This window comes from Prosopis cineraria, unplaced genomic scaffold (assembly GCF_029017545.1).
Source record: "Prosopis cineraria cultivar Desert tree isolate PC_DT_omini unplaced genomic scaffold, ASM2901754v1 PC1, whole genome shotgun sequence".
Classification (NCBI taxonomy): domain Eukaryota; kingdom Viridiplantae; phylum Streptophyta; class Magnoliopsida; order Fabales; family Fabaceae; genus Prosopis; species Prosopis cineraria.
In genome coordinates this window covers 28,830,491-28,899,135 of record NW_026555332.1, presented here as the reverse complement: position 1 = coordinate 28,899,135, position 68,645 = coordinate 28,830,491, and the positions used below count along the sequence as shown (strand labels likewise).

At 32.4% G+C, this 68,645-nt stretch overlaps 2 protein-coding genes across 2 annotated transcripts; one reads left to right on the top strand and one right to left on the bottom strand.

Moving 5' to 3' along the window:
- Window positions 1-20,362: 20,362 nt before the first annotated feature.
- On the top strand, window positions 20,363-21,535 carry LOC129286561 (uncharacterized). Its single transcript, XM_054922539.1, has 2 exons — window positions 20,363-20,537; window positions 20,931-21,535. The coding sequence occupies exons 1-2, from the start codon at window positions 20,363-20,365 to the stop codon at window positions 21,533-21,535; spliced, it is 780 nt and encodes a 259-aa protein (XP_054778514.1).
- Window positions 21,536-36,033: 14,498 nt separating this feature from the next.
- On the bottom strand, window positions 36,034-37,001 carry LOC129286478 (uncharacterized). Its single transcript, XM_054922459.1, has 2 exons — window positions 36,576-37,001; window positions 36,034-36,483 (listed from the first exon to the last, which is right to left on the bottom strand). The coding sequence occupies exons 1-2, from the start codon at window positions 36,999-37,001 to the stop codon at window positions 36,034-36,036; spliced, it is 876 nt and encodes a 291-aa protein (XP_054778434.1).
- Window positions 37,002-68,645: the final 31,644 nt, after the last annotated feature.

Here is a 68,645-nt window from a genome sequence, read left to right as displayed (position 1 = left end):
AACAACACAAATTATCAACTCAATATCTAAATCACAATCAATCCACTAATTACTAATTTACCCCTGATTAGCAACTAGTTCTTAAGATTGAAATTCAGGATATTGCAAAAATGATTTTAAAGGAAATGAGTTTATGAAATTACACAATTAGGGGACTATATATATATATATGGATTTGAATACAAACAAGTAGTCTGTATGTGAGCATGATCATAGGAGAGTGGGAGTTCATCCATAGGGAGAAGTAAAGAGAAGTCCATATGACATTATTCTCCTTAGTGCTTGATAGGGTGCGTTGTTAGAGAATTTCATCTCCTTAATACCTATTGAGGATCGGTGTTGGAGATTATCTCTTTAGTGCCTATGTAGGGTGTAGTGTTGGAGATCAGAGCTCCTTAACATTTGTGAGATGTGGTATTATAGTAACAACACCTTAGTCATTGTATGTGAAAGGAAGAAACCATAGTCTGGAAGTGGGATAAAACACCTTTGGTCGAGTGATTCTACTACTGAAAGTGCACTCAAGTCAATTAGAGTGTGTTAGCCTAATAAGAGTCTATAGTTTCAGTCAGAGTGACTTAGAGATTTGAATGATAATTGATCATATTAGTGGTGATGATTTGTTGTGAAAATGGCTTTATAAAGTGAAATTATGTTATATGCTTTATTTTGTTTGCTTATATGCAATACTTGCTTATGGTTACTTGTGATAGTTAGTAGTAACGAGTTATTTTATTACTGAGATGATTATCTCACCTTGTGGTTATAATTTTATAAGACAGAGTAGTGAGCTGGGCAAAGAGAAAGACATTGGGCCAACATCATAGTGCTGTTGCTGTGGAAAACAAGAGTTGTACAATGAACTTATTTTATTATACATTTGTAAATAAAAGTTGCCATAGGAAATCATACACATGTTTTGTATTATGACTAGTAGTGATTTTGTGTATCTTAGCCCTGTGTTTGAGAATGCATGTTATATGTGATGAATTATATGGCAAAGGGCTAAGATTTGATTGTGAATATGTTGTGGATATATAATTAGTAGTTATGTGGTAATATATGAATCCTTACCTAATCATGGTGAACAAAGATATTAGGGTTAGTATTGTGTCATGAGAAGATGTATATGAATGTGAATATTTGTGTAGAGATGATTTTGTAATGAATGAGTAAAGATTGGCCAAATTTATGTGTGTTTGAAAAGTTTAGTAATGGTCCCTATATCATGGATAAGGGCAATTTAATGGCCAAATATTGATGTGTGTGTGTGTGTGTGTGTGTGTTTAAATATTGATATTATTGGTCAATTAGGTGTAAATGGTCCTTTTGGATTTGGTTCTAAGCCTATAATGGATTAATGAGACAAAGTGAGTGATTTGAATGCTTTGGTGCATGGAATTTTTTAGAAAAGCAGCTTTTTGCATTTGAGTGTCTAAATTTAGATTGAATCATTTAATTGTGCCCGAACTTATCTCATTAGTTGGCTTATGGAATAAGCTTTGTGTGGTCACTTGAACCACTCCAATCGGATGATGTATGTGAAAACGGCACATGCCAGAAGTTCATCTCAGTAAAGTGTCAAAATGATAGTAAAATCTGTCATGTGTGCTGTGGTGCATGGTGCAACAAGCCACAGTGCATGGCACAAACAGGGAGCCCATAGCTCTATACCATATGTCGCGGCGCATGTGGTGCATGCCACGACATGCCGCCCCTATTCTATATGGATTTCCTTAACTTGAATCTTACATTGTGAGTGATGAATGCATGAAAGTATCTTCTGCCGTGCACTATTTGATATGTAACTAATTTAAATAATTTTAATAAAAAGTCTTAGGTTCTCAAGCATTTTCTAAATAAATTTACTTGATTTCAGTGTGGTATGTGAATGTGGTAATTGAGTTAACCCCTCCTTATACCTGGCATGTGAAGAGATAATAGTTTGATATGGGGAGAGGTTACATAGTGGGACTATGTAATTGTTGTCATTAATATTAACTATGCATATTAGTGTAGCAGATAATAAAAACTAGAAGTGTGTTGTGTAAATGGGTATAATCAAAAATAGATTAACAAAAATTCATAATTATTTAGATCAAATTATTGAAGTCATTCCTATAAAAAACATTAAAAGTTCTATCTTTAGAGAAACTGTTCTAATTAAAAACTAATTATTTTTAACCTTTCCTGCTTCGAACACGAGAAATAGCAATGCATAATTGGTTGTGAGTGAAAATAGAACAAGCAAGTACAAACCAATATGACACAATCTCTGGTCTTGACTTTTATTAATGGTCATTGTAAAGGATAACATAATGGGAAAATGCCTTCTTCTCATAGTAAATGGCATCCTACAATCATAGACACATATCAATACATGATATACATGCTTCCGTCCCCACATTTGATCCAGACATTACTTGGACCTTAATAACATGTTTTCCAATTCGTGTAATTATGAGACAGTACCATTGCACAATCCATAAATTTATCAATGTTTCAAATTAAAACAATCGAAGCACCCACTTTGTGCCTTGTTTCATGTTTAGGAGGCTTGGCATTACAATTGAATTTAGAAAATATTTAGAGTGTAGGTTAGAAGTGAATTTATATGCTCATCATCTTTCACAACACTATCAGAGTTTAAGTACACAACTTTCTCTCTAGGAAGCAAGGGCAACATACACTTCTTCAACCACAACTAAGGTAAGAGCTAATCTAGCCTAATTTCTATGAAAAATTATAGATATTGTTAAGGAAATCATTCTTAATTTTTGTTTTTTGTTTAATTTTTTTGTTAGTTTCTTAATTTATATTACAATCCGCAAGCTAAACCAATTGTAATTTTTTATTTTAATTTTTTTGTTTAATTATTCATTCCTTCTTCTTCCAGTCTTCCTCATTTTGTTTTAGCATCTTTGCCCTTCCAACACACTATTATTGATGAAGGAATGGGTTTTAGATATCACAAGGCTATTGGTTTTTTTTTTTTTACTATTATATACTCATGTTTTTTGTTTTCTAGAATGAAAGTGCACGTAAAGCTCCAGAAACAGAAAAAAAATGTACATGGTGTTGTGATTAACTTTAAAATGTTTGTTACTATTTTTTTTTTTCCAACCACCACCTATATATCCCGTCCTTTCGCATACAGCTTTCATCTTCATGATATTTATCAGTTACAGCAATACCCTATGGAAGGATTTGAAAAGAGAAAGAGTTTTTATTGATTTTTCTTCTCCTTCCTTATCCTATTTTTACTTGTTTAACATTTTTATTTTATTATTTATTTGAAGATAATAAAATTTAATTATTATTATTTATGTTAAAGAAAATAAAAAAATTTTAAAAATATTTTTAAAAATAATATTTTAAAGCAAGCATAAATATAATATTTTTAAATAAAATTATTATATAATGATGAAATAATATGGTCAATTTTTTTTTGTTTAGATCATAAACTTTAAATGTATTGATAGGATTGAAATATAGCCAAGAATTATATTTAGATATTTGTTATATTCAAATTCAAATTAATAGGAAAATATTATATCTTATACTCATTTAATTTTTTAATAATTATATTTTATATAATCATATAATGATTCAATAACATGTTGAAAAAAATTTATTTATTTTATAAAAATTATAAATACGAATGGAATTAAAATTTAGGATTTAAAATAATTAGATCTCAAAATACTTTTAGGTAATTTGATTTTATATCAATTCAAATGAGATTGGATTATGGAGGATCAAGAAAATATTAAAAATACTTAAATTATTAATTGTTATATAAATTTGTGTAATTAGTTTTAATGGTGTAGATTTAAAAATATTACCTTTTAACATACTTTGAAAACAGAAAGCATGTAAGTGGATTTAATACCATATGGATATTTAATTTTAAATATTTTATTTTTAATTATGTTTTTATTTTAGTATTTTAATTTACAATATTTTGACCAGAATTTTTATTTACTCTTTAATGTAGGCTAAAATATTTATAACTAATTTTATTTATTTCCTTTTAATTTTTTTATTAACACATATCTCCTCTTATAAGTTATAAACTTGTGATTCTTACAATCTTGATTGGAATAAAATAGTAGTTAATACCACTTATTTATAATTAAGATAATATCTATTCTGAAGGAAAATTTGAATTAAAATTATCAATTTTATCCAATTACTATATATTAATTTTTAATGGGTCTAGCTTAAACTTTAAAATTTAAATCTAAAGTCTTTTTTATTATTAAGTACATTATATGGGAAATCCAAACTTATTGAATGTATTGAGCAATATTATTAACATATTCTAATCAAATTATAATATTATCAAAATTTCAAATACTTTTGAAAGATATGATTAATTTGGCAAAATCATTTTACCAAAGATACATTACTTTGATAATTTTTTTGTATTTTTAACTTATGTTGGTTACATATTACAAAATTAAATCTGAATATTTACTAATCATAAATTCAACATGAATAATAAAGATAATTAGAAATATATGGTTTTTTAAATAAAAAATTAAATATGTTATGAAATAACTAATTGTGATCCAAACCAATCCAAACGAATGCAATTAGATTATTTTATTAATAAATTTATCAAAACAACTATTAAATTTTAAAAAAATATTGTTAGCTCTAAAAGCACATAATCAAAGTACACAAATAAAAAATTCAAAATATTAACAAAAATATTAATTGGTTATATGATATTTATATTTTAATTAATCTTAATTGTAATATTTATAAAATTTTAATCTATTATAATTATGTAAAAAAAATATTTGGATGGATATATTTTAATATTATTAATAGCATTTAATGAAATTACAATAAATCAAAACAAAATACCTAGAATAAATTTTTTAATCAATAGTTTAATCCTCAATTCAATTTAAAAGCTATTATTAAACCCCACTTTTGAAACACGTGATTAGGTAAGAATACAAAAGCATATGTTTATATATATATATATATATATATATAGTTTCTATCAATTGATCTTTTTATATAAAATCCCTAAACTATCTAAAATAACTTATTTTTTAATGCCAACCACAAATAGGCCATAAATTGTTAAAGTAGAACACATAAATTAAATTAAATTCAATTATATTTAGCATGCCTAATATCTTTGCAATTCAAAACCCAATATTTCATAACTATATAAAATAATTTGACAACATAAAATAAATTGGTGTTTCATTATGAGTTCATAGCAATATTTTTAAATAAGTGAATTTGAATTTGAAAAATTTAAATTTAGTTTAAGGCAAATAAAAATAATATATTATTATATTTAGAAGATGCACATATTATAACTACCCCTTTAGTTTATATACATAAATTATTAAAATAATCGTGGGGAAGGCACCCAAAATTTGGAATTGTAAGAAGCACACCATAGCTAATCCTATACACTATATGTACGTGTGTGTGTGATGACGATGATGCCTAGACTGGTGTCAGAGAAAATTTTGGATTGCAGTATCAATAAAGAGATTCCAAATAAAAATACATACAAAATAACCAATTAAAAGCTGAAGTAAAGACAATGATTAATACTATTATATACATAAATCAAAAGTTGAGAAATAAATTTGTCACCTTCGATACCAAACTTCAAAACTTTGTATATCATTACTTATTGTAACCTATTAACCTAACATTTCATAAAAGGCTTGCATACAACTATCAAAATTCAATTTCATAAAAGGCTTGCATACAATTATCAAAATTCAATCGCCTTATAGAAAGGGAGCAAAAACATACATTAGTAAATAAAATATACAAATGAAACTAGCATTGCTTTTCATAATACTATAGTCACAAACTTACTCGACAACTTAAAATATCAACTTAATACCATTTAATTTGTTTGATAAGTTTTGACCAAGCATTCTCTAGAAATGAATTACCCTTGAACTGTGATTTGCTACTCTCGACTCAACAAGTTGATAGCATGATTAATGCAAATTTCATATGCAATGCCATAGAGGAATGAAATGTTAAGGTTGACTTGCTGTAAACAAATGAAAGACAAGATAAACATCAGTGATGAAATTATATGAGGGCCACGGAAAGATAATTTTCATATACTATTTTCACAATAGACTCATGAATGATATTGAAATTAATCAAGTGGAAACATGGAATGAAATCACAATCAAGCCCATTAAATTTATAATTGATACAATATCTATGTTTGAGGGAAATTTGAATTGAAATTGCACATCTAATCTAATCTAATCAGAAGATATTGAAATTTAAACTAATCTAACTTAAAATTCAAAATTTAAATATAAACACTTTTTTAAAATTTGTGAAGATAAAGGGAGATATTTTAAAATTGTCCCATAATTAAATAATAATTTAAATTTCAAATAGATAAATCTACATATATTTTTATTTTATTTTCCAAACCGTACCTATCAAAATATAAAGAATAGATAATTTTATTATTGTATGAAAATATAAAATAATTTGAGTACTCCTTTTAAATGATTTGATTTGAATTTCAAAGACACACGCACATAACTGGTAGCCACTCCTTTATTTTATATATATGTATGTGTATGTATAATTTTCCAAACCGAACCTATAAAAATAATCAAAATATAATTTATTTATATATAAAAAATGATAAATAACCTCAAAAATTACTTCAAACCTAAATTCTTTAAATTTAGATACATATAAATATAATAAATCATCTCAAATCAAATTTTGAAGCACATAATATATTCATGATTATTATATTTAAATGACATTTTTTAAATATCTATGATTGTGGGGTTAAGCAGATAAAATGTATATAATTTTTTGTCTAAATAATTTTTCAAAATAATTAAGATAAATCATATTTTTTATTTCAAATAGTTAAAAATTAATTTTTATATAAGTCCAAAAAATGACATAAATAGATAAACATTAATTTAAATTCAAATATATATATATATATACATACATACATATATATATATATATATATATATACTTAATTGTATGAAGATTAATTTTCAAAATATCATCCTAAATTTTTGAAAATCATCAAGAATAGATGAGATTTGAATTTCAAATAGGTAAAAAATAATTTTTAAATACATATAAAAATTAATAATTCATCCCAAACTTGATTCCAAACCTGAATAATATATTTTATACATATTAAAAAATAATAAATCATCCCAAACCTAATCTTAAACCTGAATTTAGATCACAAAATTATAGGAAAGGCATTGTAAAGTACATAATAATAGCAAATCTAAAAATGAACATGTTGCATTTTTTCAAAGCCTTAAACCCTATTTTTTCATATATAATGATTCTCTCAAACAATGTTGTAGAACTTTTAGTCATTTCACTCTATTCTATTCCATAAAAAAAACTACCAAACAATTCCTTAGTGCATGTTTGTATACAACAATTAATTAATTTTAATTTAAAAGTTAAAAATGATTTTGTGAAAATATATTCAAACATATTTATTACATGTCATAATTAATCATGAACTTAAAAATATGATTTTTTTTAAATAAATATTTAAACACTCATACATGTCAAAATTAATTATAAATTCAAAGTCATGGCTTTCTTAAACATATTTATATACATGCCAAAATTAATTATAAATAGTAGTTTTGAGTATATAATTGATTTTGATATATTATGAGGTGTTTGGTTTATATTTTTTTTTAAATAAAACCATATTTTTAGGTTTTACTTTATTTTCTCAGGTAAAAACTTTTTACTTTATTTAAAATTTTTGTTTTTAATTTTTATTTTCAATCTTATTAATCAATTTATAAATAAAGTATACCACGTAACAATAAATTTTATAAATAAATTATTGACACCAAAACTAGTAAATAATTAAAAAATATTTGACTAAAATATTGATTTTTAATATTTAATAGTTTAAATACTATTACTTATAAATATTTATCCAAAATTTATAATTCTGATTTTAAAAATTAACAGCTCAACAAAGTGAACTGAGATTTATAAATGAATATTTTTTAACCACTCAACTATTATATTTTGTAAAAAAATTATATTCAATTTTAAATCACAAATTCATTAATTAAGTTGTAATTTTTGGAGAAATTATAAATATAAAAATTATATTGTAAATTGTATGTAAAGATTTGTAAATAATAATTATGGTATTTAAATTATTACAAATCAAATTATTAATATTTTAATTAACTATTATTAAAATAAATATATAGTTTATTTACTTATCGTATTATGACTAGCAATGTTAATCCACTAATCACTTGATAGCCGATCAAAATGGATAGTTCAAATGGTATAATATCAGTATTAAATTTTTTAAGGTACTTATTTGTTATTTTTTTGTCAACTATCAGTTAAAGTTAACATTAATAGTAGGGGCAACATTGCACTATTTACAATGTTAAAAGGATATATTACACCAAAAAAAAAAATGTAAGGTTTCATATGCTTTTAGACTTATAATTTAGGAGTAAAATTGTAATCTAACTCAAAATAAATTAAAAAGAAGTTAGTTTTGTTAAGTAAGCTAGCACCCAAGAAAAGGTGAATTGGGGGCATGAAAAGAGTTCAATGCAAATGAAATTTAGAGAGAAAAGCTTGACAAAAAAATATTTATATTAGTTCATCCCAACCACTTGACCTACATCAAGCCCTCTAGATCACACAAGAGAGTTTTTCAATAAAAACAACAAGCTTAACTAGGTTACTATAACATCCTAAAAAATTTAATTTACACTAATTACGAGTAAAATGGGAAATTTGAGAATTAATTAAGTTAACTGTGATTAAGGATCACAAACGAGCTTATTGGACCTACGTTATCTGTTGCAGTGCATGCACCATGTGCCATTATAAATGGTCAATTTGGCGAATAAACAAATTATATTACTTATTGCAAAATAGAAAGAAGGAGAAGGTGAGAACAGAAGATAGGTGTGAAGGCTTCACTAAGGCATCATCCTACTGGTACTTTGAGGCTGTAAGGATTTGCTTTAGGTAAGTGTCTTCAATCCTTCTCTCTTCCTATGTGAATTTTAGTCTAGGTTTTGGGATGAGGATGCTGATTTTGATTTTATAGGGGCATATGGCTAAACGTAATGAGTCTAATGAGACTATTTGGGATATCATTTGAGTTTCTAAACCCATAGTTAGGGTTTTAATGTGATTATGTGGTTGGGTTTTGTTGATTTAATATACCCTAGATATGAAAATGACAATGTGAGGTGTGGATGGGTAGGAAATGTTTTATTAGGCTCAAGAGAGTCTAAATGAACTAATGGAACTAGTGGATACCATAGTACCTATTGAAATGAGTTTTAGATATTATTAATGGCAATGGGCAATTAGGAAAATTATTATCACTACTACAAAATATTGAATAAATGATAGTTATTTTAGCCAATAAATAACTGTCATTTATGAGCTTGACATTTAAAATCCCTCCAATAAATGATAGTTATATAATTGTCATTTAAAATATAATTTTTTAGCGTCAAAGCACATGATAAGTAAATAATTTACCTATAAGTTATTGTGATTTTAAATGACAAGTAAATAATTTACCCATCACATATTGCCAAATAAATTATGGTTATTTAAATAACTGTAATTTATTATATGATTTTTTTATTTATGGAATTGTTATTTATACTAGCCCCCTTTCAACAAGAACTCAAAATACCAATAGACAACCATTTCAACATTTACATATTTGAATATTAAAAGAATTTTGTTATATTCAATAACAAAATTAATTGAACATCTCTTATACTAATCTATCAAGTAAACAAATGCAATTTTCTAAAGTAAACTAATTTCTAAAGTAAATTAGCTATTAAAACAATAAACATCCTAGTTATTTCCTCTAGCTAGTTCTATTGATATTCTTTGTGAGAGATCCACATTTGGAATATATATTGACACCATTCTTCAATTACCTCATTTATTTCCTCATTCTCAAATTCTTTAATGTAAGAATTGTCATAATACTACAATATATAAGTGATCAACTATAAATTAATTTGATATATTAAATTTATTTGTAATTAAAAAGTAAATATTGTTGACATATCATATTAGGAATATACTCTTGTTATGGAAAATAATGTCCTTCATGAATACCATCATGTAAAAGCCATAATCCAAACTATTTTTCATTTGTCTCAAGTATTACAAATTAAAGAACCGATGAATATTTATTAATGCATTATATTTTAATTCAATAATGATTCTAATTACCTTTATTATATTCCAAATATAGGCCACATCAAAATTTGTAAATGACCTTAGAATAAACTGTTTTGTATTTGTGTAGTATAACACAATTGCCCTAATAAAATAGTTAAAAATACATCAGCATGGAATTTAAATAAACAATAAATATGTGAAATACTTTATGTATTTACGTATTAATCAATTTTAATAAAATTTTATCAATTCCGTAGTTGCCCTCCAAGAGAATTGAGAAAATATATCTTTGGAGTGTTGCTGAATGGTTTAGTTGCGATCAATATCCAATGGTCCCTAATAGTATTAACAAGTGTTACAAAATTATAAACAATCAATTAAATTAAAAATAAAAATTCATTAAGATAAGCAAGAAGTACATTACCCTTAATAGTATGGAATTATGAATAATGTCCCCTTCTACACCCTTGCTTTGAAATTTTAACTTAACGCCTTTGCTTCTAAAATTATCTTTTTTAATCAAGGCATGAGCACCAACTTCATGGGGATTAATGAAGGTGAACTTTGTTTGTAGATTGAAAGGGATAACAAATTTTTCATATAAACACCTATCATAAATGTTTCAAATGGATTAGTTTATATTTAAAATACTAACTATTCATATATGAAAATAAATTACCATATGTAAAAGCTGAGAATAGTGAGGCTTGCTATTTCCTATTGAAGCACTTCATCAATAATATCAAGTGAATGCATATCATATCAATCTTCACCATATATACCAGCCTCGCATAGGATTTGTAGGACTGGAGGATTATACTTATGAATTATTGCATTTGCTTGAAGTAAATTTTGATGTTGGCTTAGCAATTGAGGCTCTTGTTCAGGCATAGCTACTTAGGAGACTAGCTGTTTTTAGGAAAACCTAGATCAAAGTATCATCTTCTTTTTGGACCGTGCATCTTTACTAGTTTTTTTTTGGACTTGGCATCTTAACTTGACTAACTTGCCATCCAACAAAACTATCCATCACCTCTCTTACAATTCTTGTATCCTCAGTTGGAATAAGTAATGGATAGTTGAGATTTTTTGGCACATCAATAGTAACCTGTGCATATGATGTAGGGAGTGGCATATTATGTAGCATATCTCTCAACAAATTAAACACCCAATCGATAGAAACCACTTGACAATTCAGGCTATTTACCAACAACTCACATATGTTCTCACCCTATATTAATAAGTAATTACTATATTAAAGCCATGGAAAATAAATGAAATAAATTAATTATATTTTACCTTAGAAAGATTTTTAATAGGCTGTATTACATTATAACTACCTTTCTCATTGAGGTTAATATGAAACTCCCCCTAATTCTCCTTGTCCCTTAGTAAAGCTTCAATCATGTCATGTTTCCTAGATAGCTCTTCTTTTAGTGTGGCAATCTTAGACCTTACACCCACATCTTGTGTTGATTTTATCTACTTTTGTGTCCTAAATATTTGTTTATTTTTGTAATATTGAAGTCATAATCCTTAACTCGACTAGGGTGTTCGGGTATCAGGTGTTTGGGATTACCCAATGCCTTGCCCATATATCATTATCAGATATGCCACTTTTTTCAATCTCAGCCTGTGCAATATATAGTGAGAAGGTTAAGTTAATTGATTGATGAGAAAAAAATGACAATATCAATAATGTCAAGGCTAGTAATGTACCTACACATTTATCAACAAGCTCCTAAACATATTTATTATAACATCCCGAATTTCTAATCTTGCATTAATAAGTTATTAAGGAATGAATTAGTAATTTAATGCGAGATTAGAATTTTGGATAGTGAAGTGTTATTTCAACTCATTGGGATGTCGTATGAACAAATTTAAGTAGGAGAATGGCTTAGTGAAGCGGAGCGTGTGAATATAGTGAGGATTTCCTTTATTGTGCCATGCGCCGCAGTTGAGGATGGATGCACCAGGGCATATGATACAAAAACTTGATAAAATGAGACATGTTTGCTCATGAAAAATAGAAGGAGAGATAGAGTTAGAGGGGTTAGGTGTGGAGAAGGAGCCAATCTCTGCTAAGGCAAGTGATTCTAGGAAAAAGGATGACATTTCTAACTTGTTATTTATCGAGTAAGTCTCGTACTGCCTTAACCTTCAATTCTGCCTTATTTTCTCTTAGTCTAAACCATTGAGAAATTGAATTTAATAGATTTAAGGAGTTGATTTCTTACCTTATAGTAATAGAAAGGTCCTTTAAGACCAAACTAGTACTTTGTGACTAGTTTGAGTCTAAACGGTAAAGTTTTAAAGCTATAGGTATAATTTGACCTAATCTAGATAGAGACTAGTGAGAGAAAATTTATTTGTGAGGGAGTTAATGTATGTCGTGAGTGGTAATTGGCTATAGCGTGTGTGAATGAATATGGATAGAGGAAATGATAGTGATTAGGTGCTTCATTATTGTAATTGGCAGTTTTAGTCAATAGAATAATTGATTTTAGGTGCCTAAATTGTGTAGATTCTTGCGTACGATGAGTTAAATAGTGAAACAAACTCGAGTGGGGTTGTAAAACACAGGTAACCCTTTCTATTAGATAGAAGGGTTAAGGTAACCATATAGTTTATTATGTTTACTAACTACTATAACTGTGTAGAAGTAAACATGAAATGGTGAATTTGGTTGTTTTATGAGTTTTTATGATGATTTAGCACTTGAAAATGATTTTTACCATGAAATTTAATTTATGGAATAAAAGTTGATGATTTCTAACTTTGTATGATATATATATACATATATATATATACACACACATATATACATATATATGTATGTATGTATGTATGTATGTATGTGTGTAGTTAATTTATGGAAAAGTGGTGAGACATGTGTGAAAAGCATGATCATTAAGGGTAGGAGTTTACCCAAGGTATATGTGAATGTGTGTGTGTGAAGATGTTAGAGAACAAATCGATATGGTCAGGTTGGCACCATAGGACATCTGGTGCAGTATTATATGGGCTGGTACTATAGGTAATCTAGTATAGCATTATATTAGGACAGTTACCATGGGACATTTGGGCAGTCTGGCAACTCCTTAGTGCCTGTTAGGGTGCGGTTAGGAGTCAACGATGCCTCTATCACAAGTGTGTGAAATGAGAGAAACCATAGTCTATAGGTGGGATAGATTACCTTTGGCCAGGTGTTTCTACCATCGAAAGTGTGCTCGGGTCAATGAGTGATTGATTTAATAGAGCCTATGGTTTCATGTTGGGGAGCTTTGGAGGATCGGTGGATAGATGATCATGCTAGTGTGTGAAAGTGATTTATATAAGAAAGTTAAGAATTAAGCTATGTTATGATAAATAAATATGCTATACTTTATTGTTATTACTTTAACATGGTTATCTATGCTAATAGACATTAAATGAACTATATTGATTATTGAAATTTTGATCTCACCTGTGGTTATTTATATTTTTAAGTTCTGGTTGTTGTAGTGCTAAAGGGAAAGATTTAGGCCGAGAATAATGAATTTCTCGATACAGCCTTGTAAGAATTAGTGTAATAAATTTGTATATAAGTAGTGGTAAATGTGTATATAAGTTGTCATGGGATTTAGTGTATGTGCATAATGTTGTGATTATTGCACATTTGATGATTTTGGTTCCTTAGCCTACTGTGTGTATGAGTATATATGATAAATTGATAGTGTGGGTTAGTGAACAGATAATAATGCATGTGAATATGACAAATGTGTGATATGTATGTGAAATTTGCCATATGTATGAATGAGATTGAGAAGTGAGAATTGGCCTAGGACTATGTGGTTTAGGTGGTTTACAAGCCAATTGTGTGTATGCATGTTATATTATGTACATAATTACTCAATTAAGTGTATATGGTCTATTTGGATGTGGTCAAGGCCTTAGAAATGACTAATAACATATGGTTTTGATTTGAGATGATCAAGTAGCAAATTTTAATTTAAAATAGTCAAAATACACTTAGGTGTCTAATTTTAAACAAAATATTAGATTGAAATGAAACAAGTGTGATTAGTTAGATTTTGAAACAAGCGCGTGAGCACTTGAATCACCCCAATCTGAAATCGGATGCTAAAATGGCATACTTTCAAAGTTTGTATCAGAATCTAAAATTTAATAGTAGATTTTGATATATGTGCCATAGTGCATGTGCTAACAAAGGACCACATGCCACAGTGCATGGCATAGAGAGTGATGTTAAGGTCTCTATGCCACATACTATGGTGCATGGGCCTTGATTTAGCTTAAATTGGTTGATACGAATATGTTTTCTTGTTGACTTTGATACGCTGAGGTGTAATGCTTCTATTGTATAGTATTTTGTAGTTTGAGCATTTTTATGAAAAGATTTTCAAATGATTATTTTAGGATCCCATGCTTCTAAATAAATGATTTTATAATGATTAGTAGAATTAGTGAAGGGTTGTATGGTAATGTTAGTAGGGGCATTACATTTATCAACAATATTTCCTTCTTTATTGGTTCGGCCTTCTATGAATAGTTTGTGATGTAAAACAGAACTTACTCCTGAACTCTCTTGCTCGATCTATGAATTTAAATAAAGTTGAATACCAATATTGTGCATATCTATGAAATAAGCTAAAATTATATAGCATAAGTATTATGTACCATTTGTTGCTAAATTCCTACATATCATAAGAGCCCCTTCTTATAAGGGTATAGATCTTTCTCATACAACTCTTTCTTTTTGTTGTCAATTCTTGTGGAAAATACAAAGAATCATATCAATAAATGTAAATATATTAACACTAAAAAAATTAATTCATCACATTTTTCTTACCTAAAATTGTCCCTTGAAATGTTGGGCAACAGATTCAACCCATTGTTCTTGTGAAACTAATGCCTTTATTAATTTGGGTCTTTAGTACTAGTGATCTCACCCAATTTCTTAATATATTTCACTCCCACAAAATATGAAAATGTCTGCATTGCCTTTGTAGCTTGTTGGATGACAAATTTCATCCGACTAGCATCAATTGCAAATGTTGCTTGTAAACGAAGACAATTAATTAGATTTTTGGTCAATTAATTTTAATTAATTACAATGATTGCAAGTAGAGTATTTTGCCTCTACTTTCTCCAAATGTAACTCTTCATTACTGCAATAACATTGTTCCAATGCCGAATTATAATGGGCACATTTACTTTTTCCATAACCCCAATGTAGTTGATTAATTTATTTATATTAGTCTTGATAGGTTGACCTTTGTAATTCCATTTGACTTCATATTTCTATTCAGCAGTCCTTCTCCTATTCACCTAAGCTATCAATGTCAATCCTCTTGTTACTTGATTTTCTTTTTGTTGAATTTACTGGTCATTCGTGTTAATGCTAGGATTAGTATTGCTAGGTTTGTTGAGATCGGCACTCCTTTGAGAATCCATTTACCTACAAAAGTAGGAAAAACAAAATAAATAATAAGTAACAATATAGAAAAATAAGGCATATAATAAGTAACTGTAATATAGAAAATTAAAGTACACAAAACAAGCAACCTACATGTTTAAGTTGTTTTTTTTTCTTTTTCTTATGTGTTCCTTATGTTTTCTCTCCTTCTTTGCTCCAATTCCTTTATTTTTTTAAAATCTAAATACCTTCATTGTGATCATTTCTTATTAAAAAGGCTTCATCTTAAATGAAGTAGTTTTCAAATGATGTCCCCACAAATAGATCATTTTCAACTGTATAATTATTCATATCTTCATTATTTTATTGCTTAGTAAAATAATGGACCAACTTACTTTAACTAGATCAGGAATAAAGTCTTGTGAAGCAAAAATAAAAGGCTCATATTTATAACCTTCTCTATTAAGATCCACCATTAAGAATCCCAAGTTATCAAATTTGAGACTATTTTTTTCATCAACCTACTTACAACCAAAAATTAAAACTTGAAATTTGATGTAATGTAACTCCTAGATATGCTCAATTACCCCAAAGTATGACATTTTTGCATATAAAGGATTTTTTTAGTATTAGATATATGCAATGCATGGGCTATAAGAGTTATACCACTATTTTGCATTCTTCATCCCATGTTTTAATCTCATTAAATGTGTCCCTTCTTTACAAATAGGACATTCGAGTTTTCCTTTGATACTACACCCTGATAAATTACCATATGTTGGAAAATCATTGATTGAACTAAACAACAATGCTTTCAAATTGAACCTTTCTTCTTTGTATTCATCACTCACCTCAAAACCATTCTGCCATAACAATTTCATATCCTCAATTAAAGGAGCCAAATATATGTCTATATCATTCTAAAGTCAGGGTAATCGAGATAATTTTTTTTCCATTGAAAAAAGTTAGCTAGATGTCGAAGCTTCCCATCTTTGATTTGTTCATCTGCATGCCATGTCAAAATTTTCACATCTTCTACACTACTATATAGGCATCTAAATCTATGTACAATAGGAAAGTACTATAATGCCTTCTTTAGACTCTTCTCGTTCTCTTTGTAGCATGAGGCATTACATTTAGGACACTTTATTAATTATGCATATTGTAACATCCTAAATTTCTAATCCTATATTAATGATTGATTAGAAGTTGAATTAGTAATTTAATGTAGGATTAGAGTTTTGTATAGTGAATTAATATTTTAACCTATTAGGATGATATTTGAACAGATGCAAGCAGAAAAGCAAAATCATGAAGCAGAGCATGTGAGCATAGTGAGGATTTTCCTCACTGTGTCATGCGCCATAGTGGGGGATAGATGCACTGCAGCACATGGTATAGAACTTTGATTAATAAAGATATGTCCAACTTATGAAAGACAGAAGGGAGAATAAGAGGGAGTAGTTCAGGCATGGAAAAGAGTAGGGAATGTGTTAGGGCAAGTGAAATTAGAAGCAAGACAATGTTTTTGACCTATTACTTATCAAATAATCTTGTACTGCCTAAACCTCCGATTCTACCCTACTTTCTCTTAGTTTTAACTATTGAGAAATTGAAATTAGGAGTTTTAATGAGTTGATTTCTTATTCTATAGTCATAGAAAGGCTGTCTAAAACTATACTAGTACTTTATGACTAGTTTGAGTTGGAACGATAAAGCTTTGAAGCTGTAGGCAATATTTACCCTAATCTAGAGAGTAGTGAGAGAAATTTGGCTAGAAAAGGTTAAAGCTTGTAATTAGGGTTAATCAATGGTAATACATCTAACCGAGTGTAAATTATGGAAATGATAGCAATTGGAAGGTTAATTGTGATAATTGGCACTTTTTATCAATAGTGAAATTGACTTTGAATGCCAATTTATATAGATTCTAGTGTGTGACGAGTAGATAAGCTGAAAGAGATTCGAGTAAGAAAGTTACATGGGTAAACCTTTCTATCAGACAGAAGGGTTAAGGCAACCATATAGTTTATTATATTTATTAACTATTATAACTATGTAGAAGTAAATATAAAATGAGAAAATTGATGTTTTATGAGTTTTATGCATGATTTGTTATTGAAAATGGTTTTAGTAGGAACATTGGTTTGTGAAATTAAATCTGAAAGGTTAATTGATTTAAATTGATATATGTATTTGTTATGACATTTTATACTATGGAAATGTGAAGGAAAGTAGTGATAATTATGAAAAAAGCATGATCATAGGGAGTGGGAGTTCACCCAAGATATGTGGGGATGTGTGTGTGTGGAGAAGTGAGTGAAAAATCCATATGATTAGGCTGGCATAATGGGATATCTGGTGTAGCATCATATAGGTTGTTACCATAGGTAATACAGTACAACATATTATAAGACTATTATCATAAGACATTCGGGTAGTCTGACAACTCTCTAGTACCTGTTAGGGTGCGATTAGGAGTTAACAACACTTCTATCACAAGTATGTGAAGAGGGAAACCATAATCTATAGGTGAGTTAGATTACCTTTGGCCAGGTATTTCTACCACTCAAAGTGTACTTGGGTCAACAAGTGATTGATCCAAGAAAGCCTATGATTTCGTGTCAGGGAGCATTGGAGGTTTGGTGGCTAGATGATCATGCTAGTGTGTATATGTGTGGAATTCCTTTGAAAAGATGAAATTTTCTCATACTTTACTATATATTTGATATTACTTTAGTTTTATTTCTTTGACATGGTTATTTATGATAATAAGTATTAAATTGAATTTGTAGACTGTTAGCTACGAATATGTATAAGTTGCTATAGGATTCAGTATGTGTGCATAAAATTGTGTTTATAGTAAATGTTGTGTTTTAGTGATTTTGTGCTCTTTAGTCCTTTGTAAATGCGTGAATGATAAAACGATTGAATGGGCTAGTGGACGATTGTATCTATGTGAATATGTGATGCTTGAAGGTGATGGATGGTGATTTGGCCTTGTATTAGATTAAAGAAATGAAAATTTGATTTGGCCAAAAAGTGTGAAATGGGCAGTTTACAGGCCAAATATATGTATGTGAGTTATATTGTGCATGTGTATCGTCAATTAGGTGTGTATTGTCTACTTAGACATGGTCAAGGCCCAAAAAGTGGCTAATGATATTTGATTTCCAATTGAGACACTTAAGTGACAAAATTTTGACAATAAACAATCAAAATACTTTGTGTGTCTAATTTTTAATAAAAATATCGGATTAAGATGAAACTAGTGTCATTAGTTAGATTTTCAAATAAGCTTCATGTGGGTGCTTGAATCACCCTAATTAGACATTGGATGTGGAAATGGCGCACATCTAAATTTAGCATCAGAAACTACAGAAATAACAGCAATTTCAGGGGGGTGTATGTGTGTTACAACGCATGTAGCTGCATGCCGTGGCATATGGCATAGAGCGAATGACTGTGATCTCTGTGCCACATATTACAGCACATGTCACATGAGTCGTGGCACATAGTGCCAAATTTCACTTTGTTTTCTTGTGTTGCATATGTTCTCTTGATCTTTAATGTACTTAGGCCAAATGCTTCCGCTATGTATGGGGTTTTATAACCCGAGTGATTTATAAAAGGATTTTCTAAATTTTTTTTCTTGGGATCCCAAGGTTTTTAAAGTTTTTTAAAAAAATGATTTTTGAATTGATTAGGATTGATTGTAGTGGAGTATATGGTGATGTCAGTAAGGGCATTACAGTTAAGTTAGTATCAGTTTCTCGAGTTTTGAGATCTGGTCTTTCTTATTGCTTGTTGCATTCATCCTAGCTTTTGGCAACTTATATATTGTTTATTGCACCTATTCTTTCCCCTTTTGCTTAACTTTCCTTATTTTATCCTTAGGAGGGGAGAAAATGAGAAGAAGAGGTACTTGAGCTTCATGTAGCACTCGAGTATCATGGCGTCTTGTAGAGGATGAATCTGTGCCTGAGGTTCAATCGAATGTGCCTCAACAAGCTGATAGAAGAGATGGCTTATTAGAAGAGCTAAGAGATATGATGATTGACATTTGATAGATAGTGTGAGATCATAATGTTTTATTGAGGGGAAGAGATCAAGCGAAAGAAAGAGAAGCTCAAGAGAGGCCAATATCAAAAGAAGCTCATAGCAAACCTAAGCCGCCTTAAGCTTCAAGTAGTAGACAAACTATGGGAGTTGCTACAGATCTGTCTATCGATCGAGCTTGGAAAATATATGTGAGGTTCAATCCACCTACATTTGACAACAGCATGAGAGAAGGAGAAGCCAATCAGTGGATTGAGCACCTCAAGACAATATTCAAGTTGGTAACCTGCACTTTAGAGTAGAAAGTGACTTTAGCCACGGTCCAGCTAGTCGGAGTAGTTAAGAGATGGTGGGATTCAATGAGGCCATCTAGTGGCGTAAGGTACTCTTGGAAAGAGTTTAAGAGGGTATTCTCTAATTATTATTTTCTGACATCCTTTCGTACGGGAAAAGAGAAGGAGTTCCATGCATTTAAGCAAGGGGACTTGGATGAAGAGGAACTTATCAAGAGATTCAATAATTTATTAGCCTATTCCATGTATCTGTAGTACCACAATGACACGAAGTGGAAGGTAGAGAAATTTTTAGAAAAGATGCATCTAGAATATAGGTAACAGATTACTTTGTTTCGACATCGCTACTTATGAGGATATGTGTCATAAGCTAAGAATAGCTGCGAAGAGAGGTAAGGAAGTAGAGGTTGAGAAGAAGAGGGATAGTATAGGAAGATTTATACTGTCTTTTTGTCCATCAATTGGTGTGTCAAAGAAGCCCATTTACAGCTTGAGCAGTTCTGGAGCTTCAAGGAAGATAGGTTTTTCTAGAGGTTCTCAAACCCAATCAGTGTAAAGAAGGTTAATGTAAAGGAATACTGAGGTCAAAATTGGGCCTCAACAACCTTTAAGGCAACCCTTGAATATACCAACTCCTACCTTTAGCACTGGAAGGTCATCCCAGTGTAGTATTTATGGCAAATTTCATGTGAGGAGATATTGGTCCTGTTTTAAGTATAGGAAGTTGGGTCATATTGCTAAGTATTGTCCTGAAGGTGGAATTGAGACAATAGAGTAGTGATCAATAGTTCTGGGATGAGTATTTACTGTGACTCAAGAAGAGGCTAGGGCATCTCTAAATCTAATTAAAGGTATTATTTCTATCTACGGTAATAGAATAGAAGCATTGTTTGATTAGGGAGCTACACATTCTTTTATCTCTGAAGAATGCGTAGGTAGATTGAAACTAGAGTTGAAAGAGTTTCTTGCATTGATTAAAGTGACGACACCTTCTAGATCCTTGAGTATTACTAGCAAAGCGTGTCATAAAGTTGAGATTGTATTTGAGGATCGAATATCTATGATCAACTTGATTTGCATTCCCCTGAAAGGGATTGATGTGATGGTCTGCATGGATTGGCTAGCAGCTAGTAATGCTATACTAGATTATGTTAGAAAGCTAGTGTCTTTGCTAGTATTATCGGCAGGAACTAGTTCTACTGAGCAGCTCAGATTTTTATCAATTATGCAAGCTGAGAAATTAATCAAAGAAGGGTATGATGATTACATGATGATTTTTGCAGTTAGCAGTGTTTATGATAAGGGTATTGAGAAGATTGGAGTAGTAAGTGAATTTCTTAAGGTATTTTCTGAGAAGATGTCAAGATTACCTTTGAAAAGAGAAGTTGAATTCTTAATAGATTTGGTTCTTGGTACAAAACTAATTTCTAAAGCTCCATGTTCAATGTCACCCTCAGAGTTGAGTGAGTTGAAGAGGCAGATTAAAGATTTGCTTGATAAGGGTTTCATTAAGCCGAGCATATCACCTTAGGGTTTGTCGATGTTATTTGTGAGAAAGAAGGATGGCAGTTTGCAACTGTACATTGACTATCGACAGTTGAACAAGGTGAGGATGAAGAATAAGTACCTTTTGCCCAGGATCAATGATTTGTTAGATTAGCTGATTGGAGCCTCAGTCTTTTCCAAGATTGACTTGAGGTCAGGGTACCATCAGTTAAGGGTCTCTAAGAAAGATATACCTAAGATGGCCTTTTGTATGCGTTATGGGCATTATGAGTTCCTTGTCATGCCATTTGGTCTAACCAATGCACTTGCAGTTTTCATGGATTACATGAACTGTATTTTTATGATCATATTTAGACTAATTTGTTGTGGTTTTCATTGATGACATTTTAGTGTATTCGGAAGATGAGGAGCAACATGCTAAACATCTCAGGATTGTCGTTTAGATTCTGAAAGAGAATAAGCTATATGCCAAGCTCAGTAAATGTAAGTTTTAGCTAAGGGAGGTTAGATTTCTAGGCTATGTGGTATCAGTAGATGAGATTTCTATTAATCCATATAAAATTGATGTTGTGTTGAAATGGGGGCGACCTAGCTCAGTTAAAAAGATTTAAAATTTTCTAGGATTAGTTAGATATTATCGAAGGTTTATCTAAGGTTTCTCTTAGATTGCTTCTCCGTTGATGAAATTGACTCGAAAAGATCAATCTTTTGTTTAGGATGATAGGTGTGAGACTTCATTTTAGAAGCTGATACATTGAGCAAGAGGACGCTACATATAGCTAGTTTAATGGTCCGAGAGCATAATCTAATGGAGTCTTTTATTGATTCTTAATAAGATGCACCATTGAAAGCTTTAGTTAGTGCCTATACTATTGTGATCAGTAGTGATTTTTGAAAAGAGATGACAATGATGCATCTGGAAGATGAGTACCTTCTTATGATTCGAGAAGATGTTGAGTCAAATTTGTTTAAGGATTTTAGCTTTAATGATGATGGATTCATAGTTTACTAGGATAGAATTTGTGTGCCTAGTAATACAAATTTGACAAAAGTGATTTTGAATGAAGCATACTACAATAAGTATACTATTCACTTGTGAGCTACGAAGATGTACTAAGATGTGAAGTGTTATTGATAGTGGCCACGAATGAAGAGGGATGTGATTGAGTTTGTAGCAAGGTACATGACTTGTCAGAAAGTGAAGATCGAGCATCATAGGTCAATTGGGACACTACAGCCACTAGAGATACCTAAGTGGAAATGGAATAGTATTTTTATAGATTTCATCTCCAGATTGCCAAGAACTCAATTAGGGCATGATGTTATTTTGGTGATTGTAGATTAATTGATGAAGTCAACTCACTTTCTAGCTATCAGGATCAGTGATTCTCTTGAGAAGTTAATTGAGATCTATATCTGTGAATTGTGTGTTTGCATGGAGTGCCTAAGGATATAGTCTTTGATCAAGACCCAAGATTCACATCTAGGTTTTGGGGAGCGTTACAGAGAGCCATGAGTACTACATTAAAGTTTAGTACCGCTTACCATCCTTAGACTGATGGGCAAACTGATCGAACTATTCAGACTCTAGAGGATATGCTTTGATTGTGTGTGCTAGAGTTGCATGGTAGCTGGGATAACTACTTACCATTGGCTGAGTTTGTATATAATAATAGCTATCATTCCAGTATTCAGATGGCACCACATGAAGCTCTATATGGAAGAAAGTGTATATAGCCATTATGTTGGACTGAGCTGAGTGAAAAAAACATAGTAGGACCTAATGTTGTGGACCAGACTACTCAAAAGATCGAGTTGATATAACAGAAGCTGTTGATAACTTAAAGTAGGCAAAAGAGTTATGCTGGTCGAAGAAGAAGACCATTAGAGTTTCTGGTAGGTGATCATATGTTTCTAAAAGTTACGCCAATAATGAGAATTAGGAGGTCAATTAGAGCCAAGAAATTGACTCCTAGATTCATGGGTCTGTTTAAAGTTTTAGGGAGAATCAGGCCTGTTTCATATCAAATTGCCTTACCTCCATAATTATCTGGAATTTATAATATATTTCACATGTCTCAACTCAAGAAATACCAGCCAGATCCTTCCTATGTGATTGATCTTGAAGAGGTGGAGTTACAAGAGAATATGATATATAGAGCATAACCAAAGTGGATAGTAGATGTAAAGGATAAGTAGCTGAGAAATAAAACTATTTTGCTAGTGAAAGTGTTTTGGAAGGATATGACTCCTAGTGATGCGACCTAGGAGACAAAAGCTAAGATGAGGTAGTTATATCCTCAGTTGTTCCCTTAGGTATGTGTGTATCAATGATTGTTTTAATTTTGGGGGCAAAATTCTTAAAAGGAGGGAAGAACTATAACATCCTAAATTTCTAATCCTGTATTAATGATTGATTATAAGTTGAATTAGTAATTTAATATGGGATTAGGGTTTTGTAAAATGAAGTAATATTTTAACCTATTGGGATGATATATAAACATATGTGAGCAGAAGAGCGGATTCCTGAAGCAAAGTGTGTGAGCATAGTAAGGATTTCCCTCACTATGTCACACGCCACGATGGGGGATAGATTCACCACGGTGTATGGTACAGAACTTTACTTAATAAGGACGTGTCTAGCTCATGAAAGATAAAAGGGAGAACAATAGGGAGTGGTTCAAGCATAGAGAAAAGTAGGGGATGTGCTAGGGCAAGCAAAATTAGAAGCAAGGAGGACATTTTTGACTTATAACTTATAAGGTAAGTCTCGTACTACCTTAATATCTGATTCTACCTTATTTTCTCTTAGTTTTAACTACTGAGAGATTGAATTCAAGAGTTTTAAGGAGTTGATTTCTTATTCTATAGTAATAGAAAGGTTCTTCGAAACTAAACTAATACTTTGTGACTGATCTGAGTTGGAACGATAAAGCGTTGAAGCTGTAAGCAAGATTTTCACTAATCTAGAGAGAGAGTAGTTAGATAAATTTAGCTAGAAAAGGTTAAAGTTTGTAATGAGGGGTAATTAGTGGTAACACGCGTAATCAAGTATAAATTGTGGAAATGATAGTGATTGGGAGGTTAATTGTGATATATAGTACTTTTTGTCAATAGTGAAATTGACTTTGAATGTCAATTTTATGTAGATTCTAGTATGTGACAGGTAGATAAGCGAAAAGAGATTCGAGTAAGGAAGTTACATGGGTAAAGCTTTCTATCGGACAGAAGGGTTAAGGTAACCATATAGTTTATTATGTTTATTAACTGTTATAAATATGTAGAAGTAAATATAAAATGAGAAAATTGATGTTTTATGAGTTTTATGCATGATTTGTTATTGAAAATGGTTTTAGTAGGAACATTGGTTTGTGAAATTAAATTTGAAAGCTTAATTGATTTAAATTGATATATGTATATGTTATGACATTGTATACTATGGAAATATGAAGGAAAGTAGTGATAATTGTGAAAAGAGCATGATCATAGGGGGTGGGAGTTCACCTAGGATATATAAGGATGTATGTGTGTGGAGATGTGTGAAAAATCTATATAGTCAGGCTAGTACCATGGGACATCTAGTGCATCATTATATGGGCTATTACCATGGGTAATCCGATATAGCATCTTATGGAATTATTACTATGGGACATCAGGCCAGTCTAGCAACTCTCTAGTGCCCATTAGGGTGGAGTTAGAAGTCAATGATACCTCTATCACAAGTGTGTGAAGAGGGAAACCATAGTCTATAGGTTTGTTAGATTACCTTTAGCCGAGTATTTCTACCACTGAAAGTGTGCTCAGGTTAACAAGTGCTTGATCCAGGAGAGCCTATAGTTTCATGTCGGGGAGCTTTGAAGATTCGGTGGCTAGATGATCATGCTAGTGTTTATCTATAACATCCTATATTTTTTAATCCCAAGTTTAATAGTTAATCGAGGGAGGATGGTAATTAATGTGGGATTAGAGATTTGGATGATTTTTTGATGATTTAATTTCTTGGCACATTGTATGAGCAGATACAGGCGAGAGGAGTGCGTTTCGAGTCGAAGCAAGTGCATATGGTAAGAATAAATCTCATTGTGCCATGCGCTGGAGCTTGTGCTTCATATGTTGTGGGTACGTAGACTAGAAAATCAATTCTTAAGTCATGAAATGGGGTGATTTTTAGAAGTAAAAATTTGAGAAACATACGAGAAAGGAGAGGTAAAGGGCCAAGAAGCTAAGTCAAGCCATTTTAGGTCATTAGAAGGTGATTCGCATTAATAACTTGTCGGGTAAGCTACGTATAACTCTTACCTTCCCTTTTACACAAAATTCTCAAAAAATAAGTTATAGGAAAATTGAATCGATGGAATTTAAAGGGTTTGATTTTTGCTCAATAGTAATAAAAAGGTTCTCGAGAGTTAAATTAGAGCTTTACAACTGGTTTAAAATTGAACGGTAGACCTTTAAACCCGTAGGCTCAATTTTAGCCCTTAGAGTGAGAAAGTTAGGACAAAAATTTGATTTGAGTAAAATAAGATCGGTTAAGGTGATGTAAAGTAGTAATTGGGCAGTAATAGACCTAGAATGGATTAATGGAAAAGAATTTACAGATGAATATAGCCCTAAGTAATAGAAATGAGTTTTTGGTCAAAATGGACCAAATGACTAAAACTTGTCAAATGTGTTCAAATTAACATATTGGATGCGTGAATAGAGAAGGGAAGCTTAAAATAAGCTTGTGTAATAGTTGAAATCCATGGTAACCTTTCTTGTGATAGAAGGGTTGAGGTAACCGAATAACTTCCTTTATTTAATTGTTTATTGTAATTGTATGTTAGTATCCTATGTAATGCGTAAAATAGTTTTAAACTGAGCATGTTTTATAATATTGTGTGATTATTGTGTGAAATGACTTTTAATTGAAATAAAGCATTGAAATGTGTGATTTCAAATGGAATGTACTTTGTGCATGCGTGTGTGTGTGTTATGTTTGAGAAGTGAGTAAAATGATAAATAGGAAACTTAAATGGTTTGAAAAAACATGATCAGAGGGGTGGGAGTTCACCTGAGTGGAGGAGATGATAAAGACCATATGGCAAGGTTTCCTTAGTATTCGATAGGGTGTAGTGTTGGAAACAATTCTCCTTAGTACCCGATAGGGTGTGGTGTTGGAGAAAATCTCCTTAGTGCCTATTGAGGTATAGTATTGGATAAGATCTCCTTAGTTCCTATTGAGGTGCAGTGTTGGAGATGAGAGATTCCTTAGTATCTTTGACATATGGTGTTGAGTTAACGATGCCCCATTATGTATATTGGGGGAAACCATTATCCGTATTATGTGTTAGAATATCTTTAGCTGAGTGATTCTACTACTACAGGTGAGTTCAAGGCTAATGAGAGTGTACATTGGTCTAAAGTGAGCTTATGATTTTGTTCGGAGTGATTTGGAGGTTTGGTTGGTAGTGATCATGCTAGTGTGTTATGTGATATATTGAGATATGTTATGAGATGGCATGAGATGCTATGTGATTGATGAAAAGTTGCGAATGAAATGAGATATGTGGTACAAATGTTATTTTAATGAGACTTGAATGATATAATATGCTTTACTTTCATATTATTGCATGTTATAATCAATAGGAGTGAGTTATTCTGTTACTGAAATTTTTATCTCACCCCCGTGGTTACATGTTTACAAGATCGGGAAGTGATTAAGACAAGGGAAAATAATCTTGATTAGCTTGAGTTGTGAAGCTATGTACTCTAAGTTTGTGTAATGGATTGAACTGAGATTTTATATATTAGTGCAAATGAGTTGCTATTGATTTGCATGCATAGTTTGAATAGAGATTTTATGAAATCAAACCTAATTATGTGTATTTGTGTTTATTGAAACAAAAAAGGGCTATGATTTGAGTATATTGTGTTGAAATGATTGTGTGTTAGTGAATCTTAAGCTAAGGGACAAATTATGATGAAATAAGTAATTTGGAGGCTAAGCTTATATTGTGAACATGAATATGTAAGAATATGTTAAGAAATAGCCAAGTGGGCTAAGTTATGCCAAGAAATGGCAAAGTGTGTAAAGTTAGTGAAATTGCAAAAATTGATTGTAGAAGAGTCAAATTTTGATATATGAGTATGATTGTGATTAATTATGGTCAATCAGGTGTATTAGATCCTTTTGAACTTGATTTAAGGCCTAATGTGGTCTAATGAGAGAAAGGGATCGATTTGAGCACTTCAGTGCACAAATTTTTTTTTGAAAAGTGACTTTTTGCACTTAGGTGTCCAAATTTTAATCGGACTATTAGATCATCTCCAAACCTATCTCATTAGTTACCTTATGAGTTAAGCTACGTGTGGGTACTTTAATCACTCTAATTGGACGTTGTATGTGAAAATGGCGTACATCGAAAGTTCATCATTTTAGTTGTCAAAATGATAGCATAAAATCGGACAGGTGTGCCACGACATATGGTGACACATGCCGCGGTGCATAGCACAAAAAGGGTCAACATGTGGCTCTGTGCCACATACCACGATGCACATACCAATTCTCAATTTTATTTTATGATGAAATGCATGTCATTGAGATAGGAATGCTGGTGGGTTATGTCCACTACGTATTAGAGGAGTGTATGATTTGCTTCCGCTGTATATTTCTGTAATTGTATTGCAAATTGAATGATTTTACAAAATAAGTCTTCAGTCGAAGCTTTTGAAATGAAATTTTATTAAGGTGATTGATGTGAGACAGTAGTAACATCATAATCTTCTTATATATTGAGTGGATATTGAGGAGGTTATAGTATGTGTGTGGAATTCCTTTGAAAAGATGAAATTTCCTCATACTTTATATTTGATATCACTTTAGTTTTGTTACTTTGGTATGGTTATTTATGGTGATAAGCATTAAATAAACTATATCGGTTACTAAAATTTTTATCTTACCCGTGGTTATTCACATTTTTCAGGTTCCAGTACTAGTGGGTCGAAGGGGCAGGACATAGGCTGAGTAGGCATCTCTCGCCTAAGTCTTTGTAAGAATAGGTGTAATGAATTTGTAGATTGTTAGCTAAGAATGTGTATAAGTTGCCATAGGATTCAATACGTGTGCATAAAGTTGTGTTTGTAGTAAATGTTGTATTTTAGTGATTTTAAGCTCTGTAGCCCTTTGTAAATGAGTGAATGATAAAATGATTGAATGGACTAGTGGACGATTGTATGTATGTGAATACGTGATGCTTGAAGGTGATGGATGGTGATTTAGCCTTGTATGAGATTAAAGAAATGAAAATATGACTTAGCTTAAAAGTGTGAAATGGACAGTTTATAGGATAAATATGCATATGTGTGTTATATTATGCATGTGTATGGTCAATTAGGTGTGTATTGTCCATTTGGACGTAGTCAAGGCCCAAAAAGTGGCTAATGATATTTGGTTTCAAATTGAGACACTTAAGTGACAAAATTTTGATAATAAATAGTCAAAATACATTTAGGTGTCTAATTTTTGATAGAAATATTAGATTGAGATGAAACTAATGTTATTAGTTAGATTTTGAGACAAGCTTCATGTGAGTGCTTGAATCACCCCAATTGGACATCAAATATGGAAATGGCACACATATGAATTTTGTATCAAAAACTATAAAAATGATAACAATTTCAAGTATTTGTGTCGCAACGCACTTACTCACATGCCGTGGTGCATAGCACAAAGCAAATGGCTGTGGTCTTTGTGCCACATGCCGTGATGTACGGTGCCAAATTTTACTTTGTTTTCTTGAGTTGCACATGTTCTCTTGATCTTTAATGCACTTAAGCCAAATGCTTCCGCTGTGTGTGGGGTTTTATAACCTGAGTGATTTATAAAATGATTTTTTGGCAATCTTTTCTTGGGATCCCAAGGTTTTTAAAGTTTTCAAAATAAATGATTTTGAATTGATTAGGATTGATTGTAGTGGAGCGCATGGTAATGTCAGTAAAGGCATTACACATATTCACTTTTAAATAATATGCAATTATTAGGACAAAAGTATATCTTCTCACAAATCATGCCAATTGAGCATAGAATTTATTTTACCTTATACATAGTCTTTGGAAGCTCTTTGTTCACAGGTAGAAATTGTTAGGATAGGTTAGCACTTAAGAGGTGGGGTGAATTGGGTGATACTTAAAACTTTTTGAAACTTGAAAAGAGTAAAGAGGTAAAAAGTGAAGGAAAAAGATGACACACTCAGACGTGCAAGTCATAACGGAAAAGATTGTCTCCAACCGATCTACCCACTTCTCAATTGTTCTATTTTCCATAGAACCCTTAAATGACAAAGGATTCAACCTTAGGAACTTCTTCAAGGCTAAATTAATAGAGCTTTCTTGCTCTTTTCCTCTAGGCCTCACTAGTTTAGGCCTTCTCAATCTACTCTCTTTGTAGTAGTCCTCCTCTTGTTGGTTGAGTGCTTCCCTCTCTAGTCTTACTCTACCATGACTGCTAACTCTTTCTAGGTCTTACTTGACTCTTTCGGTCTTTTCTTTAAAATTTCATCATGCTCATCTATTCTCTGTTCAATTCTTTCCATCATACTTCTTAGCTCGAGCAATATATACTCATTGCTCATTGTAGGTCTTGGTTGCTCTCTAGCTTGACCTGAGCCTTGTCCCATCTCAACATGCTTACTAGGGACAATATTCTCCTCTTGTACTAAGACTTCTTGCACTTATCTTGATACATTTGCTAGAATGTTGCCGGCCGTATTTTTTGTTTGTACCATTCTCCCTTCCTAAGGATAAAAGTTATCTCACAAAAGGAAAATAATTAACACTAGCTCAAAGGGGAAAAGAATATGTGTATAATGTTAATCACCAACTTTCTATATGTAAATGCACCATTCACAAGCAAACTCACACTTGATTCACAAATCCATAGTCTAATTCTCGTAACCAGAGAAACTGATACCAAATTAGAAAAACCAAGAGACCAAACTGTAAGGTCTCCCTTACTAATCCACTATTTAACTCTAAATCATGGCAATCAAGGGATTAACCCTTAAAAGATTACTAAATTGTAAAATTTCACAAAAAGACAATTGCTCCAATTCTTTTTTTTTTAAAGAATCCCAAATTCAATATTTCGAATCTTAAACATTATTGAATAGTCTCAAGTCAGAGTTTTGAAAGCAATATGGAAGCTTGAAAATCAAAATCATGAGTTTTAAAACTTAAAAACAGATTTTGCGTAGAAAATGACATGTACACTGCAGCTTATGGCATGTGCACCGCGGAACTTTCGATGCGTCCCAAATCTCCATCCAACGTTTGATTGAGGTAGTTTTAGTGTCTACATGGAGCTTTCTCCTATCTCTATCTAATGGCACCGGTTTCCCACTCAAACTCATTTTCTATAAAAAGTTGGACACAAAAATCCATTTTGATCACTTTTTCATAAAATTTCACAAATAGAGTGTCCCAACTCAACCACACATGCCAATACTCAAACCAATCATCTGACCACACTCAATAGACTCTAACGAACTCGTGTAATGCACTACACACAATTGAAGACACTTATAAAATCACCAATCAACCTCATTTTCATAAAACATAAAGGTGGAGGAAATGTTGCACAAAATCATCAATTTCATCCTAAATCTTTCAAAATACATATGTTTTTACTTACACAAGTATTTTAGCTCTATCCATGGGTTTACAACTAAAACTCACAACCCAAGGCACAATATATACTAGTTATACACAAAATCATACAAGTAGTGCATAAATCATGTCAAATGATCCTAGTTGGCAATTACATTAATAAATATACATGAAAGTAACAAAAGAGGCATAAAGAGAATTACTCCATGATCCTAGGCTTCTGTGTGCTTTCTCCGATTCAGATTTGATGAGCTAGGTTTTGAAAATATTGAGAATTGAAGGGTGAGTACAACCCCTTAATAACCAAGTTTCACCTAACCCATACAATTACATATTAATTGTAAATAGATGTAATTAGGCAAAAACACAGATACCACATATAACACTCAGCCACAGTTCACAAAACTAACAACCATGTGACCGGGCTTACTATAAACGCACTTTATCATGATATTTCACAAAACATAACACGAGGTAGCAAAAATAACAACCATGCACCCTCAACATATGCCAGACCACAAAACTAACAACCATATGACTGGATTTATATGTATGATCATATGCCAAACTTATATTCTCCTATTCCTCTGACATAAAACCGGCGGCTATTACGTGGCTACGTCCTTCATAGACTAACCCAGCCTTCCACTTATGAGGAGCCACCGGGCCAAGGTTAACTCACTTACTTATGTAATCTGATTTCTTCTAATGCTAGCAACCATGTGGTGTCGTACCCCTAATCTAACCTCCTCATGAACTGGTGGAGACTAGTTAGGTTCAAGTCCCTCATAGAACTAGTAGGACAGTCCCGAGTCAACCATAGAATAAGGGCTACCTCTTGATTTTAATGGTCAGTGCCAAGGCTAGTTCCCGATTCCAATGGTCACTGCCAATACCATGTGGATTTAAATCAATCTACTCCTCTCCCTAGGCAAACTCCCACTAATGATCATGCTATGTACATTTCTCACATAATATGCATTTTAACAATCAATTCATAGTACATGAACTTACATAAACTCAAATACTCCACATATTCAGCACATAATACATCACAATTCTCCATCCATAATAACAAATCACAATCAATTTTGTAAAACACAAAGGGTGGCATAATCAAGGTTACCTTTTCAAAACCATTTTGCAAGTCAAACACATTGCCAACATGCATTATTAATTTAAATAATAAATCACATTTCACAAACACAATTAACATTCAACTATAAAGATTAAATTTCCCCCAATTACTTCAAACCTTTAAGAGAACAAAGGTTTACCTCTCATTATACCAACTTCCCAAAGTTTCAATAAGCTCGAATGGTGATAAAATGAATCACACTATAATCATACAACAAGAATATCATCATTGTCTCAATCTTGAAAATTTATTATTACATAACTCCACACACTCTATTTTATCAACACATAGTCACTACCCATTCATACCCAATGGGCTCATTAAGTTCCATTAATGCACATTATCACTAATAATACCTTAAATAATCATTAATGCAAATAAACCTCACCTAACTACTATATTTATATCCATTTTTGGATATTAAATGCTCCCATAGACCAATCATTTCTAAAATTATCAATGTGGTGTTCCAATACCTTAAACAACTCCCATGATACTCAATTTAACCAATAGAATTAGACTCATAATCCTATAGACCAAAAATCTATCTTCTAACTCAAACCCTACTATAACTCATCATAAATGAGGGAGAGAAAGAAAGAATAAAGCACTATAAACTTACCTTGGATATTTGAAAGCTTCAAAATGTCAACAATGGAAGCCAATGCCATGCCTTAGTAGAGCCTAAGTTGAGCTCTTTATTTTCCTCTCCTCCTCTTCTCCTGTTTTCACACGCAAAACGTATTTGATTTATCAGATTTTTACCTGTGCATCGTGGTGCACGTTGCCTTCAACTACAGCGCATGGCATAGAGGAGTCTATTGCATTCAAATTTGTCTCTGTGTGCCGCGGTGGACTAACCATGTGCCGCGATATGTGGCACAAAGGACAATTCTTCACTTTTTCTTCCTCTTTCCTTGCCCGAATGGCCCGCCATTGATCTAGAACCACTTCTAAGGCTGAAATCACCACAAATACACCAAGTTAAGTCCCTTTGGCCACACACCTTATTAACTCACTTATTACTCTCATTAGGTTAGTAAACTAGGATTAAATATTCTCAGATATTACAACTCTCCCCTCTTTTTATGATTTTTGTCCCCAAAATTTAGTAAATCATGTAAATCTTACCTCACTAGAAGAGATGGGGATACTGTTGTCTCATTTGCTGCTCTGTTTCCTAAGTGGCATCTCCAAGAGTTATTCCCTTCCATATCACTTTTACTAAATGGATAGGTTTGTTTCTTAGTTGCTTATCTTTCACATCAGCTATCCTTTCTGGCTCAGTCTGGTAGGTCAAATTCTCTTATAGCTCCACTTCTTTTGGTTCAATAATGTGAGATGGATTGGTTAGTACTTCTTGAGTTATGAGACATGAAACACATCATGTATACCTGATAAATATAGGGATAATGCAATCCAATATGCCAAAGGCCCAAGTCTCTCTAGAATATCAAACGGACTAATATATTTAGGAGTCAACTTCTTGGCTCAAATAGACCTCCCAATACTTGTTATAGGTGATATCTTTAAAAATATATGGTCTCCTACCATAAACTCTAGTAGTCTCCTTCTCTTATTTGCATAACTTTTTTGCCGACTCTAGGCAGCTAACAACTTCTATCAAATTACTTTATCTTCTCTATGGTCTGATCCACCAAATCTAGAGCCAAAATACTCCTCTCACTTAACTCAATCCAACAAAGAGGTGATTGATACTTTCGACCATACAAAGCTTCATACGGAGCCATTTGAATACTTGCATGAAAGCTGTTGTTATAAGCATACTTCACGAGTGGTAAGTGTTTATCCTGACTTCTACTAAACTTAATAGCATACACTCGCAACATATCCTTAAGAATTTGAATCGTCCTCTTGGTCTGACTATTAGTCTGGGGGTGATAGGCTGTACTAACTTCAACTTAGTACCAATAGCCTAGTGTAAAGCTCTCTAGAAGTTTGATGTGAACCTCAAATCGTGATCTGACATAATCTCTTTTAGTATCCTATGCAACCATACTATCTCTTGGACATAGACCTCAGTAAATCTCTCTAGGGTATAGTTTGCTCTAATGGCTAGAAAATGAGTTGACTTAGTCAATCTATCCATGATCACCCATATAGCATAATGATTTGCCAGAGTACGTGGCAATCCTATTATGAAGTCCATAGACATGTAATCCCATTTCCACATTGGGATCTCTAAAGGTTGTAATAACATAGTGGCTTCTGGTGTTCTATTTTGACTTTTTGAAATGAACTCAGTCACATCTCACTTCATTCTGTGCCACCACTACTACTTCTTCATATATTGGTATATCTTAGTAGTACCAGGGTAGATTGTTAGCTTACTCTTGTGAGCTTCTAACAAAATGGTCTCTCTAATCTCTTAATTATCAAGAATACACATACGATCATGATACAACACGAAACCATCATCACTAAAGCCAAAAGCCGTTATTTGATTTTCCTCAATGTCCTCCCTAATTTCTAACAACTTATCTTTTAACTGTGCTTTTCTCGACTTTTTCCAGAACTTACTTGTAATTACTATAGATTTAAGTTGTATGACACGAAATCAGGAACATTCTTGTGCTCATTAGAGAAATCCTCAAGTATCTTGTACTCTTGCATCATCAAGAATGCTATGTGTAGCGTCTTTCAGCTCAATGCATCAGCTACTATATTAGCCTTGCTAGGATGGTACTTCAACTCAAAATTGTAATCCTTCAAGAACTCCATCCATCTCTACTATCTTATATTCAACTCTTTTTAGTCAATTAGATACTTGAGACTTTTGTGGTCACTAAACACCTCAAACTGCACACCATATAAGTAATGTCTCTATATTTTAAGTGCAAATACTACTGCTGCAAGCTCAAGATCATGGGTAGGATAGTTCTCCTCATGTGGTCTTAATTGTCTCAAAGCATATGCCACAACTCTGTCATCTTGCATTAGGACACATTTGAGACCCTTAAGTGAAGCGTTTGCATACATTACAAATGGCTATTTCGAATCTAGGATAGTCAACACAGGTGTAGTCGTCAATCTTTTCTTCAACTCTTGAAAAGCCTCTTCACACTTATCGGTCCATATGAAAGGCGGATCTTTCTTAGTCAATTAGGTCAAAGAAGATGCAATGTGGGAAACTCCCTAAATAAATCTTCTATAGTATCTTGCTAGACCCAAGAAACTTCGGATCTCTGTCATAGAAGTCAGTTTTTCCCATTGCAGTACCGCATCCACCTTATAAGGATCAATTGCAATACCATTTGCTGATACTACATGACCTAAAAACTTTACCTCACACAACCAGAATTCACATTTGCTCAACTTCACATATAGCTTTTTCTCTTTTAGAATTTGCAACACAATCTACAGGTGCTTAGCATGTTCTTCCTCATTAACCGAATACATTAGGATATCATTAATGAAGACCATTACAAACTTGTCTAAGTAGGGCCTAAAGATTCGGTTCATGTAATCCATAAAGATTATGGGTACATTCATCAGTCCAAAAGGCATAACAAGAAACTTATAGTGCTGATATCTTGTTCTAAAAGCAATTTTCGGCACATCATCCATTTTTACTCTCAATTAGTAATAGCTGGATCTCAAGTCAATCTTAGCGAATACTGTTGCTCCAGCCAACTGATCCAACAAGTCATCAATTCGGGGTAATGGATACTTATTCTTAATTGTCACATTGTTCAACTACTGGTAGTCTATACATAATCTTATACTGCCATTTTTCTTCCTGATAAATAGAACAGGCAAACCCTAAGGTAAACACTAGGTCTAATCAACCCCTTCTCTGATAACTCCTCTAACTGCTTTTTAAGCTTATTTAATTCTGTTGGAGCTATCCGATATGGAGCCTTAGAGATTGGCTTGGTACTAGGTACTAAATCAATTGAGAACTCAATCTCTCTCTTTGGTGGCAATCCTGACACTTCATTTGCAAACACCTCAGGAAACTCATTGACAACTCCAATCTTGTCTAATGCACTATCATACACTCCATGTACTGAGCAGAACACTAAGAAGGTTTGACATCCCTCTCTCACTGATTTCTCTACTTGTATTGCTGATAGGAATTTAGGATTCTCTGAAGTAGTCACAGATACAAGTTGTGCAATCTCATCATTCGCTGTGGTCACCTGTACACTGGTAATAAAACCATCTTTCTATTACAATCTAACATCGCATCATTGGTAGACAACCAATCTATGCCAATTATCACGCCAATTCTTAATATGGGTAAACAAATCAAGTTAACACTTGTGACTATTTCACCAAATTTCAACTCTACTTTCAAGTAAGCTCGACTGGTTCTTATTGAAGCACTAACTGGTGTAGACACATTTATCATGAAAGGTATTTCAACAACATGCAAACTCAGCCTTTTTGCATACTCATCGAAAACAAATGAGTGAGTAGCATTAGAATTAAACAAAGCAAAACTGTATTGATTGCTTAAAGAAAACATACCTCGGATAAGCTTTGGGGAAACTTCATCCTCTTCTCTTGTCATAGAAAACACACAACCAAGAATGGTAGACCTCTGATAAGTGTGAGGAGCATTCTCTGGGCAATACCGAGTGATATGCCTAACCTTGTGATACTTGAAACATGTCCAGCACTCCCCAGTATGGTGTCTCCCACACCTACTACACTGTGGGGCTCTAATCGGTCCAATTATCATAGGAGCAGAATCCTGTCTCAAAGCTTGACTCTACCCACTAATACTCTCGAGGGTGTTACTCCTCATCTGGGAACCTCTAGAATGTGAACCCCTCTGGAAGCTTCTCTTCTTACTACCACTGCTGCCTAATCCAGATGGTATAGAGCTATATCCAGCTCTCTTACCAACACCTCTAATAGGACTCGTATGTGTAGAGAAATAGCCCCTACCATCTCTCCTCTAGTTGTCCTCAACCTCACAACTATGTTTGGCCACTGCTCTCAACTTATTGCATATGTCACTATATGAGACAATATTAAAAGGTGCCAACTGTTGTTTGTAATTAGGCTGAATCTTCTCCGGTACCTGCTTGACCTTTCAATACTCATCATCATGATTCCTCAAGTATGTCAAGTATTTGGACGTTAAACTTTGCTATAAATGCTTCTTCATTCATGTTTCCTTGCTACAGTTGGTGAACTTAGCCTCTTTCTCAACTCTAAAGGAGGCAAGAAAATAGTAGGAGAAGAACCTCCGCTTAAACTTACTCCATGTCAACTAAGACCCATCCGTCGGTCTCATACTCTCCCACCACTGCTTGGCAGCATCCTTAAATAGGAATGCAACAAGTGATATCCACTGCTCAGATATGCAAGTCATAATGAAAAAGATCATCTCCAACCGATCTATCCACTTCTCAGCCGCTCTATTTTCCATAAAACCCTCAAATGACGGAGGATTCAACCTTATGAACTTCTTTAAGGCTAAATCAATATAGCTCTCTTGCTTTTTTCCTCTAGGCCTCACTGGTTCAGGCCTCCTCGATCTATTCTCTTTGTAGTAATCCTCCTCTTGTTGGTCAAGTACTTCCCTCTCTAGTCTTACACTACCATGACCGCCAACTCTTTCTACAGTTTTACTTGACTCTTTCGGTCTTTTCTTCAAAATTTGATCATGCTCATCTATTCTCTATTCAATTCTTTCCATCATGCTTGAGCAATATATTCTCATTGCCCATTGTAGGTCTCAGTTGCTCTCTAGCTTGACCTTGCCCCATCTCAATATGCTCACTAGGGACAATATTCTCATCTTGTACTAAGACTTCCCGCACTTGTCTTGATACATTTTCTAGAATGTTATCGGCCATATTTCTTATTTGCACCATTCTTCCCTCCTAAGGATGGAAGTAATCCCATAAAAGGAAAATAATTAACACTAGCTCAAAGGGGAAAAGAATATGTATATAATGATAATTGGCAACTTTCTATATGCAAATGCACCATTCATAAGCAAACTCACCTCATTCATAAATCCACAGTCCAGTTCTCATAACTAGAGAAACTAATACTAAAGTGTAAGAACCAAGAGATCAAACTGTAAGGTCTCCCTTACTAATCCACTATTTAACTCCAAATCATGGCAATCAAAGGATTAACCCTCAAAGGATTACTAAATTGTAAAATTTCATAAAAAGGAATTTCTCCAATTCTTTTTTTTTAAGAATCCTAAATTCAACATTTTGAATCTCAAACATTATCTAATAGTCTCAAATCAGAATTTTGAAAGTAATATGGAAGCTTGGAAATCAATTGAGACCTAAAATCATGAGTTTTAAAACTCAAAAATAGATTTTGTGTAGAAAATGACACGTGTACTGTAGCTTACGGCATGTGTGTCGTGGCTTGTCTTCTTTATACCATGTGTCACGGCACATTGCACAATTTTGACAGCATTAGTGCTATAATTTGACACCCCATTTATAAAATTTTATGAAAAAGTAATCAAAATGGGTTTTCGTGTCCAATTTTTTTTATAAAAAATGAGTTTGAGTGGGAAACTGGTACCATTAGTTAAAACTAGGAGAAAGCTCCATGTAGACACCAAAACCACCTCAATCCAACGTCGATCGTGTTTAATTTATCATATTTTTTCCCATACGTCGCAGCGGACATTTCCATCTGCCACAGCACATGGCACAGAAGAGCCCATTGCATTCAAATTCTTCTCTATGCATTATGGCAGACTGACCACATGTCATAGCATGTGGCACATAGGATAATTCTTCACTTTTTCTTCCTCTTTCCTTGCCCGGGTGCCTCACCATTGATCCAAAACCACTTTTAGGGCTGAAATCACCATAAATATACCAAGTTAAGCCCCTCTGGCTACACATCTCATTAACTCATTAATTACTTTCGTTAGGTTAATAAACCAAGATTAAATTTTCTTGGATGTTACATGTAGCATGTTGTACTCATGGCATCTACCCAAAAATATTTAAGAAGTTTCTTCTCATTTAGTATGGTCCTTGCCATTTCTTCTAGGGTTCTGTTCTTTCTCTCCATTACTCTATTTTGTTGAGGTGTTTTAGGAGTTGAGAACTTATGACTCATTCCTTATTCTTCACAAAACTTAATAAAGTTGAAATTGTCAAATTCTCCACCATGGTTACTTCTTGTCTTTGCAATTTTTAAACTTTTTCATTTTGTACTTTGGCTACAAATGCTATAAAATATTCAAAGGTTTGATCGTTGTGAGACATGAAGATAGTCCATGTGAACCTAGAATAATCATCAACTATAACATATGTGTAATGATTACCCCCAAGACTTTTTGCCCTTGAAAGACTAATTAGATCCATATGAAGCAATTCAAGAGGCCTTAATATGGATACTACATTTTTGCTTTGAAATATAGTCTTAGTTTGTTTGGCTTCCATACTACTTTCAGCTTTGAATTTTATCTTAGGCAATCTAATGATAAGTTCTTTCTTTACAAGCTTGTCCAATTGCTTCATGTTGACATGGGTTAATCTTTTATTCCACAACTAACTTTCATCATTCACAAAGATGAGACATTTTATGTTCAGTGAGTTATCATCATAGAGATTTATTGAATATACATTTTGAATTCTCTTTCCTTCTAGAATTGTTTTTCCTATTTGGTCATCTCTCATAATGCAATGTACAACATTAAAAATAACCCCATAACCTTTGTCACATAATTGACTTATGCTTAAAAGGTTATGTCTTAAACTATTAACTAAATAAACATTATCAATACAAGGAGAGTTAGATGCATTCTTACCAACTTTACCTGTACCAAAAATTCTTCCCTTTTTATTATTTCCAAAGATGACAGTTCCACTATCTTTATTTTTCACCATATATAAAAACATGAAGCTATCACTAGTCATGTGCTTAGAGCAACCATTGTCTAGATACTAGTTTTCATTTGTGGCTCTCCTTGTTACCTGCATAAATGTCATGTTTTTTTTAGTAGACCTCTTTAGAACCCACTTCATATTTTCACTCAACCTTGCTTCTTATGGATACATGACTGAGTCATGTGCCCTTTCTTGTTGTAGTAGGAACAAGTGAATTTGGGTGAGTTAGTCATAGTCGTAAGAACAAAGAAGTTCCTGCAATATTTTTGTTTCTTAATTGGTTTATAACCTATACTAGTTTTATCAAAAACACTTCTTTGTTGAGTCAAAATTTTATTTATCTCTACCCTTAACTAATTTTGCAAGAGTTGCTTTCAAATCTTCTTTTTCATAAATATGAAGAGAACAATCAATGTAAGAAATTTCCTTTTCTAAAATAGTAATATTCTTTTTCAAAGCTTCATTTTTAGTTTTGAGAAATAAATTTTCTTTTTTAGAAATAGCAGGTTTCTTTTTAACTGTGAAAGATTTTTTATAAGAAGAAAAGATTTATTGTGTAGTTCTTAAAAAGTAATTTTTAGTTTTTCAAATGTAAAATCAAATTCAGAGTTAGAGTCTGAATCATTTACCTGATCAGAATAACTTTTGGCCATTAGGCACAAATTAGCTTCTTCTTCTTCTTTTGTGGACTCCTTATCACTGTCACCCAGATTGAAAAGAGGTAATCCTTGAATTTCTTCTTATCATACTTGTAGCTTTTACTCTCTTTCTTTAGAGGACAATTAGCCTTAATATGTTCAAGCCTCTTGCATTTATACTAAATTATCTCTTTTTTTTCTTCCTTAAGAATTTCTTCCTAAACTTTTTTCTTTCCAAAGAATTTGTTAAATTTCTTGATAAACATAGTCATTTCTTCATCAAAGTCATCATTGTCACTTGCTTTAGACTTAGATTCCTCCTTTGTCACTTTTAAGGCCAGTGACTTCTTTTTTTTATCAGCATCTTCCTTCAGTATGGATAGTCTTCCTTTATGCTCGGTAAGACTTCTAAACAGAGCTGCCACAAATCCTATGGAATTACTTTTTGCTTCTTCAATGGGCGTAATTTTAGGTTGCCATTCAGCTGGGAGTCCTCTCATAATTTTTTTGACTTGTTCTTTTTTAGTATAAGCTTTTCCAAGTGCTGTAACTTGTAACATATTGAATTTTTAATCCTATGTTAATGACTAATTAGGGATGAATTAGTGATTTAATGTGGGATTAGGGTTTTGAGTAGTGAAGTATTATATTAACTCATTAAGATGTTCTATGGATAGATATGAGTAGAAGAGTAGAGTCCCGGAGCAAAGTGTGTGAGCAAAGTAAGGATTTCCCTCACTATGCCACGCATCTGATAGGAAATTAGTTGCTTATCCTCAAAATTACACTAAAGCTAACCCTAATGCAATATAGGGCCAACCCTATGTCATCTCCCAAGGAATGGTTTTAAGTCTAATTGAAAGTTATCTAGTGAAATAAATCAACCAAAGTTTGTAGGAATTTAGTTACCTAGCTAATTATCTAAACTAATTACTTAATGTGCAAGTAATTAAAATGCTAGTGAAAGTGAGTGAAATGAACTTCCCTTTTTGCAATAATAGAACTTTAGAGATTAGTTGATTTTGAATTCATTATCTTCTCATGATTAAGCTAAGTTTAGCTTCCCTTTCCTCTTGACTAAAGCTGTCATGACTTAAGAAAATTATCCAAAGCCAATTAACCTAATTAGCTAACCTCCCTAGGTCTTAGATTAAAGTCCCTAGTTCAATTAACCAATTGGTAAAGACATTAGCCAAGTGATTCACTCAAAATCCTCTCTTAACAGCCATGGTCAAACATATAAATTGAGCAACCACAAGATTATGTCAAGCTACTCAACAACACAAGCATTAACACCACAAGATTATGCAATATTAACACAAGATATTCACTAATTGAAAAACACAAGATTATGTGCCAAACAAAGAGTGGTAAAATTCAGTCATGGCTGTCTAAGGAAGAAATTAAATGAAACAATCCTCTCTCTTTACATCAACATCAAATTCAAATTAGAATTTATAAGCTAAGATGATTAAACCCTAGATTAAGGAATCTAACTATCTAGTAAAAAGAGAAGAGGATAGGAAACAAAAGAACTTAGCCAATTTAAAGCTCAAGACTCATCCTCCATCTTCATCTCTTTAGAATTCCACAAAGAAACTTAGCCAATCTTCATCTTCAAGAACCCTAGCGATTGCTTGTGAAGGCCAAACTCCATAGCTCTTGAATGATGGAAATGAGCTTCAATCCTTGTGAAAATGGAAGGGATGGAACGAAAATGAAGAGAGGAGAAGAATGGTATGAGTTTTGTGGAGGTTTGGTGGCTGAAATGGAGGTTAGGGTGCTGGAAAATGAAGAACAAAAGAGAGAAAATGAAGAACACTATGAACAAGAGAGAGAGAATGTGGAAGATGAATGAGATATGTGTTGGATCCCATTTGGGGCTTAAAATGGCATGCTCCTTGGTGTCTCCCATTAGCTAAAGCTTAATTAAAATAAGGAAAAAGAAATCAAAATATAAATGGGAGCCTTGTCATACTTGCAAGGTGGCAACTTTCTATTGGTTTGTAGATGATTCCAATGTGTGCCTAATTTCTCATGTGTCATCCACATCATTTTAGCTGATTTAACCCCTCAAAATAATCATAATTCACGTGCAAACCATCAGCCATTGACCTCAAGGAGTGTTGACCTCAATTGCCCAATTGATGCACAAGTCACATGCCACCTATGTCACATAAATCACATAATTCAATTAAATAGCATATGATATAATAAAATCTAATTCATGTCCAAAATTAAATTCATAATTAGAAGAGAGAATTTATTAAATTAACCAAGTTTCAGGCTGCACAAAATTATATAAAAATTTTCACACAAAGGCAAACCAAAAACTAGGACAAACTAAGACACTTAAGAAAGTGCTGACTTTTTTATTTAATTACTCCCAAACTAAAATGAATTTTAAAAATATAATTTCACCATTCATCAACTGGACATAAAATGCACTTTGTCAATTTTTCTTGTACATTTTCTCAAAAGTTTATTTTTTAGACCAAAATGCCCCTAATGCACTGAACCTAGAAACTTAGGCAAAGTTCCAAATCTAATGCAATGTGTGCACTTGAAGGTGATAAATTATTAATAAAATGGTCCTAATTGATAAATAAAAGTGGGTAACAAATGTGTTCTATCAGCATCGCAGCTCGTGAAAAATAGAAGGGAGAACATGAGAGAAGAGATCAAATGTGGAGAAGTGCAAGGGATCTACTAGGGCAAGCTAAATCAGGGGCAAAGATAGTGTCTCTGACTCGTTACTTATCAGTTAAGTCACGTACTACCATAACCTCTGAATCTATCCTATTTTCTCTTAGTTTTAACTAATAAAAAAGTGAATTCGGGAGTTTTAACAAGTTTATTTCTTACCTAATAGTAATAAAAAGATTCCTTAGAGTTAAACTAGTATTATGTAATTGGTTTAAATCAAAATGATAAATTTTTAAAGTTGTAGGTAAGAATTTGCTCTAATCCAGAGAGAGTAGTGAGAGAAAATTTGCTAAAAAATGTTAAACCTTGAAATGAGGGGAAATCAGTGGTAATATACATAATCGAGTGTGACATGTAGATTTAATGATGATTAAGTGTTCAATTGCAATAATTGACACTTTTAATCAATAGAGGAATTGACTTTGAATGCCAATTCTGTGTAGATTCTAGTGTGTGATACACAAATTACAAGAGAGGAGCTTGAATAGGGTTGAAGTTACAAGGGTAACCCTTTCTATCAAACAGAAGGGTTGAGGTAACCATATAGTTTATTATGTTTATTAAATGTTATAACTATGTAAAAGTGAATATCAAATGATAATTTGTGAATTTATGAGTTTTATGCATGATTGTTATTGAAATAGTTTTTAGCATGAACTTTGGATTGTGAAATAAATTTAAAAAGTTATTGATTTCAATACATACATATATATATATATATGTGTGTGTGTGTGTGTGTATATATATATATATATATGTATATGATATGGAAGTATATATGTTGTGGAAAGGTGTATAAGTAGTGGAAATTGTGAAAGAGCATGATCATAGGGGGTGGGAGTTCACCTAGGATATGTGGGGTTTTGTGTGTGTATGGAGATATGCGAGTGAAAAAAAATTCATATGGTCAGGCTGGCACCATGAGACATTTGGTGCAGCATTATATGGGCTGTTACCATGGGTAATCTAGTACAGCATATTATGGTACTGTTACTATGGGACATCCGGGCAGTCTGGCAACTCCTTAGTGCCTATTAGGGTGTGTTAGAAGTCAACGACACCTCTATCACAAGTGTATAAAGAGAAAAACCATAGTCTGTAGGTGGGTTAAATTACCTTTAGTCGGGTATTTCTACCACCGAAAGTGAGCTCGAGTCAATAAGCAGTTGATCCAGAAGAGCCTATGGTTTCGTGTCAGGGAACTTTAGAGGATTGGTGGATAGTTGATCATGTTAAGATGTAAAAGTATTTGAAACGTGATTTATATGCGAAAGTGATAATTTAGTTATGATATACTATAAATATATGGTATATGATGATTTAAGTTACTTTAGCATGATTATTTATGGTAATAGACATTTAATGAGCTATATTAGGTTATTGAAATTTTTATTTAACCCGTGGTTATTTACATTTTTTAGGTTCTAGTACTAGTGGGTCAAAGGGAAAGGAGATAGGCTAAGTTGACATCTCTCGTCTTAATCTTTGTAAGATATAGTGTAATGATTTGTAAATTATTAGCCAAAAGTATGTATAAGTTGCCTTTGGACTTGAGCATGTGCATACTGTGCTTTGTGATTTTTGAACTCCCTAGCCCTAGTACATGTGTGAAAGATGAAATCACTGGATGGGCTCGTGGATGGATTTAATTATATGTGAATATGAGATGGGTGGAGATTATTTGTAGTAATTTGGCCATATATGAGATTAAAGGAATGAAAATGTGAATTTGGCTTAAAGGGTGAAATAGGCATTTTACAGGTTAAATTTGTGTATGTGTGTTATATTGTGCATGTATATGGTCAATTAGGTATGTTATGTGTATTTGGATATGATCAAGGCCCAAAAAGTGACTAACAACATTTGGTTTCGAATTGAGATACTTAATTGACAAAACTTTAACAAAAAATGGTCAAAGTGCACTTTACTATCCAATTTTTGATAGAAATATTAGATTGAGATGAAACTAATGTCATTAGTTAGACTTCAAAACAAGCTTCGTGTGGGCACGTGAACTATCCCAATTGGACATCGTATGTGAAAATGGCACGCATCTAAATTTCATATCAAAAACTGCCATATGATAGCAAATTCATGTGTGTGCGTCACGGTGCAGGTACTCGCATGCCATAGCGCATGGCACAGAACAAGCGATTGTGGCCTCTGTGCCACATGCCATAGTGCATGTGGCACGAGCCACGATGCATGATGCCAATTTTTACTTTATATTTTTGTAATGCATATGTTTTCTAGATCCTTGATACACATAGATTTATTGCTTCTGCTATGTGTAATAAGATTTATACTTGAGTGAGTTATAAAATAATTTTTGAAAAAATTTTATATGGGATCCTAACTCCACCTATATTTATAGCCGATCCTAAGCCCGGGTAAAGGAGGAGGGTTGTGTTAGGCCATCAACAGCCAATGTAAAACTTTGTTGAATCTATCATGAACATGGACAATAGACGTTATAATGTTAATGCTAGGTCGTTGCCCGTAAGTAACGCGCTGCATGGCTCGAGTACAGTGATAAGTGAGTTAGAGCTGCTGCATCGGTGCCTGGATATAGTGTTAAATGAGCAAGGGCTACCACGTCATTCTGGACGCACGCGGCTAACGAAGTTAGTCCATAAGAGCAAAATTAGATTTGGTACTTGGAATGTTGGGACATTAAATTGTAAATCTGTAGAGGTTGTAGGGGTTATGATTCAAAGGAAAATCAATATCCTTTGCCTGCAAGAAACAAAATGGCGTGGAGAAGAAGCTAAGGATATTCAAGGTTTCAAACTTTGGTATACAGGAAAAGTAAGTACACGCAATAGAGTAAGCATCATTATAAATAAGGAGTGGAAGAAGAACGTTGTAGAAGTTAGTAGAATTGGAGACAGAATTATTTCCTTAAAAATGATAATTGGACGTGAGACTGTTAATATTGTTAGCGCTTACGCGTCGCAAGTCGGGACAGAAGCCAGTCTTAAGGAATTATTTTAGGAGGATCTGGAGGGGTTGATTCGACACATACTATAGAGTGAAAAGATTTTTATTAGAGGAGACTTTAATGGGCATGTCGGGAGGAAAGTTGGTCAGTATGCGAGGGTGCATGTTGGTTTTGGTTTTGGAGAGCTAAATAATGAAGGACAAACTCTTCTTGATTTTTCATTGGCGTATGATTTTAAGATTGCCAACACTTGTTTCAAGAAGAGAGATGAGCATCTCATCACTTACAAAAGTGAAGCCTCAAGGTCACAGATTGATTTTCTTTTGGTTAGGAACACAGATAGAAGACTTTGTAAAAATTATAAGGTGATCCCCGGAGATGCTGTAATGACACAACATAGGGTCCTAGTCCTTGATGTGCGTATTATGAGTAAAATCCAAAAACGTCGACAAGTAGTAGCACCAAGGATTAGGTGGTGGCAATTAAAAGGTGAGAAGCAAGATATTTTCAAGTGAAATCTTTTGGATAAAGGAATTTGGGAATCTTAGGAAAGTGCTAACATCATATGGGAGGATATGGCTAAAAAGATACGGGAGGTTGTAAAAGTAGTTTTGGGAGAATCAAAAGGTTCTGGTCTGAGAGATAAGGAGTCTTGGTGGTGGAATAATAGTATATAAGACAAAATCAAGTATAAGAAGAACTGTTTTAAAGCCATACATTTGTGTAACAATGAGGAAAATTGGGAGAGGTACCGTATGGCTAAGAAGGAAACTAAGAGAACTGTAGGTGAAGCTTGTTTTAAAAATTTTAAAGAATTTTATAAGAGCCTTGAGACGAAGGAAGGAGAGTGAAATATTTATAAGATTGCCAAGGGTAGGGAAAGAAAATCAAGAGATCTAGAACAGGTAAGGTGTATTATGGATGAAGAGGAAAGAATTTTAGTTACAGATGATGAAATTAAAAATAGATGGGAGACTTACTTTTCTAAACTTTTCAATGATGGAGAGGATTCATCTAATAACTTGGAGGATTTAGTAACTGGTGAAGGAGAACAAATTTGTCAATTCTATCGAATAATACATGATAAGGAGATAAAGGAAGCTCTTAAGAAAATGGCAAATGGTAGAGCCAACGGACCTGATTGTATATCTATCAAAGCGTGGAAATGTTTAGGTGAAGAAGGGGTGAGATGGTTAACTAAGTTATTTAATGTGATTTTACGATCCAAGAAAATGCCTAATGAGTGGAGGAGAAGTACATTAATTCCTATTTATAAAAATAAAGGAGATATTCAGAATTGTATTAACTATAGAGGGATTAAACTCATGAGCCACACAATGAAATTGTGGGAGAAAGTAATTGAGCACAGGTTGAGATTGGAGACAAGTATTTTTGAGAATTAATTTGGTTTTATGCCAGGTAGATCAACTACAGAGGCGATTTATCTACTAAGGGAATTAATGGAAAAGTATCGTTGTAAAGATAAAGATCTACACATGGTTTTTATTGATTTAGAAAAAGCTTATGACCATATACCAAGAGAAGTGCTTTGGAAAGCGTTGAGAAAAAGGGAGTACGGATTGCTTATATTAAAGCTATACAAGATATGTATAAGGGGGTAAAAACTAGTATAAGAATGCCTAGTGGTCAAACAAAGAATTTTCCTATAAAGATTGGACTACATCAGGGATCATCTCTGAGTCCTTATTTATTCAACTTGATCTTAAATGTTTTGACGGAACATATTCAAGAGGAAATTCTGAAATGTATGCTCTTCACGGATGATATAGTTCCTATAGAAGAGACAAGAGAAGAGGTTAATTGCAAACTTGAGTTATGGAGGAGGACATTGGAGTCGAAAGGTTTTCGTTTGAGTAGAAGTAAGACGAAATATTTATATTGTAAATTTGGTAAAGAACTATTCGAAATTATACCTCAAGTGGAAAATTTTAGATATTTAGGAGCCATTATTCAAAATGATGGCGAAATCAGTGGAGATATTTCATATAGAATTCAAGCTGGGTGGTTTAATTGGAGAAAAGCTAAAGGAGTTATTTGCGACCGTAAGGTGCCTAATAAACTTAAAGGAAAGTTTTATCGCACTGCTATCAGACCGGCAATGTTATATAGTAGTGAATGCTGGGCTCTAACGGGATAGTAAGAGCATAAAGTTGGAGTAGCAGAGATGAGAATGTTACGATGGATGTGCGGACATACACGTAAAGATAAAATTCAAAATGAGCATGTACGTGAAAAAATGAGGGTGGCACCTCTTGAGGAAAAAATGGTAGAAAACCGGTTGAGATAGTTTGGGCATGTACAAAGAAGACCAAGGGAGGCACCAGTGAGAAGAGTGGAACATATAACTTTGAGTCTGATTAAGAGAGGTTAAAGCAGGCCTAAGAGAACACTCTTGGAAGTTGTTGAATGCGATCTCTTAATTAATAATATTCCTAAAAGCTTGATAAATGATAGAGCACAATGGCGTCTTGCAATCCATGTAGCCGACCCCACCTAGTGGGATAAAGGCTTGTTGTTGTTGTTGTTGTTGTTGTTTTATATGGGATCCCAAGATTTCCAATGTTTTCAAAAGTAAATGATTTTGATTTGATTAGTAAGATTGTAGTGGAGTGTATGGTAATGTCAGTAAGGGCATTACACAATCTCATTCATCATGTGAGTATATTTGACTTGCATGTCCTTGATGTTTTCTCCAGGCTTTATCTTGAATAACTCATATCACTGAGTCAAGGTGCTCATTTTATTTTCCTTGACTCCTTTAGTGCCTTCATGAGAAATCTCTAAAGCATCCCATATTTCTTTTGCAATCTCTAGATTACTCACTCTGAAATATTTTTGTTGACTTAAGGCATTTGTAATAATCAGCTTTGCCTTAGAGGTTAGTAACATAAGTTTTTCTTCTTTTTCAATAAATTCACTCCTCTCTTTTCTTATAAGTTGTCCTTATATAGTTTTGTATGGAATGTAGGGATCATTTTCGACAATCTCCCATAAATCAAGGTCTAAGGCATTAAGGAATAGTCTCATCTTACTTTTCCAGATAGTATAGTTTTTACCATTGAATCTGCGAGGCCTATTAATTTCAGTACCTTTAGGGAGAATACTATCATCAGATCAAGAGTATAAGCTTTGATACTAAATGTTTAGATAGACTAGCACCTAAGAGGGGGTGATTTGGGTGACACTTAAAACTTTTTGACACTTGAAAAGAGTAGAAAGATAAATAGTAAAGGTAGAAGATAACACACTCAAGATTTATATTGGTTCAGCCATAAACTTGGCTTACGTCCAGTCCTCAAGATTACACTTGAGATTTTTAACTAAAAACACAAGCTTTAATAGGTGCTTGCCATTATAATACAACTCTCAAGACTAACCTTGTCTTGAATCACTTAATATACCTTGCTACAATCCAACAAGTTGTTACAACACTAGAAAAATCTTTTTCAAGATTTCTGAGATGATAACAGAAGCCTTTTAAAGAAAATTCTCTAAAAAAGTAGATGAGAATACAAATGAAAGCTTATAAACCTTTGAGAGCTTTTCACAATTCTTTTCAAGAATAATGAATGAATGCAATATATAAAATCACAATTTGAAAGCTCTTTTAATGCATAAATGATATTATGTTCACTCAAGATCATTAGTTCTTGTGTTGGTTCAAAATGAATCACTTATATAGTTTTTGGAAGTTAATAGACTGTTGGAAAGTGATTCTATTCGTTTGTGCATTTTTTTATGAGTGATTCATATAATCACACATTTTTTTTCATTAAGGAAGTTTCACAAAGCTGAATGTGACAGATCATGCATGAACACCTTATCCTTTCACGGGTGATTTTACACTTTTGAAAGATCATTCAATTCTGTGTGTTTAATCACATATGCTACCTCATTGCTCTCTCGCGTGGTTTTCTACTCATGAATAATCATTCAGTTCTGTGTGCTTAATCACATGTGGTATCATGTTGCTCTCTTGTGTGGTTTTGTACTTATAAATATACTATCATCACAGAGTGCTAAAACTTACAGGTGCACCACTTGCTTTCATGCATGGTTTTTCATATCAAGAACTATCATCAATTCTATGTGAGAAATCATACATGGAACCTTTACTTTTTCTCACGTGAAATGGATAGCAAAATGCCAAGGCCATTTAATCTAATCAAAACTTGCATGGAACCAGAAACATATTACGTGTGAAATTGTAATTGCTGATGTATAAGCTTGTCCGATTCATATTCACGCGTGGAACTTAGCACAGCTCAAGCAAGATTTTACATAATTAAGAGATATGAATTTATGAATCAATGACCATATATGTGAACAAATTTAGCTTGGCTTGAGAGGTTTTAAAACTTAACAAAAACAATGTGTAATTATTCAGCAAGTAACAAATCACACGTAGTACCATCAATCTCACGCATGGTTTTGTACTTAGTTACATTTCAATAAAGCTCAAGTGCTAAAACTTGCATGAACACTTAAGCCTTTCACATGTGGTTTTGCATGTAGAGATAAAGCATAAGGCAACATATCACACAAGTGCTTAATCATGTGTGAAGTACTTCTTCACACTCACATGATTTAGCAGTCAATGTGCCTAACATACAAAAACTCATGAATGACCTTTAAAATCACATATGATTCTACCTCTTCACTATGCAAACTTTTTCTATGAAAAAACATATAGAAGGAGGCCAAAGTTTGCAAGCTTTAACATACTTAGATGAGTCTTAATGCATATAAAAAAGATATATGATACATCCATTTAATGATTAAGAAAAATTATTAAGCTCTTTAATTTTTCATATTGAATCTAAGAGAATTTAAAATAACTTATCCTAAACTTCTTCATTTTCTCTTGATTCTTCATGCTCTTGAGGTTTTGTTTTCATCCATGATTCTTTATATCTACACATATAACAAATATCTCTTCTCTTGATTTTGTAATCATCAAAACACTTGATCTAACGAAAATTGTTTTATAAGTACAAGATTTTCTGTAAAGCTCTTTTCACTCCATCCATTGCTCACTTTCAAGTTGTACAATTTCAACACCACCAAAAAATTTGTGAATTTGGTGCAACCAACATACAAAGGCTTCTCTATATCACTTTTCAACATCTCTAACATTTCAAGACAATCTTCAAGTTCCCTTTTAATTGCATTGGTCACCTCCTTAAGATGATTAGTGTCATAAGTATCTGTGTCATAATCATTTGATTTAAAGCTTCCTTTACACTCCTAACTAATAGTATACTTGTCGTTTCTATTCTCTCCATGCTAATGCCAATACTTGTAATTTTCACCAATTCCATGGCATACTAAATGGTCTTCCAACTTAGATATACTAATCTGCTTTGAAAGACCACATCTTACACAAGGTCTTTTACATGCTCAAGAGTAAACCTTACAAATTCTTTCACACTATTCAAATACTCTCTACTTAGTCAATCGGCAGACATCTTTTCCTTATCCATAACTTTATTCTAGAAAAAAAATTCAGTCAAGAAAATGTGATCAGTGACTCATGAATATGGAGTGGAAAGGAATGATACAATGATCAAAAGAGAAACAGAGTACTTTATATATAATAAAAAGTAATTGATGAATCATGAGTCACATGCATGAGCATTCACATATTCCTTCAACCCATGAAAAAAATTTGACAGCATAATGGCATAGAAAAAGTATTTCCTATTCTCAAACCCTCTTTTTAAACCTAACATCTAATATCAACAAACCAATTTTAACTATATACAATCCCAACAGTAACAAAATCACCACAAATTAACATTTTCAAAGCAAGTGCGAATAAATTACGGTCACAATAGACTCTAATTTTTATGTTATTTTTTACTAGTATATTTTAATATATAGTTTTCAACTATACAATTACCCAATTCAAATAAGAGATGAAATTAAAATTATAAAAATATCTCAAAAATACGTTAAAAAATCATAGAAAAAAAGAAAAATACTATAAACATCATTTCCAATCATTGTTTTTAGTCTCATTAATCATTTTAAGGGCACATATATCCTACATTAGCAATGCCAAACCAAGAAAACATCATTCTTTAACAAATGTCAAAATTTAAACAAATAGCAATGATTGTCAGAGAAATCACGAGTCAATTTCACGCACCTAAATCAACTCTAGATGTCATAAAATTTGGCACATTAGTACATTTCAATATATAGTTTTGAATGATAAAACTACTTTGATCAAACAAGGCATAGAATTTAAATTAAAAATTATTCAAAATTTGTAGAAAAATACAATCATCATGAATATTCCATTTTGATCACTCATTTTCATCTTAACAATCATCTTAAGGCCACCCATATAATCTATTAGCATTGAAATCAATAACACATCAAGAATTATTAATTTTGACACTCCACAATTCAAAAATAAGAAATTAATGAGCAAAAACTTGCACAAGAAAAATCAACCAATAAACCAATCAACAACATTAAATAAATCATTCCCACAACGAAGGAATCAATGGATATTAAGAGAAAAGGGAAAAAAAAAAAGAAATCACATCTTCAAGCAAAGCAGATTGAAACCTAAAGAGAAAGAACCCAAGACAGTGAATAAAGGCGTAAGAGGTGGCAGCTTCAAGTTGGAGCAATGCCCAGTGGTCAATGATAGCAATGGAGGATGTTTGTGGGAGTTCTTTTGATTTCATGTCCAAGTGGACAAGAAAGGAGAAGAGGAAGATGAATGGGTGTGAAACAGATATGAAAACAAAAACGAAGTATTCAGATGGTTTTAATAGGGAATAGATGATAGGTGTTTGAATGCTCGTCATTTATTCCAACATAAATGACTAGTATTTCAAACACTCGTCATATATTATCAAGGCTTTAAATGACTTACCATTTAAAGTTTCATTTTTTATTTTTTAAATAAAATGGAGTTGAAAGGTTATATGATGGGGGTTTCTAATACTTGCTATTTAAAGTTTATTTTTTTTTATTTTTAATTGATCAAGATCTTAAGACTTTATATGATGAGTAGTTTAAACACTCGTCATTTATTGTCTTAAAATATATGATAGTTTTTTAAAACACACATCATTTATTATAGAGCCATTATCTACCTCACATATATATGTATTTTTTAACCATTATTTTTTTAGGATCTTATATTGAGATTTTTGTAGTCATGGATTATAATAAAGAATTGATGAATGTGAGTCATCTAAATTTTAAACTAACTCTTATGAGTTATTGGAGCAGGTGGGACTTTGGAATTAAAGTTTATCTATGAGTGCCCCTTTGATATATTGAAGAGGTGGAGGTAATCGAAAATCTAAATTCTCTCATATGCTTATGATAGACCCTATGACATGGATGATATGACGTTAATGACAATAAAGCTTGAGGATGGTAATCATGAGCATGGTGGCATGAAAGGAGCCTAAGGCAAAGAGCAAGGAGCCTAATACTTCCAATCTAACGTGCCTAAAGACCCTTTACAATATATTGGAGGTCCAATGATAAGAGCCCAAACTAAAGCCATGAAGCAAGCCTTATTTAATCTTGTACAAGAAGTCCAAGAGCTTAGAGAGCATTAGAGCACTCCTATCAAGCCCAACAGAGAGCATCTATACGTGTATAATGTGATTAAGATCCAAATCCATGAAGAGTCAAGCCCAAGAGATGCAAACCTTAGCCCAATGCAAGGAAGACTACAAGTTGAGCCTCTTGCAAGCAAGGAGGCATGAAACCCTAGTGAAGAAGTCAAGGGTGACGTGATTTTAAATCCTTTATGATTCCTTGATTGTCTCCTAAATTGTTTTCTATTTTAATGGTCCTTTGATTTGACTCCATTTCTTAAGGAGCAAGATTAGTCTTAGTTTCCTATTTTAAGTCCAGTCAAAGATTAAGATTAATTATATTATTAATTTTTAAGTTTTGTAATCCCATAATTTTAGGATCACATCTCCTAAATTATGTGACTAAATATTCCTCATTATTTTATATTATTTCTCCTTTTAGTATTGGGAAATTAAGGTTTTAATTTTAGGAAATAGTCTTCTCTATGAGCCTATATAATAGGCATGCTCCCTCTTGTAAACAGAAGAGAGGTTGAATGAAATTATTCATTTTAGAGTTTATAGCTCTTGTGAGCCTTAGTGCTTTGTGGTGGCATCCCGTGTGAGAAACAGATGTGATCAAGAGTGTGATTAACTCTTGTGGTGTCTTTGAAGGTTGAGATTCCTAAAGGCTGGTCCTCTAGAGGATCTTATCCTTGATCATTATTCCATTATTTATTTTCTTCTTTCTTTCTTTTCATCATAAATTTCGCCCCTTTCTTTTTGTTCTTGTGTTTTTATTGTGTTTCAGGATTCTGTCCCTAAACTAGCACGATTTTGCTTTCGCGTCCCCTATTAGCCTATTTAAATGTTTTTGGTTATGCGAAAATGTGAAATGTATGTTTGATATATGAAAATGATATTTTATGTTTTTGAAAATGTTGTGAAGTAGGTATGTGAATGATTTAAGAAATATGTGGGAAATTGATGAGCAATTGATAATTGAAAAGCATGATTTGAATTATATATGAACATGTGTCTATGATATGGATATATGAAATCATATGTCATGATCATAAAATGACATAGGTAGGAGTTCCTTTTAGGGAGAGAAAGTATTATAATAAGATCACATGGCTTAACAACACTTAGGTTGCTCCAATGTTGCTCGATTGCTATGTTCACTTTCTCTGATAAGGTTTTAATGCAGTTTTGAGATAGTCGTGTTTACCTTCTCATGTAGAGTTGGTATGGTTCTACAAATATGACACCTCATGGGATTCAAAAGTAGGGGAGTCCATGGTTCAAATTTGAGAGTGGTGGTGTAATGTTCACTTGACATTACCAAATTATCACACTAATTACACACAATCACAATAAGAGGTTACATAAACCTTTCAGAGTTGTCAAAATAATAAATAATTATAGTATTGAAAATAGTTTTTTTAAATAGTTTGGGATCCTAAAATCTTTTCAAAACCATTAAAAATCATTTCAAATAGTTTACTGCACAATTGAACACTTTAAGCTGCATACTAGTCCTTGAATGTGAGAAACAAAGCCAAATAATTCATTTTAGAAAAAGAACCATGCACCGTGACTCATGCCACGTGAGCTACAGCATGTGGTATAGAGCCACGAGTTCTAATTATGTGTCATGCTATGGCATGTCACCATGCATCGTAGTGCACATGATAGTTTTCTGCTATCATGACAATTTCCATATGTAAACTTTTGGCATGTGTTATTTTCACATATAAGTCTGATTTTCAAACACCCACATGAAGCTTATTTGATAAGCTATCTAATGAGATAAGTTTAGACACAATTCAATGGTTTGCTCACAATTTGAAAATTTAGGTGTAAAAAGTCACTTTTCTTTAAAATCTAAGAACCTAACATGTTTAAAACTTCAATGTTAGCTCATTAGACCACCTTGGACATTGAACCAAGTCTAAAAGGACAAATTACACTTGATTGCACAAAAACATAATCACAGTCACACATACATGCACATTTGGCTAATAAACTGTTATTTTTCAGACAATAGGGCTTATAATTCATAATTTCACATTCATACACAAAAGTAGCCAATTTCTCATACATTTTCCACTTACATACACATGTCATATTTACTCCACTATTTTAGCCCATTAAGTCACATTTTACCACATTTACACATATCCAGGCTAAGATACACATATTTACTACACAAACACATAAAAAAACATGCTAATGCATGCTATGGCAACTTAAATCATTTAAGATTACAACATATCAAATTTATTACACAAACTCTTTAATAGCATAGAAGTAGAACCATTATACCAATCCCAAGTCTTTCTCTCTATTTTACTCACTATCTGAACTATAACAATGTAACCACAGGGTGAGGTAATTATCTTAATAACAGAATAACTCACACCTCCCAATTAACATACATAAATGTAAACAAGTAAGTTATATAGAATTATATAAATATATTCATTTTCATAAAACTATTACCACATTAAATCATTTTCACTAGCATGATCATCTACCATCCGATCCTCCATGTCACCCCAACAAAAACTATGGGCTCCACTAGGCTAATTATATACTCATTAACTCAAGCACACCTTTAATGATAGTATCACCCAGCCAAAGGTGTTTTGTCCTACTTACCAATTATGGTTTCCCCTTATTACACATGATTGGGGTATCATTACTCCAATACCACATCACACAAATGCTCAGGGGTGCAAATCTCTAATATCATACCCATATGGGCACTTAAGAGACAATTTCCAACACCGCACCTCACTAAGTACTTAGAAGAAGAAATTCTCTAACATTGCATCTCGTTGGGTACTCAGGACAATATATGCCATATAGATTTCCACTACACCTCCCTACTGGTGAACTCCCACTCCTTAACATTATCATGCTCACATACAAACCACATTTTTATATCTAACTATATATATCCATATATATATATATACACATACCTTTTAAATCCTTTTTTATAAAATCATTTTCATACATATTACACTCATTCCACAATCATGCCATAACTTAAAACATGTAAATGCAGTAATAATAATACTTATAAACAGTTAAGCTAACTAATCAGATAGAGTGAACTATTGAATTATCTTAACCTTTTTGTCACTAAAAGGTGTAGTTTCAATCACTAAGCATCACACTTCCTTCCAAGACATAGAAATACAATAATCTACATAGATTAGCATTATTAGTCAATTACCAAATTGACTACAAGCACTAATTATTACTATTGAACATAATTAACCATTTATTTCCTTTCATTTTATCAATTTGAGTCTCAAGTACCCTACTCAACTTTTCTATCACTTCTATAACTCTCACACATTCTATATCAATTTTCACCTCTTTTTAACTATCCATCTAGGGCTAACCTAAGCCTACTGCCTCAAAGCTTAATTGCTAACTCCTAAACTAGTCGCAAAACCTTCGTTCAATTCCTGAGAATCTTTTTATTACTAAAGGGTAAGAAATCAATCCTTTAAAACTTCCCAATTCAATTTCTCTATAGCATAAACTAAGAGAAATTAGGGTAGAATTGGAGTTAAAGGTGGTATGAAACTTATCCGGTAAGTGATTGGTTAGAAATATCTCCTAAGCTTCCAAAATTCATTGCCCTAGTAGACTAATCCTTCTTCTCCCTCTCCTTCTCGTGTTTCCTCTCCCTTCCTCTTTAATTCCATGAGTTGTCCACGTACTTAAAAGCCAAGTTTCTGTGCCATGCATTGCAGTGTATGCTATGTATGTCATGAAATATGGCACAGTTAGGGAAACTCTTACTGTGGTCACACACTTCACTTGAAAACATCATTCCTCCACTTGATCCTGCTCATTCAGCACACCAAGAAGTCAAAACACCACTTTCCCATCCAAAATCCTAATCAAACACAAATTTATTAATTTATCCCTAATTAGTAAATAGTTTCAAAATTAGGGATTCAAAATGTTACAGGCAGCCTTTAGCCTACCCCTTAAATAATAGAGAGCTTTGACTAGTCTAGCCATATGAATTAGTCCTGTTATAAATAGTAGCCTATGGATTTGATTAGAAACAATGAAGAGCTAATAAGGATTAAATTGTAATGACCATACATGTTTAATTATTTTATGTTATAATATATGGTAACTTCTTACTTTACATGCCCTTAAATACTTTTACTTGTATATGTTTGAAGTTAGTGCTTCTTGATTATTGAGATGATTATCTTCGCCCAATGGCTAACATTATGTCATTTGTAATTTTGTATAGAGGATTAGGGAAATACTGCCAACTAAAGACAATGATGCATGATATTTATGTTGAATTTGTAATTTAATATTTATGCATATCTAGCCATTTTTAGGAATCCGATTCTTATGGGTTTGTGAGGGGACTAGAGAATATGAATATATGATTGTGACATTGAATTCAAAAAGAATTATTGATCCTTATAATTATTAATTTGACTCTCATGGATTATATTTTTGTTTGTTGGTTTGGGAGATCAATTTATAATGTATGGATATATTTTATTGAGTATGCTTATTTTTATGAGTAGGCTAAGTCCCTTAAGTGTGGTTTAAGGCCCATGAGTGGTTATTGGCTATTAGTAAAGGAATTGGATACTTAGATTTTTGAAAAAGTGGAAAATTATGGTTAAATGGTCCCAGGTGTCTAACTTTCACATATAATCTAATTTTGAAATGGAACTAGAGCCAATAGCTTAAGCTTGAAATAATTTTCATATGGGTGCTTGAACTATCTCAATTGGATGTTGGATGAAAAAATTATGCTCATCGAAAGTTGGTTATTCAAATTATTATAATAATTTTGCTGTCATGCAGCATGCGTCATGGTAGACATATGTCTAGGCAAGGTGTATGACATAGCATTAGCACACAATAGCAGATGGCAACATTAATTATGACACATGTCTTTTGTGTCACACACTACAGCACATGCACTGTTAGCCGTGGTGAATTATGTCAAATTGTGGTTTTTAACCATTTAACCTTGTTTTGACTTCAATTACATGTATACATGATTTCCATGCTTCCCAATTAATATTTATTTTGATTTTAAGTGTGTAAGATTAAGCTTGGTTTTGAATTTAAAATACTTTTGGGATCTTGTTTTCAATATATTTATATTTAACTATGTACCTTGGCTTCTTTTTAACTATGGTTAAGTCTTTCTACCATAGTAATGGTTATTATGGGTTGTTATTCTTTATTATCATGGTAGTGCGGATTAATTAGTGGGTCAATTAGGAGACTTTATACTTGCAACCTCAATAGAAACACAAGATTAATAGTTTCGAACTCACACAAATCCCTTACAAAACCTTTGTAAGATTAAACTAACATAAGGGAAACATTTCCTTAAGTTAACTCAATAAATGCTTGAGTGAAATAAGCTTTAGAACTCTCAAAACAATAGATAGAATACAATCAAAAGCTTGCAAATCAAATTGAGAGCTTTTTCAGAAATAATGAATGCAAGTAGTTGAATAATAGTTTATGCACACTAAATTTGCTATCCACTTGCTTAAATGAGATTCTATTTATAATGTAGAATGTTTATAACCATTAGAGACATCCAACTAGCTTTTTAAAGACATTGCATTTCATATAGGAAGAAACAACTGTAAAAAAAAAAAGAACTTTATATGTGAAGTTTATTAAATGCATGTCAAAACTATACATTATGCGTGAAAGAGTTCATTTTCCTATGAATAAGACTTGCAAAAAGGCTTGTGTGAACTTTAGTTTACTTCTTATGTGCAAGCACTATGGTTCTCACATGTCTTAGCTAGGCAAGAGTACAAGCTTCTTGAGAAACTTGCTTCACACCTAGGCTTTCTCTAGTTCTTGTGAAATGAGATGACTAAGGTGAATGATCTCTTTCGAAACTTAGTTTTTTCCTGGGTAAGATCCAATTCATGTGAGAATTGATTGGACAAGTTTGGAACACATGACTTAGGATTTTTGAAGTTTAGTTTAAGTGTTCTAGGATCTCTCTAGGTAAACTTGAGTTTTTAAGAAGGATGGTTTACTTTTTTGTGTGAACTAATTAGTCCTTCCAAAAGCTGGTTTGGACATAACTCAAGTAGCTATTAAAACTCTTATTCTCATGAGCATGACATATGCTTCTTGCGAGAAATAGAAGTCTAAAGATATGGTTCTTACTATCAATATACTTTTCACATGAATCACATCTAATCCTTGTGTGATGTAGTTAATTAGACAAAACCAAGCATCATTTTATAGCTCTAATTTTCACATGAATCAAACTAATTTTTGTGTGAATGAGCACACAAAACAAGATGCCATTCTAAAAGCCTAGTTCTTGCAAGGGAAACATTTAGTTCATGTAAAAGTGGGTTCAAGAGTACTAGGACACTCTTAGGTATTTCAATTAAAACATGCGTGAACTAACTAGTTCTTGCGATCGAAAATGAGTATGAACACATTAAAATGCTTTCTAAGGTACTTTCTAAGACATAAACATAATGTGTGAGCCCATGACTCTTCTCTAATAAGGATTTTACCATTATATGCAAATCCAAGCTCTTTGAAAGATTTTTAACAAGAGAACTAAGAGGAAATATAAAGATTAAACCTATAAAAACTATGTTTCCTCTTGTTTTTGATCCTTTGCTCTTTTACAATAGTTTTGTCATAAATTTTGTTTTACAATTCACAAAAATAAAAAAAAAAACCTCTTCTCAAGTTTTGTAATAATAAAAAAAAAGTATATTCAACAAGCTTATGGCATTATCTTTCTAGCTAGTGTCTTTACACTAAATGTAACTTCCCAATTTTTATGTTTAAGATTTAAATAACATTGGGATGATATTTTACAGTCATTAGAATTAAACATGTAATTATTTAAGTAAAGATAATGTACTAAAAAAAGGAATTAAAAATATATTTAGAAAAAGATAACATTTATAAGAATATATGAAATTGAAAAGACACAATAATTAAGATAAGTGTTTTAATTTACCATATTAAACTTAGTTAGTTCATTAACAATTTATTTTATTTTCACCTTAAATTTTAAATTATCAGTCTTGAGAAGATTTTAATATGTGTGTGTGTGTGTATATATATATAAATAAATAATTTTATAATATTTATATAAATATATATATCTATAGAAAGAAAAATAATAATATAAAAAAAGGAAAATCAAATAGTGAGACCCAAGCCTAGTATTTGATTAGGCATCGCATTAGGTATTTATAATACCCGTGCCTTTCATTCATGTAGGAGGCGTTAATTTTTCTTTGTTCAAGGCACTGTGAGAGTGTAAGAGATAGATCGGGTCAGAGAGAAGGACATAGTATGGGAGTTTTATTTGGGTGCCATTGGGTTCTAAAAATCTTGCTCATCTATTATGAGGCTTCTAAAAATTACGTAAGTGATCTAGGTCCCTCTTCATTTTTCTTTCTAATTTTTTTTATTTTTGGGATCTAATAAAGATATAGAGAAATTTAGAGCTAGATAGATTTATTTGGTGTTTTCAACGGATTTTTGCTTTGTTGAAGAGTTATAAAGGTTAGATTAAGACTGTATATGTGTTGGTTTTGCCCAAATAATTAATTTTGAAGACTCTAGAGTAGTTTTTAATGTTTTGAGAAACCTAATGTCGATGAATAATGACTTAATTATGATCTAATAGGCTAGAAAATTCTCTAGAGTTTAAATTTATTTATAAATTAACTAATTATGAGGATTAGAATTGAATATATTTAGGATAAACTTAAAAGATAGAGTTTGAGTCTTTTGGAGAAAATTTTGAATATGAGGTTTTCATTAAATTTATAAAGGTAAAAAATGGATAAAAGTTTATAAAAATTAATTTAAGTTAAATAAAAAAATAGTTTAGAGATTAAATGGAGAACGTTGGGAACTGTTAGATTTAATTTTTGGATAAAATAAATTATTGAGATTTGTTAAATAATTACGCTTATCATTATTAATTTTGTGGACTAGTGTTTGTGTTGATGGTTCTGTGAACGTTACAAAACTCATAATTTTAGCTTGGAAAAGAGGTTACAATGATTATTCTTTTTATACTAGGAAACTTTTGCATTGTGTGTGTGTAAGGGTTTAGGGAATACTGTGCCCATTGAGAGGCTTGTTTGATTTATCCTAAATTGAAAATGTATCTTTGAAACTATCTAGTAGTCTTGGCTATGGTTTGAACTTATATATTGATTTTGTTCCTTTTCAAGAATGCTAGTTTATATTGTTTAATGTATTATATTGTGGAATTGGTTATTTATGAGTACTTGAATCCTTTCAAGCATGCTTGCTAATATTTGAAATATTATAAATGTTTGGGTTAAAATTGAAATGTTGCCTATAGAGGGCTATAACCTAAAGTAAGCTGAGTAATTGAAGAGTTAGGCTCAATAAGCGATCTAAACAAATACATTCTAGATTCCATGAGAGCAACCACCACAAATTAGTCATTATAAAAGGAGGATTAAAACACAGAAAAAGAGACAACAACATCAACTAAAAGATTGAAATTTTTTGCATCTATTTTTCTTAGATTTATCAGATAGCTTTTATATATAGCTTTAATTTTGTTTTCAATCTTGTAATCTTTAACGCTTTGTAATCCTTTAGCATTAATCAAATACCTGTTATTTCACTCTTATGTGTCTTTTACATCTAGATAAAGTATGGTAAGGGAGCCCAGGGACCCTTTATTATCAAGTAAGACTCAGCATCTCTAGCACGTTTATTATTCCCAATGAACAATTTGTGGCACATCTAGGAGGACTCTATATAGCAAGATGTTGAGGGCTAGGAAGGATAAAAAGATTGATGAAATAGGTGCTAGTTCTAACGAGCTAGAAAAAAATTCTACACCCACAGGATTATAATTATTGATACCTGATGCTAAGTGTCATGCCCTAAGAATCTAAAGTGCAACCAACTTAGGATATTGGTAAACTCACACCCACTAATCCTTAACTTTAGAAGTTTGTAATTATAAACCATAACCTTTTTTTACATAGGATTAAATCCTAACCTATACATATCATATAAATAGAAAATTTACTATTTTTATAAAAATTTTGTAGAACTTATGCTTATAATAAGACACCCCAAAAAAATTCTACAACATTATTATTACACAGCTCCTAATAGAAAACCAATAATAAATGTACTCAAGCAAGGATCCCAACTAAGTTAATGTGGAGCATTTAGAATAAAACTTACAAAATACAAAATATACTATGTGAATTAAAGTTTTACAACAAATATAAATTTAATCAAATTAACACTTTAACTTCAATTTGGAAGTATACCACTCAATGATCTTCTGGAGGTCCAGAGCTGTTTTCAATATCTAAGACAAAAAAATTTTTCAAGTGAATAACATCCCAATAATGAAATAAAAAGATTCAAAATAATACAATCATTAAGTAAATTGGTACACCATTAAAAGAAAACATCAATATAATATACTAACTAAACTGGGAAATTAAGAAATTGTATATCGCTTCAAAAGTATTGAACCGGTAAATTTATAATGGCAAAGCCTTGAAACTTGATCTTGTAAAATGTAACCTCTACCAGTATCCACTTGATATTAGGAAAGATTAACTTAATCACCACATTTCAAAAACACCTAACAGTAATCATATACTTTGTTTGAAAAGCTTGGGTTCAAGACTCATTTTGTAAAATCATCAAAATCATCACATTAGAAAATTACACACCAAAAATAAATCATATCACTTATCTTGTAATATCTCAAATTTCTAATCCTACATTAATGATTGATTAGGAAAGAATTAGTGATTTAATGTGAAATTTGGGGATTTAAAGAGTGAAGTGTTATTTTGACCTATTGGGATGTTATATGAGTAGATATGAGCAGAAAAGTAGAATCTTGAAGTAGAACGTGTGAGCATAGTGAGGATTTTCACTATGCCATGCGCCGTGATGGGGGATAGATGTGTCATGGCATGGTGCACAATTTTGATTAATAGAGATGTGTCCAACTCATGAAATAGAAGGGAAAAGCTTGAGGAAGTGGTTCTGGCATACAAAAGAGCAAGGGATATGCTAGCGCAAGCCTAATCAAGAGCAAGGATGGTGTTTCTAACTTGTTACTTATCGAGTAAGTCTCGTACTGCCTTAACCTCCAATTCTACCCTATTTTTTCTTAGTTTTAGCTAGTGAGAAATTGAATTTAGGAGTTTTAAGGAGTTGATTTCTTACCCCATAGTAATAGAAAGGTTCTTCAGAACCATGTTACTAGTTTGAGTAGGAATGATAAAACTTTGAAGCTATAGGCATGATTAGCCCCAATCTAGAGAGAGTAGTGAGAGAAAATTTAGCTAGAAAGGTTAAAGTTGGCAATGAGGGGTAATTAATGGTAATATACATAATTAAGTGTGAATTGTGGAAATGATAGCAATTAGGTGCTTAATTGTGACAATTGGCACTTTTGTAAATAGTGAAATTGACTTGGAATGCTAATTTTGTGTAGATTCTAGTGTGTGACGAGTAGATAAACGGAAAGACATTCAAGTAAGGAAGTTATATGGGTAAACCTTTCTATCACACAGAAGGGTTAAGGTAACCATATATTTTATTATGTTTATTAACTATTATAACTTTGTGAAAGTAAATACAAACGAGAAACTTGTTGTTTTATGAGTTTTGTGCATGATTTGATATTGAAACATAAATACTAGTTTGTGAAACAAAACCTAAAAGGTTATATGATTTAAATTAATATATATTCATATATTATGACTTTATATGTTATGAAAATGTGGAGAAAAGCAATTATTTGTGAAAAAAGCATGATCATAAAGGGTAGGAACTCACCTAGGATATGTTGGGATGCTTGTGTGTAGAGGTATATGAGTAAAAAATCTATATGGTTAGGCTGGCACCATAGGACATCCGGTGTAACATTATACGAGTTGGTACCATGGGTAATCTAGTATTACATATTATAAGACTATTACTATGGGGCATCCGAGCAGTCTAGCAACTCCCTAGTGCTCGTTAGGATGCGGTTAGGAGTCAATGATGCCTCTATCACAATTGTGTGAAGAGGGAAACCGTAATCTGTAGGTGGGTTAGATTACCTTTGGCTAGGAGTTTCTACCACCGAAAATGTGCTTGGGTCAATAAGTGGTTGATCCAGGAGAGTCTATGGTTTTATGCTGGGGAGCTTCAAAGGATTGGTAGATAGATGATCGTGCTATGATGAAAAGTGTTTAAAACATGGTTTATATGCAAAAAAGATAATTTACTTATCACATACAATATATATATAATACAATATAGTTTTTGTTACTTTGGCATAGTTATTTGTGGTAATAGGCATTAAATGAGCTATATTGGTTATTGAGATTTTTATCTTACTATGGTTATTCACATTTTTTAGGTTTCGGTGCTAGTGGGTAGAAGGAAAAGGATATAAGCTGAGTTGGCATCTCTCGCCTAAGTCTTTGTAAGATATGGTATAATGATTTATAGATTATTAGCCAAGAATGTCTATAAGTTGCCATAGGATTCAATACATGTGCATAAAGTTGTATTTGTGGTATGTTCGATGATTTTAAGCTCCCTAGCCCTTTGTATATGTGTGAATGATGAAATGACTGGATGGGCTAGTGAAGGAATGTATATGTGTGTGAGTATATGATGCTTGAAGTGGATGGATAGTGATTTGGCCTTGTATGAGATTAAAGAAATGAAAATGTGCTTTTGGCCTAAAGTATGAAATGGGTGGTTTATAAGCCAAATATATGTATGTGTGACATATTGTGTATGTGTATGGTTAATTAGGTGTGTATTGTCTATTTGGATGTGGTCAAAGTCCAAAAAGTGGCTAATGACATTAGGTTGTGAATTGAGATACTTGAGTTGTAAAATTTTGGTGGGAAACAGTTAAAAAGCACTTGGGTGTTCAATTTTTGATAGAAATATCGGATTAAAATAAAACTAATGTCATTAGCTAGATTTCAAAATAAGCTTCATGTGAGCACTTGAACCATCCCAATTGGACATCATATGTGAAAATGGCGCACGTCTAAAATTTACACTAGAAATCTACAATTTGACAACAATTTCAGGTATGTGTGCTGCAACACATATACCCGCATGTCATGGAACACAGCACAGAGGAAGCGGTTATGGTCTCTGTGCCACATGCCACGATGTATGTGGCACGAGCCGTGACATACGCTGCTAAATTTTACTTTGTTTTCTTAGTATGCACATGTTTTTTCTTGTAAGTTTATAGATGATTCCATTATGCAATAATTTATAACTTGAATATGTTACTATATGATTTTGGAAATATTTTATTTTGGGATCCTAAGATTTTCAAAGTTTTAAAATTAAATGATTTTGAGTTGATTGGAATTAGTTGTAGTGGAGCGTATGGTAATGTTAGTGAGGGCATTAAACATCTCAAACATTGCATGCATCTAAAACAAAGAAATAAAGTCAAATTAGGGGCCATGTACTACGGCGGACAACACCTACACCTCAGCATGTGACACAAAGCCACACACCCAAACCTTCTCTGTGCCATGCACTGTGGCATACAAGCCTAATTCTGCAGCTGTCATTTGATAGCTCAAATGACAAAGCTTAACTCATAAGCTAATTAATGAGACAGGTTTGGACATGATCTAACAGCCTAATTAAAATTTAGACACCCAGGTGTAAAAAGTCCTTTTTTTTTTAAAATTTCACACACCCAAACACTCAAATTGATCTCTTACTCTTATTAGACAATTCTAGGCCTTAAAGTAAGTCCAAAAAAGACCTATTACACTTAATTGACCACAATATGTCACATATATACATGCGTATCAGAATTTGGTTGTCAAACGGCCAACTCTCACAAAAACACAAACTTTCATAATTTGGCTCAAGACTTTCCTTTAGCTACTTTCTATCACATTTTCACTAAAAAATCTCCATTATACACATGCACAACATATTTATAACTAAATTTTAGCCCATACAATTCATTTCACCACATATTTCCACACATGGGCTAATGTTCATAAATTTACCATAATCTCTACATTCAACAACTTATAATCATTCAAAACATACATGCAACCCTACAACATCTTATATACATAACATTCATAAAGTTTAGGTTTATTACACAAGCTCTACAATTACATGGCTTTAACAACTCTAAGTCGATCCTGACTCTTTTTCCTTACACTACCCTACCTTGTAAAAAAGTAACCATAGAGGTAAGATAATAATCTTAGTAACAGAATAACTCTCTACTATCAACTATCACATGCAACTATATGAAAGTATAGCATATTATACAATTAAACATAACATATAACAAAAATTCACTTCAAATTTCATTTATATAATCCATTTCACTTCTTTCACCACTATAATCACCATTTTTTACCACTTGTTCACATAAAGCATGATCGTTATTGACCAAACCTTCAAATCACCCTGACTTGAAACCATAGACTCGCCTTAGACTAATATACACTCTCATTGGGCTTGAGTTGACCCTCAATGGTAAAATCACCTAGCCAAAGGTGTTCTATCTTAATTTCGGACCATGGTTTCCCCCAATACACACAATGAGATGTTATTGACTTTAACACCACATCATATCAATATTAAGGAGTCTAAATCTCTAACACCGTACCTCAATAAGTACTAAGGAGATCATCTCCAACACTGCACCTCAAAAAGCACTAAAGAGATATAACTCTCCAACATCACACCCCATCGGGAACTAAGAAGAATAATGCTATATGGTCTTTCTCTACCTCTCCACATGGGTGAACTCCCACCCCTATGATCATACTTTCTGAACCACTCACAGGTTCCCAATCACCACTATTCACACACACACATATGTAACTTCACAATTTCATGTATTTATTCAATCAAAGTTCATTTTCATTCAATAACCATGCAATGCCACAAAACATGCTCAGTTTAAAATAATTTCATGCATTAGATAGCATACTTTCATATAGTAATAATAAATAGTTAAACAGAGAAAGTTATTTGGTTACATCAACCCTTCTATCACTAGAAAGGTTACCTATAGTTTTTCTCAATCGCTACTCGTCTCTATATGCCTTTTTTCTCACTTTACTCACAAGACATGCCAATATACACACAAATGACATAATTAATCAACTAGTTCAAATTGACTAAAAGCACTTAATTATTAATTAAGGCTACAACTAGCCCTTCATTCCTTTCCACTTAGCTGTCGTAAGTTCATTACCACACAATTACGCCTTTACAACACTTCTAACAATCCCATTTTACTTTTAGACCATTTCCATCCTTAATTTCCATTGATTTGGGGCTAAATAAAGCTTACAAATTTAAGGCTCTATCGTTCAACTTCTAATCAGTTACAAAGCTCTAATTTAACTTTAGAGAATCTTTTCATTACTATTGGGTAACAAACAAACCCCTAAAATTTCACCAATTCAATTTCTCTATAACTCACACTAAGAGAAATTGTGGTAGAATGGAAGGTAAGAGTTGTACAAAGCTTACTCGATAAGTTACTAGTCAGAAGTGCCTTCCAATGCTCTGAAATCT

Excerpts from the sequence above, each read along its gene's own strand:
- LOC129286478 (XM_054922459.1), bottom strand. The coding sequence starts at position 37,001 with ATGATAATTGGACCGATTAGAGCCCCACAGTGTAGTAGGTGTGGGAGA. Across the intron at positions 36,484-36,575 it reads TTGGTGAAATAGTCACAAGT|AAAGATGGTTTTATTACCAG; the intron begins GTTAACTTGATT and ends AGATTGTAATAG.
- LOC129286561 (XM_054922539.1), top strand. The coding sequence starts at position 20,363 with ATGTGTCATAAGCTAAGAATAGCTGCGAAGAGAGGTAAGGAAGTAGAG. Across the intron at positions 20,538-20,930 it reads GAAGATAGGTTTTTCTAGAG|AATGCGTAGGTAGATTGAAA; the intron begins GTTCTCAAACCC and ends TTATCTCTGAAG.